This window comes from Hippocampus guttulatus, chromosome 3 (assembly GCF_054856545.1).
Source record: "Hippocampus guttulatus isolate MCC_2025c chromosome 3, RoL_Hgut_1.0, whole genome shotgun sequence".
NCBI classification, from domain to species: Eukaryota; Metazoa; Chordata; class Actinopteri; order Syngnathiformes; family Syngnathidae; genus Hippocampus; species Hippocampus guttulatus.
The window spans coordinates 17,687,301-17,747,962 of record NC_141263.1 but is presented as its reverse complement, the minus strand read 5'-3'; the positions used below and the strand labels follow the sequence as shown (position 1 = coordinate 17,747,962).

The 60,662-nt window shown below is 40.9% G+C and overlaps 3 protein-coding genes and 1 long non-coding RNA gene across 4 annotated transcripts; 3 read left to right on the top strand and 1 right to left on the bottom strand.

Annotated features, from left to right (window-relative positions):
• Positions 1–2,356: 2,356 nt before the first annotated feature.
• On the top strand, positions 2,357–3,699 carry LOC147207712 (uncharacterized). Its single transcript, XR_015100419.1, has 3 exons — positions 2,357–3,038; positions 3,430–3,486; positions 3,560–3,699. It is a non-coding gene; the product is annotated as an uncharacterized LOC147207712 (long non-coding RNA).
• Positions 3,700–4,584: 885 nt separating this feature from the next.
• On the top strand, positions 4,585–24,278 carry LOC147207711 (hexokinase-1-like). Its single transcript, XM_086107164.1, has 21 exons — positions 4,585–4,910; positions 10,555–10,717; positions 11,724–11,872; positions 12,079–12,198; positions 12,914–13,009; positions 13,101–13,200; positions 13,279–13,462; positions 14,088–14,243; positions 15,053–15,140; positions 15,493–15,638; positions 15,897–16,089; positions 16,174–16,285; positions 17,500–17,648; positions 17,980–18,099; positions 18,180–18,275; positions 18,519–18,618; positions 18,706–18,889; positions 19,107–19,262; positions 20,159–20,246; positions 21,887–22,032; positions 22,261–24,278. Exons 1-21 carry the CDS (start codon positions 4,848–4,850, stop codon positions 22,403–22,405), a joined length of 2,754 nt encoding a protein of 917 aa, XP_085963290.1. The 5' UTR covers positions 4,585–4,847; the 3' UTR covers positions 22,406–24,278.
• A 69-nt stretch (positions 24,279–24,347) lies between these two features.
• Positions 24,348–33,201, bottom strand: tacr2 (tachykinin receptor 2). The gene is given in 9 exon segments (XM_086107165.1): positions 24,348–25,510; positions 25,512–25,683; positions 25,772–25,848; positions 26,081–26,200; positions 26,295–26,445; positions 26,707–26,901; positions 29,950–30,245; positions 30,350–30,502; positions 33,108–33,201. Coding segments are annotated over 9 exon segments (1,233 nt in total). The 5' UTR covers positions 33,150–33,201; the 3' UTR covers positions 24,348–25,483.
• A 3,042-nt stretch (positions 33,202–36,243) lies between these two features.
• On the top strand, positions 36,244–54,495 carry tspan15 (tetraspanin 15). The gene is made up of 8 exons (XM_086107449.1): positions 36,244–36,410; positions 38,778–38,963; positions 39,202–39,276; positions 39,881–39,976; positions 45,947–46,060; positions 48,852–48,902; positions 50,649–50,765; positions 52,376–54,495. The coding sequence occupies exons 1-8, from the start codon at positions 36,321–36,323 to the stop codon at positions 52,541–52,543; spliced, it is 897 nt and encodes a 298-aa protein (XP_085963575.1). The 5' UTR covers positions 36,244–36,320; the 3' UTR covers positions 52,544–54,495.
• The last annotated feature ends 6,167 nt before the right edge of the window (positions 54,496–60,662 follow it).

Here is a 60,662-nt window from a genome sequence, read left to right as displayed (position 1 = left end):
GCATGTTCTCCCCGGGCCTGCGTGGGTTTTCTCCGGGTGCTCCGGTTTCCTCCCACATTCCAAAAACATGCATGTCAGGCTGATTGGACGCTCTAGATTGTCCCTAGGTGTGAGTGTGGGCGTGGATGGTTGTTCGTCTCTGTGTGCCCTGCGATTGGCTGGCAACTGATTCAGGGTGTCCCCCGCCTGCTGCCCGGAGATGGCTGGGATAGGCTCCAGCACCCCCCGCGACCCTAGTGAGGATCAAGCGGTTCGGAAAATGGATGGATGGATGGATGCTTGATCTGACAGACTGGATCCATGCCCACTTAGTCACGTGTCTGCTTGCGTGGTGTACACACGCAGACAAATCCAATCAAATTGAATGCTTTATGGAGTGCCTTGGATTAAAAGAGACCAATGTGAAAATCCTGGACTCAACTGATAAGATATGATACAAGAGCTTTGTCAAATCTGCACTCTGCAACACGGAGAATGAAAGACAGCAACAGATTCGAGGAAGGCAGACAGAAGCACAGAGCGAGAAATTGCGTGCTGGATGGGTGGATGGGGTTGGGGGGAGACAGCTGCTAATCTGTGAAGGATTAACCTGTCCCAATGAACAGTTTCCCTTTTATTAATTTATATAGTGTTTGTACTGATATATATACAGTATATATTTTTAAATCACATGACATGCTATTCAGACAGGATCCAATTTTTTTCCTAACGGTGCTAATTATCCTAAATTACAATTAAATTTAAAAAATACAATTTAACTTTTTTAAAATTCTTTGTCTTCTTGCTTGCTGGACCCAAAAGTAAAAATAAAAAGGGAAGGGTAGCCTTAGATTTCAAGAAGGAAATTCAGAAAATTTAATGTCATTGAAGTACGGTACTTATGTTTATCCTGCATATCATTCTAAATCTACAAAAAATATCAGACATACTCATGTATGGGACACTATAAGGCCCACTGTAAGTGCAAATATATTACAATTTAAAACTCCATTCGACCGCTGCACATTTGCATTTCGGCACCTGCATATTTACAGATTCCCCTCCACGATTTTTTTTCTCAGTTTGGGGTTGCCAGTTGCCCATCCCGACCTAGATTTTATACTCACGATGGCACTGCCACTTGCAACGTTGTGTAATTCAACCTCAGACCGTTTGTAAAATTCTGCATACTTTTTGTAATGCCTCAAGGGGACGTTCAATGATCATTAGTAAATATTATTGGCCAAAATACAATCCCAACCTTACATTTTGTGCCCTGTGGAAGCATGGACTGACTGAGTGGAACGTATAGTGACAGTTAGTTGTAAACACACACACACACACACACGAAAGTGGGTTGGTAACATCAAAGACATGAAAGCTCTGAGCATTTGAGACACATGGATGGTATCTTTGAAAAAAAAAAAAGGACAGCGCAGATCTACACACTCCGTAAACCTTAGGCTGACGAACTGTGAGCTAAAATTTCCCTTTATGCCCAAAACATGCTTTGTGGTAAAAAACGTTTCACAATTTGCGGGAGTTGACGGACTGTGAGCTAAGATTTCCTTTCTTACTAAAAACAAGCTTTGGGGTGACAACGTTTCACAATTTGCGGGGGGTTGATTTAGCTTTATTTATTTTTTGCAATGGCAGTTGAGCTCATTCACACAAGACAGAAAGAGACCTGGGTTGTGACTGTATTTTACGGCAGTGGCAACGAAATTCAACCATGTTAAAACAACATTTTGAAACACTCAGTTTCCACCTTATTTTGAGACGCTTGCCGGCGGGAAAGGCCATCTTAATAGTTGACATTTGGAGGTCGTAAAAGTTTACACTTCATGAGTGTTATTTCAAGCGACGATCTGCCAACTTTCTTTTTTTCTTCTTGAAAATGTCACCTTTTCAGTAGAAATGGAACGTAGCGTAACTCGGCTTGTTTTCCATGTTTCTAATTAGGTGCCCTCTTCTTCAACTACTCAACCTCCACCAACACTGTGTTTGCATCCTGTCCGTAGAGCAGCCAACCAGAGGCGAGCATTTCTCCTCTTGAATCATAGACAAAAACTTCAGCAAGATTCCGCATTAGAGCGGAATTGTACGTAAGCGTCGCCGAATATTGAACGTGTCAAAGTGGAGTGATTTGTTTGCTGCTTGGAAATACCTGTATATGGGCGCTCATAGCCGGATTTCATGGGTTTAAATGTGAACTATAACACCTATAGCAACAAAGAAGATTAACTCATTTACACCCTTTGACGTATAAATACGTCAATTAGCGCATAGCCATTCCCTCCCCATGACGTATTAATACGTAAATCACGTGTTTTCATGGGGGAGGGTGCAAGAGAGTCCGATGCAACTTCTCACCACAGGATTACGCTTGACGGCAATGTTAAATAGCAAAAAAATGGCCATCGGGTGGCAGTGGTGCAAAAATCAACCAGGATCACGCAGCAGAAGTAGTAGAAAGGGCGTACAGTGAAGGAGGGGCGTATGTGGATAGTGGATTGGAACATTAGCAACTAGCAACGATGAAGAAAAGGAAATAACTAACTAAAAATGATTTTTTTTTCGGCATAAAAGCGTCCTCGAAACAAAACAACAAAGGAGATGGTGTTTGTGTGGAAGAGAAAATGACGCTTCGGTCACTAATCGAAAGCGGCACCCGTCAAACGAACGTCGGCCTGCACAAACATGGCGTGCTACACGCAGCCCGCATAGCTCACGCCGAGTTTCGAGTTCATCTGATGAAGATGAACTTGCTCCACGTCAGCGATCATCGCTTGGTAGAGCATTTTGTGCCTCCCGATGCCCCACGTCGCCCACAAATCGTCTCCCCGGCGACTTCCAGCGATGACGGCAAAGAGGCTGCATTGCTTCGCATGGCCGACGCCGGGCACACGTCAGCGATTCGTTGGAATCGTCTCGTAAAGACGACGGCGAAAACGATGAATTGGAGAGCGATTTGGATCCAGATATGTCGGACGAATATGTGCCTTCGGACATAACGGAAAGGAGCTGAGAGTCCTCGCCAGAGCCGCTGGAACGAGGAGGTAACTGCTGACTAGCTTGCAAGTTCCGATTCAAAACTTCATCCCTTCTTATGCTTCCTCAGTCACTTTTATGTACCGCTACATTCCCCGCTATACTATGAAGTTGCCAGTAACACTCATCATTTATGTACGGCTGATGCGTCTCGTAGATGTGGATGAAAATCTGCGCTGACTTGCATGTCGCCATAGGTTTAAAAAAAAAACAGGACACATTTGGTCCGCTCAGCTCTGCTAAAACCACTAGTGTTAAATTCATATTCCATTTCATGTGTGCGAGTGTGCGAGCATGTATGTGTGTGTGTGAGGGATGTTGAAATGTAAGTGGAAAGCAACAATAAAAAAAATAGAAAAATAAAAGTGTGGTAATTGTACATACTTCTATACATTACAGATTGTCCAAACAGAAGCCAAAAGATGACGACTCCTCGCTTTGGTGGTGGAAAGAAAGGTAAATAAAAATAATTGTACCTCACTCTGCAGCAAGATATATTTGCAACTTTTTATGTTTCTATAATTTATAGGTCGTGCATCTGGACGTGGTGGGATGAATCGATGGTGACAAACTGGATGGAAGCCAAAAACCATCTTCTCCACAGCTGCACTTTTGTTCATAGTTCAATAGTTTTGTTGTGTGCAAATAAATTATTTTGCTACAAAAACATTATTTGTAATGTTCTTTTGTAGGAGGAACACATTATTGAGCAAAAAATAGTGTAAAACTTGAAATGATGCTTGAAATGCATGCTTTTACAAAAAGCTCATTTTCTCTGGATTTCTGCAGAAAATCGGCCTTTTGCATAAAACTTAGCAGTTTTCTAATGCTGATTACCAACGAACGGAGAAAGATAGAAACAAACTTTTTTTTTGCTGAAAGAAGAGAGTCTCACCTTTCTTTTGACAGGTTGCATGTATATATAGCCATAGGACAGAAAATTCTGTGGGCCTTGCAAATCAGTCGAAATTCGGTAAAATGTGAGGGATTGAGGGGGTTGCTCCAGTGAAAAGGGGTGGTATTCAATGAGTTAAAAAAAGATATGAATAACAGGTAGAGCCTTTGACAGTTTTAACACGAGAACAGAGAGAAACATTAGGGGTGTTCCCACGGCAACATTTGCTCCGGTGCTACGCCGGCGCTGCGCCAGTGGAGCGGTCATTCTCCAAACTGCTGATAGATTTGAGTTTATCATATTATGATTACAAAATGATGATAATCAGATTATAATTTATATGTGTTGTTTCATATGCCTGTTTCCCATACGTAATAGTAGTGTGTGCGCGCAAATTAAAGGCGTATTTTATGGGTCATCGCTTTCTGAAGTCTATTGACTTGTATCAGTTTCAAGTGAAGAGCTGACACATGAAATATGGCGCAAGCGCTGTCGTACCTCAGCAACGGTCCAACCTTCTCAGGGCGGAGATAGAGATGTAAATATACCGTCTGCGCATAACTCCTATCCAATCCGGTGTCTGATGGTGGGCGTGTCTTTCTTGCGATACACAGACTCCTGCCTCCAAAGTTGCTGGCTCACTGCTTCCTTACTTTCACTCACGTGCCGGGCGAGCAAGAAGTGACACACATGAGCCAGCTGATTACTTTGAAAGCTGCCACTACTCGATTGTCTATCTTTATTCGTCTCTTTCTCTATTTTACGAGGCCTGTAGTGTTGAATGAAGTAAACCTGTAAGTGGGTTTCTTCCCCGCCCCACTTTCCCTCTCTCTATCTCTGTTTGTCCGTGTGTGTGGCCGTGTGCGCGTGTGAGATAGAGAGGGAGAGGGTGAGAGAGAGAGAGAGAGAAGAGGAGAGGAGGATGATCGCAGCCCAGCTACTAGCGTACTACTTCGCCGAACTTAAGGATGACCAGGTTAAAAAGGTGAGTGCTCCATTTTGTCTGACTTCACGTTTTGCGAGTGTCAATTACAGTGGTTCGTCTGACTGGGTTACCTAGCAGCGTGCATGCGTGACTGAGTGTGACTCAGGAGTCTGGGACCTATGCTTCCTTGTTGGTTTTAAACGGTCTGATTAGGAGGAAAGAGTAAATAAACGATAAAAGGACAAATGAACACTAACCACAATATAATATCGGCTGATAACGGTTTGACCATGACCACTAACTGTGACTGTCACCAGTAATGGGCTATTTTCTTTTTCGAGGGGACTTAAAAGCAGCGCACAATGCAGGCTGCTTGCTGAAATGGGCAACATTAACATGTTCTAAATTTCTTTGGGAGAAGAAAAACTGTTTCTGACTGAGTGATGAAGGTTTGCAAGTGTTTATAAATTTAATGAATGAATCATTTTTGGTCAGTGTTCGTTCAAGGGCGCAAACGGTCGCAAACACACACACACACACACACTCACTCACACACACACGCGTGCGCGCGCGCGCGCACACTAGTATGATACACTTACTGATGATACAATGACTGGGAAAAGATTCAACATTTTTTTAATTCTTCACATGTACAAACACAGAACTGTTAGATCAAGACATGAAAAACATATGGATTCGTTTCTGAAATTTAAACAGCTTTTATCACAGACCTTTGCAGGTCTCGTTAGGTGCTGCAGTGAAATGTGTGCCAAATTAATGTTGTATACCAAGAGCCTGATTTGTGAAAATGATTTACCGTAGTTTTGTATGATATAAAGATTGACAGTGGCTCAAGATAGGATATTTGGAAAATATTTTCCGTGCAAAGAGCAGAGGCTGACAAAACAGGTCAATTATTTTACTTCATTTTAAAACAAGACATGAGAGAAAAAAACGCAACTTTTGACTTTATGTGAACATTATTTTGTTCACCTCAGAGGGGCCAAATATTATATTGGGGCTTCCTCACCTGCGCCACTTGGGAAATCCACAGCTTCACATTCTACCTAGCAACATAACCAATCAAGTCTGGTCACTCAGTACTGATTCATGTTAGGTTCTCCAGAGCAGTGTTTTCCAACCAGGCAAAGCCCTGTTCCTATGGGTATGTGAGAACTTTGCAGTAGGTACATAAAAACATGCTATAATTTATAATAACTGCAACAAAATCACAACAGCTGCGTGTCAGCTTAAGTCTCACTAAAGCTCAGATGGCTGATGAAAAGCTCTAGTGGGTCTGAACATTATTTTTCTTTAGTGTTTTATGTTAATTGTCTCTTTGAAGGAAACTTAAAGGAGCTCCAGATTTTTGTTAAAAAAAAATAGAATGAAGTCCTTGAGCGCAAACGTTAACCTCCCTGCAATAAGTCAAGTCAAGTTGAGTGAAGAAAGAGTTGAGTTGGACACCATTACTGTGTACATTTCACTTCTTCCCCACTGCGGAGCCCTCTTGTTTAGATTCATGCATGGTTAAATGTGACTGAGCCTATTTTTGTGCACCTCGAGGCATTTTTCACTCTCTTACAGTCTTTTCCATCGTTTACAACTTCCCCACGCCCTAAAAAGTTTCTTGATCCGATAATGTTGCCAGGCAAACCGGCACAGATCCCTACCTCTATGTTCCCCCTGTCAAAACATATATATTCACATTTTCCTCCCTACAACATGTGCTCCATGATTCACTCATAAAGCCGGGGGCCCCTTAAAAGTCGCTCACTGATGATGTCATCAGCTTCTCTTTCAGTCTCAGTGTCCTTTACCAACGGGGGAAAGTTTAGTTAGGTCTGTCATGCTGTGTGTGTGTGTGTGTGTGTGTGTGTGTGTGTGTGTGTGTGTGTGTGTGTGTGTGTGTGTGTGTGTGTGTGTGTGTGTGTGTGTGTGTGCTGTTATCGAACAACGGCCTGCGGTATTCAAAACACACTAAGAGCGCTGGGGATCTGATGCAATGCAGCGCATCATATGCCCTCCCTCCTCTTTCTGTTTCTCACTCCCTCCCTCTCTCTCGTGTCCTCTCCCGGCTTCCCTGAAATAGGCCAGCTTTGAGCCACGTGACTATAAGCACCTCACAGAAGCCTTCGCACACTCTTGCAAGACTCCAGCCAGGTGTGCTGTTGGTTTGCAGCTCCTGAGCTGAGGGATCGTTTTTGTGACGTTTCTGCTCAACACACTGGCCCAAAAATGCGTTTGCGAACATCCACACGTCATCATTGTGTAATACAAACCGTGTCTGCAGCTCTCAGTCGGCACCCGATGTTGTCTAGTGTGGGAAAAGTATTTTAGTTTGAGTTCTTTTTTTTGTCAGTTCCTAATTTTTCTTTCAAACAATACAAGAAAGACGAAAAAAGCATACAAAATATTCAAGGTTACACCAAAAGGGGTAGGCTTATGCGAGAGCATTTTATCTCCATCCACTGCAGCGCCCTTGACCAAACATTGTTGGCATTGCAACCATGTGTCCATGTGTTTCACTGTGACCAAGGCACGATGCAAGGCTCGGGTAGAGCAGAGGACAGCAGTTTTCCTGCTGTCTGTGCTTGTGTACGCACATGGCCAAACACCATAGTGTCAGGTTTCAGAGCTTCCCCAAGCAGGCTTGTGACAAGGAGAGCAGTCAATTGTTGGCAGGTGGAGGGTGTGTAAGGAAGTTGTGAGGGGGAAGAAAGAGAAATGAAGTTTCCATCGAGAGTGTGACCATTTCCGGAATGTGAAGGAAAAACTCCAGGTGAAGTCACAGAGACAAAAGGTGTGTTGCAAAGGTGTGTTGAGAGGGGCGAAAAAAAACACTCTATTCCAGCCTTACCCCCCCCCCCCACACCCCCACAAACACACATATACTCTGTGTGGGTGTGTGTAAACATTTTCGACTTTTTTTAAAATTGAATCAAGATGGGATGGATTAATGGCAATGCCATTCATTTCAATGGGGAAAGATGGTACAGTGGTAACTTACAAGAACTTGTTATGAAAGCGCATAGCTTGATTTGCTATCAAATCAATTTTCGCCATTTATTTTAATTGAAATGCCATTAATCCCTTCCAGCCCCCACAAGCGCGTCACTGCTTTTTTTTTTAAGTTACGTATTTTAATGTGACATTTTGTAGCTTGAATCAAGATTCACTCTATTATGAAGCAGCTTCCTTGAACAGCTCAGATAAGGCGCTCTGTCATGATTTTCTGCTGTAGAGGCAGCCATATGACATCAGTGCTGCAGCAGCTCTCACCTTGCTGCTGGAGCTAAACCTGTTGTGCCACTAACAGAAGTGAAAAATGGAAAAAAAACCCCCAGAGTTTTTCCCTCCTATGATCAAGTTGTTCAATTAAGACGCGCATTGTTATTTAAGCGGAATGCTTTCTCCAAAGAGAAAGAGGAAAATGCTGTTAGTGTAACAAGGTTATGCATAAAAAGCCAACAGCAGAATGAGAGAAAGGGCAGTGGAAGGTCTAAAGTTAACCACAGTTCATTCTGTGATGCTGTCAGCCCTTTGAGGTTTTAACACCCCCCCCCCCCCCGCCCCCCTCCCTAAAACTCACCTGAGCTCACTGTTTCTGATTCTGGAATATACTGTACATATTTTTATGTATGATTATTACTTTCACATTATTTCGGCGAACATTATGGTTCGCCACATTTTTGTCCACATCTGTCGAATGGCCTTTCCACCGAATTGTGCTGTGATGCTATCAAAGGTATATGGTGTAATGTGCAGTGTGGTGTGCAATATCAGCTTTGTCAAGCCCCAGTATGCAACTCCACACAGAAAAAAGTTAAATCAAGGATATTAACAAATTGCAAAACAAAAAGTCGAATCATGTGTGATTTTTGAATAAGTAATCAGTGGTGGGTGTGAGCAGTGACAATTTAGAGCATGTGCGAATGAGCTTCCAAGCCAGACTCTACATATGGGGATGTTATAGGGAATGTAACACTAGCACACTATCGTCAACACTTGACCCCATTAAGGGGAAAAAAAACCAATTCAAGCCATATCTCAATTTGCATAAAATATTGCTGGTCATATGTGATAATGCCAACCCAAATGTTAGCCGAATATTTCTTTGAATCCCTTGAAGCCGGGAGCATGATAAAACTTAAAAACCTTTTAAACAATTGAGTTACTGTTTGATTTAAATATCTGTACTTTTTTTTCATTCACAGAGACCAAATGTCTCCAAATCTGACTTTCTGCTTAGTCAAATCAATTTCCTCTGACGTAGTAGACAACCACAATGACATTTTAATGATCTTGTTACACAAGGACGAGCCTTCCAGGAAATGTGCCAACGAATGAGAAAAAAAAAAAGCAATAACACTTGAATAATCTTACTTAACATGTGTGTTTTAAAAGTTATTTGAGGGGGATTGAACATTGCCGGAGTACTTCAATCCTCTGCAAAACAGAAGAAGAGAGCCACGAAGCAAGTCATAGTAAGACGTGAGCCCGTTCATTCTGTGTCGTGACACAACATTGGTTTGTTTAACATCCTTTTCAACACCACACAAGTGACACGGGCTGTGTGAGTGTGTCAACACTGTGGGAAGTTTTCTGCCAGTAAAGAGATGTGGTACGGCAAAGCGCAGCTGTGTCGCAACTATGACGTATGTAAATTGGGGCAATGACACAAGTAGTCGCAGTACTGGTTTGATGTCATTCATTTCCTTTTTCTTTTTTTGGGGGGGGGTGAGAGAACAGGGCAGTAGTAATCGAACAGTCTGTTCATTTCACAGCTGAGATCAATTTAGTGCGTGGGTGTGGAATTGCATAGACATTAGCAGATCCAGTTACTCTGGATCCTTATTTTGGAACGGCACACTCTGTTTCTGTTTCTGTGATGCAGTATTTGATTATGTAAATAATAACTACGGTTTTAACTTTCTCTACAAGTTTTATGTGATGTGACATTTTTCTTTTTTAAAGTCCCCTTGGGGCCATTACCAAATTTGGAAAACTGTGATGCAAGAATGGACAAATGTTGATTCATTACGTACGTCATGGCCAATTGTGTGTGGATTAAATGTTTTGCGGATTTTTATAGCAGCCCGACTGAGACATACAGTATGTTTTGACAATTGCACGATGGCCCAGATCTAAGGCTCTTGTGTACCCTGATTTATGTTTGTGTGCAAACTTCCTCTCAACATTTTAGAGCTCAATAGAATTCCTTTTAGTTGAATAAGGGCCAAAGATTTTTTAATGACGTTCCCCTCATTGACCTTGTTTGAACCATTCATTCAATAAACAAAGGAAACAAATCTGGATTGTTTATCATCAGCAAAAGTATCTTCAAATTTTCAGACATGATGACATGCGTCAAATTTAGTCTGAAGTTGACTTCTGATTCCGACTGAAATCTGGCAAACAACAGCCTTTTGTGACTCTTTCAAATCATTTTTTCCCCGCCTTGGATAATAATTGGATTTTAATGAACCTTGGGTTTAAAAAAAACGGAACTCCTTTTGTAACCTTCCTCACATTAACGTTTAATGGTTCACATTGTCCGTTGTGTTTATTTATGCCATTGTTGTACAAAACGCCAGAAAGCGATACTTGAGTGATTTGAACAAACATTAACTTATATTGAAGTTTAAAAAAAAAAGTATTTGTACTTTGTCACGTGAATGGTTTCCTTTGTGTGTATTGTCAGATTGACAAGTACCTGTACTCCATGCGCTTCTCCGATGAGACGCTACTGGACATCACGCAGCGCTTTCGCATGGAGATGGTCAAAGGATTGAACCGCGACACCTACACCACGTCATCTCTAAAGATGTTGCCGACGTTTGTCCGCTCCATCCCCGACGGCTCCGGTCAGTGTTTCTGTGTCGCCATGAGGCAAACTGTTCTCCTATCGTCCACCCTTTCGTGCCACTCATTTTGAATTTGGAAGTCCAATATGAATGGCCTCTTTTGTGCTGATTACTTAAGCAAGCTAATCATTTTTCACACTACCCCTCACACTGGAAGTGTGACTCTTTTAAAAAAGTGCTCTACTGTATTTGTGGTTTTGAGTGTCTTCTCCATCATTCCAGAGTGGAAAGAGCAGATTGTTAATCGTCTTCTTTCTACCCACATTCTTGCTGCTGGAGGCTGTAAATTTCCCCAGTGTGGGACAAATAAAGGATATCTTATCTTATCTTAAGCGGAGTGCATTTGACGCAAAATATTTGTTTAATTATGACAGGTGCATTTTTTTTGGGGTTGTAATCTGAAAGCCATACAGCATTTGAAAATTAACCGCTGGCCCAACTCAACAAAGTGACTATTCAAATATTGCACCCTTTGTTGTTGAAAGCTCTTTCACATTGACTCAGTCATTTCCTGGAATCATGTTGATTTAGCAATAAGGAACACTTTTGATTGCTATTGGACTGTTGACCCGAGTTACAATGAACTTTCAAGATGCATTTCAACGGAAGTGGACAGTTGTAGAAGAATATCTTGGTCAGAACACTGCAGCATGTAGAATGCGGCAGCGTTAGTATGAACACTGCACATCGCGCTCAACTCTTATCATGTATGTCCAACACAAGAGGTGTCCTGGGTAGTTGAGCAAAATTATAGACAACTAAAGTAGCTGATTTGGTGCCACGCTGCAAAATGAAAGGACACAATCGACCCTATTCTGTACCAAGTGGGGTGCAAATCTTTGTGCTGGACCACATTTTTAAAACAGACCGACTGACGATGAAGTAAAATATACCCTCACAGAAAATTTTAAGCTGTTATTTTCAATGACTACCACCATGTCCCTTCTGCTCGTTCTTGACACATCCGCTTTTTCTTCAGCGACAACCTTACTCTTGTTTCCTACAGAGAAAGGAGACTTTATCGCGTTGGATTTGGGAGGAAGTGCCTTCAGGATCCTTCGCGTCAAAGTCAGTCATGAGAAGAAGCAGACGGTTCAGATGGAGAGCCAGATCTACGACACACCTGAGGACATCATGCACGGGAGCGGCACTAGGGTGTGTTCGCGCGCACCCACACACACACACACACACAAACACACACACACACACACACGCGCACACGCACACACACACACACACGCGCGCACACGCACACACACACGCACACACACACACACACACGCGCGCACACGCACACACACACGCACACACACACACACAAAGGCATCTTCATTCTCACCTCCACCTCTGCCTTGTTCCAGCTATTCGACCATGTGGCAGAGTGTCTGGGTGACTTCATGGAAAAGCATAACATTAAAGATAAGAAGCTGCCAGTTGGCTTCACCTTCTCCTTCCCTTGCCAGCAAACCAAACTTGATGAGGTAAAACTCCATTTTAAACACCCGACGACAATTTCCTCTTGGCTCATCATCGAGCCATCTTATTTCTCAATGTCCCTGTGCCAATCGTGCTTCGAAAGCAAGGATGGGAAACTGGCAACTGCAGCCCATGGCCACACCCCGAGTGGCCCCTTGATGAATTAAAAAAAGAAAATAAATATTTATTTATTGTTTTCTTTTTATTGTATTTACACACCCCACGATTACTCGATTACTTTATTCCATGAAAAATGGTGGGCGAGGGGTGGCATGGCATTTGCTGGTTTTACAAAATGAGAAAAGAAAATCGAAATTTGCCAATTTGTGAATCCATGGGTGCTGAACTGCGGATATTCTGGTGTCAACTGTCGTTTTAAGTTGTAATATCACCAGTCACCACTAGATGGCTGACGTGTCATAGTTGATCTTACACTGGGTCTTATACTTCTCTATTCTCCAATGTGAGTATAATATTTTTGGACGAAATGCAGGACAAACATCTCAATAATATAAAAATTTGGAGCGAATTGATTTTGTGAAAAAAATGTACAAAATTAATTTTTGCATGAAACAACAGACAGACCAAGTGTCTTTTTGGATGGTAGAGGTGAATGTATACTTTTGACCTGGAGGTTACTTCATAAAAAAGACCTATGATGTTTTTTCTTCATGCTGTTGCATCTTGAGTAACAGACAGCCCCGCTTTGTCTGTCTGCAGAGCACTCTGATAACATGGACGAAGCGCTTCAAAGCGAGCGGAGTCGAGGGCTTGGATGTTGTCCAGCTGCTCAACAAATCCATCAAAAAACGAGGCGTAAGTCATGTCTTCATCTCTGTTTGAGTTTTACTTAGAGCAGGTAATAAGTCGGGGCCGCCATGACTGAAATCTTTTCTCTTCCTTCCAGGACTATGAAGCGGACATCATGGCTGTGGTGAACGATACCGTGGGAACTATGATGACGTGTGGCTTCGACGACCAACGCTGTGAAGTCGGAATTATTATCGGTATTCCATTTACAGTGTGTCCAAAGGAGAGCTAAATTCATCCAAGAATTATTATAAGAATAATTATATTTCCTTTAGGAACCGGCACCAACGCGTGCTACATGGAGGAGCTGCGTCACATCGACCTGGTGGAAGGTGACGAAGGCAGGATGTGTGTGAACACTGAGTGGGGAGCCTTTGGAGACGATGGCTGGTTGGAGGACATCCGGACGGAGTTTGACCGAGAGATTGACCGTGGCTCTCTGAACCCCGGCAAACAGCTGTATGTTCCTTTGGCTCACTCATGCTGCTACTGTATACATTCTTGTGTACGCTTTTTAAAAAAAATCCACTTACAAGGAGACATTGTTATTTAAACACACACACACAGTAGAACAGTATCCTGTCACGATCAAAGGAAGTGAAAATTGAAGAGAAAATCCTGTCTTGGATGATGACTCATTGAAGAAAATACAGGATGATCCAAAATTTCAATATCTGAGTAACTACATGTCCGAGACCAAGGCAGAGAAACTAAATAGACGTTATGTCAAAAATGAAAAAGATGTATTTCTTGAAATGCAAGCAATGCATAATATTCAAATGTTTGCAGATTTTATAATTGACGTTGCTTCACAAATGTTGGAGTTGGTAGTTCAGCTCCTGCCGAAGTTGAATCTGACACAGGCAACCTTGCTCATTGAATTTATTTTTGCCATGTCCAACTCTTCTTTTCATTGCTTGTCGTTCTTCACCATGAAAAGAAATAATTAAATAAACAAAATATGATCGTCCAAAGATGTCTTGGTACGATGAAGTCTCCAAATTCAGGGACAACTACTGGTAATTTATCAAGTGCAACTTGTGTAATCAGCAGTTTGATAACTCAAATGTTAATTGGGCTGCAGGTTTGAGAAGATGGTTAGTGGACTGTACATGGGCGAGATGGTTCGCCTAATTCTGGTCAAGATGGCCAGGGACGGTCTGCTGTTTGAAGGAAGGATCACCGCTGAGCTTCTTACTAAAGGGAAGATTGAGACCAAGCACGTGTCCGCCATTGAGAAGTAAGTTTCATTCAAAATGGCAAACTTGATGTGCATCGTGATTCAATAGGTCATTGCTGTGCCATAGCAGGCCACAAAGTCAAGTCAAATGAATTTTTATAGCCTTTAATGAAAAAAACAATGAGTAAGGACATGAGCAAAAGCGAGGAGAAGCGGCAGGAAAACAGGCCAAAAATTCCGATCTCAAGAAATTAGTTGCATACCAAGTGTTGTCTAACTAAATACGCAAGTGTAGAAACACGTAAGTGTTAATTGAGATTTAAAGACTTCTACCTAGCTAGCTGCACTAATTTCTGCAACACATGGCAGCAGGGGTTCGAGGTGAAATAGTTATGACGTGGCTTCTATGGTCACCACCTCTTCACAGGTACAGAGGAATACCATCAGTTAGTTTCTTGCAGCCATTCCCAAATTTAGGGTTGTGACCAAAATGCAGTAAATTTGCGGTCCTGGGAGGAACTAAAGTTATAATTCAGCTGCAAATATTTCGGTAAACGTTGGACAAGGGTGTCCATAGGAATATAATTTGCCATGTAATAAAATGGCATGGCACATTTAAAAATCTTTTTTGTTTCTTTAAAAGGGGGAAGGTGTTTTTTCAAACTGACATCTTCTGCTTGCTTTATAATCAAACCTGAAATGTAGCAAACTCCCGTCTTGTAGTTTTCTCTCAATAATTCCCATGACAAGGTTCCAACTAGAAAAATTCCCGAAATAATGCTTCCCTTGCCTTGAGCTGAAAAAGTTTGCGGCGCCTACTTTATTGGATTACAGCACAGTGTCACTCCTTTTGTCTCTGTCTTGTTTAGGAGTAAGGAGGGATTAACCAAGGCCAAAGAGATTTTAATCAGACTTGGTGTGGAGCCCTCGGATGAAGACTGCACTGCCGTTCAACATGTGGGTATTGTTTCCAAAATAGATGTTGAAAGTCTTCTTTGTGGAATGGAGGCTGGCCTAATTCTGGTGCTATTTCATCCTCTATTCTTGGCTTCTTTGCACAGTCAGTAACATGTATATAGGTTAGGTTAATTGGAGACCATAGCTGTGAAAGTCAGATTTAATGGTTGTGACATTATGCGATAGACATTTGATTGACGGATGTTAAGTGCAGGGTGAACCTCGCCCACTAATCGCACCAGATCATCTGGGATAGATTCCAGTTTTGCATTATTCCTTAGTAAGTGGTTTTGAAAAAAAAGCATGCGTGGATCTTTTAATGTGTTTCTCTTCCCTCATCCGCTCCATTTAGGTTTGCACCATTGTCTCTTCCCGCTCTGCCAACCTGATAGCGGCAGTGCTTGCGGGCATCCTCAAGAGGATCAAGGAGAACAAAGGGGTGGCCCGACTGCGCACCACTGTTGGCATCGACGGATCCCTTTACAAGATGCACCCACAGTGAGTTGTGGAAACAAGCGTTTATTTGAACTCCGATCACCATCCATTTTCTGGAGACGGTATAAATGTTGCACAGCATCTCTGTCTGGTAACAATTGACCCAAGGTATTTGTAGCTGTCTAAAGATTGCACCACCTGGCCTTTTATGAATGTTCCGATATTGGGTCCCTATTTATGTTCATAATCTACTGAAACACCATAATAATAAAATGATGTTTGAATTCCACAATGACAACCTCTCTGACACATCTGCCTCAGGTATGCCCGTCGTCTTCATAAGGCGGTCCGTCGACTGGTCCCCGACTCTGACGTGCGGTTTCTCCTGTCAGAGAGCGGTAGCGGTAAAGGAGCCGCCATGGTGACGGCGGTGGCCTACAGACTCGCTGAGCAATCGAGGCAAATCGCACAAACTCTGTCAGAGTTCCGCCTGACGACCGATCAGCTGCTGGAGGTGAGGAGGGACGGATAAGAGTTATTTGTTTAGGCATGTGAGCGTATTGCTCAGTTTTACTAATGATGTTGTATGTTTGTCTAGGTAAAGCAGCGAATGAAGACTGAGATCCAAAATGGCCTTTCGAAGGCTACGCAGGAGTCTGCCACCGTGAAAATGTTGCCAACGTTTGTGTGCAGCACTCCCGATGGCACAGGTTAGACACTTATTCATTTTCTTGTGAGGACTCTGTTGGTATGCTGTATAAATGTGTCATATGAATACTTTACATGTATTTGGACAGCTAGCTATTGCGCTCACAGATAATAGAAAAAAATGTGGATTTGGTCCACCACTTACAGAGAGAACAGATTTCAAAGGTAGGAGGCAAAACTTTTAATTTAATGAAGCAGTCTGGGTTTTATTAATAAATGTCACTTTTGTCCTTTTAGTGTTTCGATACGGAAAGAAGGGATTTTTCAAGTTATTAGTCTCAATGCAGTGCAGTTTGGCATTTGACACTTTTACTTGAGATAACAGCCAAGGTCAAGCCTGAGAAAAGCAGCAGCAAAAAGAGAAGGCGCTATCATTAGTCTAAGGAGCTGTGCCATGTCCTGATGTACTCCCATACACATTGTGACCTGACTTTCATATAAACAAGTCTGCACTGAGAAAGTCTTAGCCTGGCAAGAACAGCTTCCTCACCCCATAATCCGTCATTGATACGGTGTCCTGTAAGTTCCTGCTTTGAAAACATGGGCGTTCTCATTATTAAAACAAAATATAACCTGATTTACCATCATTTCACAACCATACGGCGCACCGTATTGTATTATTGGACGCAGGGGTAAAACATATGCTAGCTTAGAAAATATGGTAACTTGCATGCATGCGAGCGTATTTCGTATGTTTTTAAAAAGGCAGCAGGAACAAAACTGAGTTCAGTTGTACTTTATTGAAGAATTTAACAATGTACTCATGTTATTTCTTGATCGGTCCTCCTCCTCAAATCCATCAAAGTCCGAATCTTCTGTATCTGAAATTAACAGCAGGACAAATTGTCTCATCATACACGCCATGTTCTCTCGCATCATTATCAGAGTCACTCTCGTTTCTGTGGGGCTCCTCAGAAATGATGCCGGCAGAGCGGCAAAAGAAAGGATTAAAATCTCCAAGAAAGCGTCTTTATTTAATGTAACGCAGAACATGAAACTTTTTACTGCAGTCGGAGCGGAAGATGGCTATCTTTTACTTGTAATCCGCCGGATGTTGCTGCGTCACGTTCGTCCTTGCCCGGATGGTTTGATGGCGCTGTTTCATAAATACAAAGTACCAAGCACCATGGATGAGTTGATCTTGAATTCTGCGAATGCATTTTGAGCTTGCATTCAACTGATTATTTTATCAACATGTCTTTCTGTCTGACTGCAGAAAATGGCGATTTCCTGGCCTTGGATTTAGGAGGAACCAACTTCAGGGTACTGATGGTCAAAATTCGTTCTGGGAAGAAAAGAACAGTGGAGATGCACAACAAGATTTACGCCATTCCTCTGGAAGTGATGCAGGGAACAGGAGAGGAGGTGATCTTCACATCCGATTGAAAAGATCACGCAGTTCATGCCGTACAAATAGGCGACAGCATATAACCTTGACAAAATCGATGTGAAGGGTGTGGGAAGTTGCCAGGTTAGTGGTAAGCTCATAAGCAGCACTGGAGCTGTTTTAATGTAGACTGGCTGCTATGGTGTTTAGGATTAGTGGTGACTTCACAGTTTTTTGTCAAGATAATCCGGTCTGTTACCTTTTGACCCTTGCTTCACTTAAAAAAAAAACTGTTGACCGACAAAACAACACATTTATCGCCACACTCTCACATAATGTTACATGCGTGTCATGCTTTTCATCTTTCAGCTGTTTGATCACATTGTGCATTGTATAAGTGACTTCCTGGACTACATGGGGATGAAAAATGCTCGTCTTCCTCTGGGCTTCACTTTCTCATTCCCCTGCCTTCAGACCAGCCTGGATGCCGTGAGTAGCTCTGTGTCTGTAGTTTTCTCAACATGTGGCCTTTTCTGAGCCTGTGTGTGTGTGTGTGTGTGTCTACAAAGGGCGTTCTGGTGACGTGGACCAAAGGGTTCAAGGCAACAGACTGTGAAGGAGAAGATGTGGTGGGGCTTTTGAGAGAGGCCATTAAAAGACGAGAGGTAGGAAAATAGTTTGGTGGGACCTCTTACATCAAATGCAATCTATTCCATGACACTCTTAATACGAATAATAATTAGTAGTTTTAAAAAATATTAGAAATAGAAATGACCTGTACAGTCTTTAGCCATTATAACAGCAATCTTAAATGTACAGTGAATGACTCTATTGAGTTGACTTTAATTGTTTCCGCTCCTTTTAATGAAATAAACTTGCGTCACTGTAACTCTTTGTTTCTTCGAAAGGAATTTGACTTGGATGTTGTGGCTATAGTCAATGACACCGTGGGCACCATGATGACCTGCGCGTACGAGGAACCCACCTGCGAGATTGGGCTCATCGCTGGTCAGTTTACATTTTATGAAGGGTACTTCAAAGAGATGATCCAAATACAGTAATAGAATAATATGATGACTTGACGTCTGCATGTAGGCACCGGCAGTAATGCCTGTTACATGGAGGAGATGAGGAACATTGAGATGATAGACTCCAATGCAGGGCGAATGTGTGTCAACATGGAGTGGGGTGCCTTCGGTGATAACGGATGCCTAGATGACATCAGGACCGAGTACGACCGTGCTGTGGATGATTTCTCTCTCAATCCGGGAAAACAGAGGTACATATACTCGCTTTATGGGCTGGACTTCAATTGATCGACGGGGCATCTAGAATGTATTTACAGCACTTCACTTTTTGTCACGAGTACTTTCCACTTACACTAAATGTGCATTTATACATGATTTACCGTGTGTGTCTGTGTGTTTGTGTGTGTGTGTGTGTGCGTGTGTGTGTGTGTGTGTGTGTGTGCGTGCGTGCGTGCGTGTGCACTACAGATACGAGAAAATGTGCAGTGGTATGTACCTTGGCGAAATAGTGCGGAACATCTTAATAGACTTGACCAGGAGGGGCTTCCTCTTCAGAGGGCAGATTTCGGAGACGCTGAAGACCAGAGGCATTTTTGAAACCAAGTTCCTCTCTCAGATTGAGAGGTAAGAAACCACCTCAATCTACACTTTTTTAATTTGGCCAGATACTCAGCAAGATGCTTGCTTACCGCAGTGATGTTCTCACTCGGAGTGGGTGTGTGAGTTAGTCAATCAATCAATCATTAGGAGGAATTGGAATTATGTGGACTTGATTGTTGATTATTCATGTCTGAAGTAGTTGATGCGAACTCGAATACTGTATTTAATTACAACCAGAAGAGACGCTATTGATTCAGCATCAACTACAGGTACATCTCAATATACTAGGATGTCATGGAAAGCTTTTAAGTAACACTTGTACGTTGTTCAACTAAAAAAAACAAACAAAAAACAAAAAAAAAGACCCACTCATTTAGGTTCACTACAGAGAGTGAAATTTTAGAATACCGGTATTTTATTTTTCATAGTTTTGGTGATTATTGCTTCCAGCTGATGAGAGCCTTAAAGTCATCGTCTCAAGTAACAGGAATATTACATGAGAATCAATCAAATGCTTGACAATTTAAAAATTAGGTGGACAAATTTATCGATATTTTCATATTTCCCTTGTGCTCAAAACAAGACCTCACAACAGAAAATCCCTTAGAAAATCATATTGGTAAAATAAGTCAAAATAACATTTTGACTTCAAAATGGCACCGCGAGAGTGGCTGCCTTTCCAGCAGCTCCTATATTTTGTTGTTCTACTTCTTCCTTTCATAACTTTGCTGCTGTGAATTGGGAATTTCTCCATTGCGAGACTAATAAAGGTTTTCTTATCTTATAACCATTGCTTTAATTTGTTATCACTGTAGATGAATTTTGTTAAATGTCCATCCCTAGTTGAGTATTCTTCAACTTGATTAAAATGATAATTTTTTTTCATCCTGGTGACTCTTGATGTGTGTGCCTTTCTCCAGTGACAGATTGGCGTTACTTCAAGTGAGATCCATCTTGCAACACCTTGGCCTGGACAGCACCTGTGATGACAGTATCATTGTCAAAGAGGTACGGTTTCGCCAGATTGCTCGATACACCGAATAAGAATATATTCCTAGAGACTTGGTGTGAAGCTAATGTGCACGTTCACTGTTTGTCATTTAAAACAAATACGTTTAACATTCACACTGTCATTTTCTTCTTTTGAAGCTAATAATGTACTGTTACGGTCCATGATATACTGTATATATATATATATATATTTGTGTGTGTTGGGGTTTCTTTTCATGTGGGCAGTAGCTCTCCCCTGCTCTTTGTTGATTGGTGGTCCTTATTCAGCCGACCAATAATTGCAGTGGAGAGTGACCCAATTAGCAACTACCGGTAGTTTCAAGTGTGCCACGACTGTTTAAAGGGATTCCGTTGTTTTCAGCTGGGGGTTTTCGTGAGTCTTGTATTGTTTGTCAGCCCCAATCCCTCGTGTGTCCTCGGTAGCGATGGGAAAAGTGAAGCCTCATGAACTAATGAGACATTGTCTCTTACATATCAGCCAAGCTTTCATCACTCGATGCTGCGTTCCTATTAGCTCTTTAAGGACCCCTGCTGCACACTTAGCAGTACTGCAGTTTGTATTTGAAACAAAAGCTTGTAATGTTACTTCGCTCCAAATTATGACCGTGTATAGATGTTTGTCTCAACTATTCCCAATACTCTGTACACACTACGCTGCATCTAAACTGAATGGCTGAATTTCAACTATTTTTCTATGGACAACTGAACTAACTGTGTGACTGACCATATAAGAACTTTCTCTCTCTGGGTCTATAAATGAATGAATTGATGACGACCTGAATTACAAATTAATTCAATTTAATTGCTAATTCAAGATTAATAACTTGCAAAGCAATAAATTCACACTGTTTTGTGACGCGTCATCAGCAAATGCAAGCACTCGTACCTGGTCACATGACCCTATCCGCTTGGCACACACCGCTCCAAATGAGACCAAGCCATGGTAGCGCACCACATTTTGCTCCTCCCCAACCCCCCACAGCTATGTTAGACCCTTCCTCTTTTGCCATCGAGTAAAAGGGTCATAAAGGTATTAACTACTCCTTGTCAACTATGACTACAAATGAAATACTCTAGCTTCGGCTGGTCGAGAGGTTTCTGCTTTCAAAATTCTGTACAGTTATTGTTTAATTAAAAATATCTTGGTATATTGTAAAGCCCTCATATTTCCCCCCATATTTGACCCAAGGTATCCCCAGGGCTCACTCTTGAGTCCGATGCTATTTTTAATTTAACATTGTACTGCTTCCAAGGGTCATTCCATGGGCTCAGGGCTGCAACCCTGGGGCTCAATTTTAATCCAAAACTATTTTGAATTTAGAAAGGATTTTAACATTGTGCTGCTCCCATTTGAACTTTCACACCCTGACTAGTTTCAGCAGAATCTTATCAAAACAAACTCTTTTGAACCTTATTGTATCTTTGCTAGGGCTGTTGAATAAAATACAGTTGGTGTACATTTGTTAGGAAATATTGAAACTTACGAAAGATTTGCACAACTGTGAGTAAAAAAGCTTTGTGTGTGACTATCTGTAAATTTCACATGTGGAAATGCATGTCTTTATAGGTTTTTTGAACTGATGAGATTCAGAATAGCGTTGTGCTGCCAAGTGTTGCAATGAAGATTTTTTTTTCAGGTTTGTGGAGCAGTGTCACGTCGAGCCGCTCAGCTCTGTGGGGCAGGAATGGCCGCCGTTGTTGATAAAATCAGGGAAAATCGTGGCTTGGACTATTTGAACATCACTGTTGGGGTGGATGGGACTCTCTACAAACTCCATCCACAGTGAGTTACATTATTGCAATTTTGTTCAACCAAAAACGATTCTCTGCGAGTGCCTCATTAATCCAGGTTGGAAAAGGGCATCCTTCGCATTTCCAGCACAAATTATCCAGCAAACCTGATAAAAGGACATTAAAGATTCTAAAATGTTTTTTTTTTAATTGTTGCAGGTGAAGTAAGCAGTCACTTGACATCATCTCAACTAATTATCGAATTATCTTTTCTGCACAGTTTTTCCCGGATTATGCACAAAACCGTCAAGGAACTGGCCCCTCACTGCCATGTCAACTTCCTGCTGTCGGAGGACGGCAGCGGCAAAGGGGCAGCGCTCATCACAGCTGTGGGCGTCCGGTTGAGACAAGAGGTCAACAGTTAATAACTGTCACAGTCCAGTGTCTTCCCTTGACTGGCCCCTTACTGCTCTGCCCCCTCCTCTCTCCCACACTCCAGGAGCTGCTGTAGTGCGTCCATGTGGAAAACAATTTAGTGGCACAAGTGTTATATTACCTGTAGAACATGTTGAAAGTTCGAAGATTATAGCTCATTCAATTGCTTTAAAACACACCCCTGCAACTTTGCTTCGTGGTGTGTAATGTTGCCACCCTCTGGATTTTTCTAGTAATTGCAAGGTGTCGATCGTAATACAGTACTGGACAATGGTCTCACTGCAGTCAGTTGCGTGTCGCATTAATGTTCTTCCGTGATAATAAGTAGCTGCACGTTTATGAAATCTTATTCTGTACCAAAGTTAGCTGAATGTGTCTGCACAAAATACACAAATACATATGAAGGGAGGCACAGTGGTTGACTGGTTCGCATGCCCGCCTCACAGTACAGACGTCGTGGGTTCAAAACCGGTGTGTGGCGTTTACATGTCTGCCCCGCTTTCATCCCACATTCCAAAAGCATGCATAGCAGGTTAATTGTCCCAACTCCAAATTGTCCCTCGGTGTGATTGTGAGTGCGAATGGTTGTGTCCGTGTGCCCCTGCGATTGGCTGGCAACCAGTTCAGGGTGTACCCCGCCTACTACTCGAAGACAGCTGGGATAGGCTCCAGCACACCCGCGAAACTCGTGAGGATAAGCGGATCAGATAATGGATGGATGATATGTGAAAGGGAATTTTGTTGGTGCTTTAAAGCTTTTAGGATATCATTCCGGTATTCAATAGATTTGACATGTAGTGTTATTTATTTTATTTTTATATGTGGAGATGATTACGGTAAACGCTGCAATAATGATGCACAAGTACACATCCAAAGAGAAGGGCTGTTGTTCTAATCAGCTCAGTCATGTAAACGTGAATATTGAACACGGAACATCCAATCTATGCTCGGGTGACGCATACTTACTGAACATGCTTGTGCTCCTCTTCTTTTGTGTTCCATTTTCTTGTAATCTTCTATAAATTATTTCCAAAGAACAATTGTCCTTGTTCACAATCCTGGGGTGCTGCTGTCTAGGCGGCGCAAATCCATCAATTCGTTCGCAACAGGAACGAAAGTGCTTGAGGTGTAATGGGTGCCAGTTGCAGCACCACTAGCCCAAATCTGTGGGAAGGACATTACACTTGCTGAAACTTTAAGATCATTTGAAACATTCTGATGAGGAGGATTTTAAATATTCTTACTTCTTGTATGATAAATGCTCTTTAAATCTCAGGAGGAAGATATTTAAGTGATCAATGATGTTTTTTTTTGCTTTACAAAAAGTGAATGCTAATGTATGGGTTGGAAATCCTCTTTGAGTTCCTGGTGTCCATCAGGGCTCCATTCTCGGTGCATAACTATTTGGAACTTGAAGTACAACGATGTTTGCGAATCCACTTGCACTCTCGGCCCTTCTGTTGCAGGGATGGGCAACTTAAATGCTGGAGGCGGCCACACTATTTCATCAGTCCTACTGTTTGTCCCAATAAGAACAGCTCTTGACCCTTTTAGCGTTATAGATGGGGTTTTGGGAGAATATTGTAACAGTGACATAAAGACATATACCGGGGTCCCTGAAATATATACCATTTTAGAATAGACAAATTGAAGCTGCTACGGTGTTGTACATAAGAAATAAATCACACTTACTGTATGTGGGCAAGAGAATATAATAACTCTCACGAATGGCAGAGTAAAGCCTGTTTTTGCCTCAATGGTCACTCCATAATTGTCAATATTGATCACAAACACTTGAATTGTTTAGCTCTATCTGTTCAACACTGTCAGTCATTCAATAAAGTCAAAGCAATGTCAGAATTACTGATGCCTTGGTCTGTCAAAACTGCCATTTGCGTTGTGTTTGCGAACCAAAATAAAATCCACGTACGGTTTACTGGAAAATATTCTCACATTTATTAAATACTTGAAATATGTTCAGGTCTTGAACAACTGATGCTGTTTTTGCAGACAACAAACCGATCGTTCACATTGTGACGTTGCTTTTTAGTAAATAGCATCGAGAAAGTTTCCACTAAGTTCAGGATGATTACCATTGATTAGTTACCTCACAAAACAATGACATTTATATTCCATTAATACATTCATCTTTTTTTTTCCCTAAGCAGAGCGCAAAGAAGAAAGTGTGTGAGGAAAGACAATATGTCGAAGCGAAAGGGAACGTCTTGTAAGAGCAGACAAAGCGGCATTTGAAGATTTAATGTATTCTGCCAATAGCTACTGCATGGACACTAATGAAGCACGAGGGCATTTCCAGCCGGCTCTCACTTCAAATACCATGATTTTTAATCATACGGATGATATGGTACAACATGCACACAGTTTCTTTGAGAGTCCATGGCTAGGCCTGTTCCGAGTGGGACTTGGCACTTTTGCCATTTTCTGCAATATGAATTAATTGTAGATTAAAGATACTTTCATATATATTATTTATACATTTCATTTCGATGATTCATTAATCTAGTTCAAAATATCTTTAATTGACTTCATTTAAAGATAGGCACCTATTAAGATATCTATCTACGCGTCCTTTTTCAGGTATCTTAAGTCAATTTTTAATATGGCAAAATTATGACATAGATATGGCTTTCAACTAGTCACAGTTCACGTTGTATCTTGATTGAAAATTCCAACTATTCAAAAATGTAATTATGCGCTTGCTATAATGAAGGTGCCATATGGAACTTCCAGTCACCAGTATGAGAGCGCAATAACACCAACTTTAGCATACCTAAACGGTTCAAATTCAGCAGCAGTATGCACTGAAATACTACAGGTAAGGTGAAAGAAAATGAGACGGCCCTCAAAGTTGGCCAGCAGCAGCAGCAAATCATTTGGTTGCTAAATACAATTCAAAAACATCACTGCAACATGCATGTCCTCTGTTTTCACAGGAAAGCATGATGGCGGCCTCTCTTGTATCTGTGAGACCTAAAACAACTTCCCGGGCCCATCCATGCCCATGTACTCTTTGCTCCATGGTTAATGACAGCCGTGATGACTGGCCATCATCCTTGTAAGCAACCTTTCTTTTCAATTTGCATCGCCTGCGTTGATTGCATGGATGGGGGAGCGTGCGTTGGTTTTGCGTAGGCTCTGTGTCATGGTCACTCTGAAGGTGTGTGTGTGCTGCAGCTCCATCTTATCCTCCTCTGACATTTTGATGAAGGGACACCAAGAAAAGGCATGACGGAAGCCAGCACGGAACCTGCAACATAGGAGGAACTTTAGAAACGATCCGATTAGGATGCATTTGAGAAGTCCCCCTGAAGTAGGAATGCAAGTGTGAGCTTCACCTTTGGTTTAGACAGCAGTAAATGATGGGATTGTACATGGTCGAGCTCATTGCGAACCAAAATATGGAGAGGTAAACCTTTCAAGGAGGAGAAAGAGAATATTAAAACCACGAATTGCGCATTCATCACATTTGTTCACTCCTGCTAACAATAAAGCAAAGCATTAATTTTCACTGAACAATTTTACCTTTGAGGTTTGCACGCGCTCCCACGCACACGCACACATGCACACACACACACATACTTGAATAGTACATAACATTGGCCACGGATCAGTGCATCAACATATGTAGGGTGGAAACTGCTAACCTGTTGTATGTACTGTTGCTTGTAAATGTCTCTGTTGATTGATCCCAGTATGAAGTAGATATGGTAGGGCAACCAGCAGAGAGCAAAGGTCACCACTACAACAACCATCATCTTTACTACCTGAGAGACAAAGGCTTTGTATGTCAACCCAGTGGAGACATTTTTTTTTTTTGGTAGTGGAATAAATGGCAGTAATAAAGTGGAACAAGCGGACCTTTCTCTTTGCAGTGATCTGGCTGTGGTAATGGTCCGACGCTTCTCCTGGGATTTTGCTTCCCCACAGTGTCTGGCCCACCAAACTGTAGGTCACCAGCATCACCAGCAAGGGGAGCAAGTAGATCAGCAAAATCACAGCAAACTGGTAGCTGAAAAGGTAAGCGTTCGCATTTTTGTCAGTAGGATTCCAGAACAGATTTAAAATTAAATTCAATTTTTAATACAAGACGACTACAACTTGTATACCACTGGCCCACTCCTCCAGCATGCGACTTGATTTTTTGGGGCGGGGGGCCAATTGTCATTTACTGCCTCATTCCTACCCCAGAAACAAACTTATTTTTTGTTTAGCTAACAGTTCGATCAGTAGTGGAGAATTGTCCTTCTAATAACATCACATCACGTCGCACCTGAGTTGGTGCGTTCCTCCATAGTTATCCGGCCAGTCAACCATGCAAACAGTTCTGGGGTAGTAAAATCTGGTCACGCTGTAATAACACTGCGGGAACGCCAGCAAGACAGCCACGATCCAAATGACTGCGATCACGACCTTGGTGGAGGTGGAGGAGAGGCGAGGCTTCAAAGGGTGGATGATGGCCATGTATCTAAAGCAAAGAAAGGTTAATGCATTCATATGCGTTCTGAAAACACATTAACCTCAGGCAAATCGTACATCACAACTGCAGCTCAATTACGATTTTACTTTGTTCGCATGTGCGACTCAAAGCTTCAGTCATTTCTATCTGTGGGCCTTTAGATTTCACCGGCTTTTTGGGGAGTTCTAAAATTTATTTAGCAATCTTTAAGGATTTTGAGGCGATTAATAGATGGTTCTTTGACAAAACATTTGCATGACTTTGATGAACATGGGACTCTCGTTGCATCACGACAGTCCCTTAATCCGATCGAATGGACGAATCCACTGGTGTCAAACTCAAAGCCAGGGGGCCATTTTTGGCCTGCTAAATCATTTTATGTGTCCCGCAAAAGAAAATTATGTCCACCGGCTTCATGTTTCTTGCTAAATTACCAAAATTACAATTTGTCTCCCATTTTTTGGAAATGTTGAGATATTTCAAACATGTTTTGTTCCCAATCCCCTTTTTAAAATAAATGTCATATTTGAACAAATTTTACTGATGCTTGAATTCAAAACTATTTATTCACCTGTTTTGTTGTGTACTGTATATGTCATATGAGGCGATAACGTTTTATTTGGCTTCGTAGTCATAATGGCCCACCGAAGGAAACCACAACTCCGATGTGGCCCCAACAAAAATGAGTTTGACACCCCTGAACTAAAAGATTGAGATGCTGAAATGCTGCAGCCTTCGTCCGCCATCAGTTGTTGGGGTCACTGAGGTTTCACTTCTTCTGCCTTATCAACCATTGAGCTCTTACTATGAAGGGTGAAGAGCAGCCTGTGGCCCTCCTTTGACATGTTTTACTTTTAGTTCTTTGAGGTGCCCATCCATCCAGCTCAAGAAGTAAATCTCAAAGGAGGGGGGGGGGGCTGCTTTAGCCACTAGCTAACCTCGGAAAGAGGGGTTTCCATGGTCACCTGTGGGTTGGACCAGACCCACGTTTATCTTTGAAGAAATATTTGAAAGGCCCATCTTATTTAACATCTACTGAAAGTCAGATTTTATTCCGTCATTCACACAAATGATGATGGATGTAATTTGCAGGCATCCATTCTTTTAAATTAATTAGCACATTGACTTGACAATGGAGTCATTGTGTGCATTAGTCAGAGACAATGATCAGATTCACGTTTTCTCTGCAATTCTGGTTTTATAACAGCTTGGATCATTATGTTGTGTTAATTTATTTGGGCAGGGAGAAGCTATGTGATTATGTCATCATTATTCTATGAATGATCTTTCTAGTCTACTCAAATGACAAATATAAAGCAACAACGCATTTCTACGACTTATTCAAAGTGCACACCGACACTAATACAGTATATATATTTTTTAAACAAATCAAATCATGACTCATTCAGTTGAATCATTTAGCAGCACAAGAGTGGGTGTCTTGCAATGAATATACAATATGTATTTGAGGAGAATTCTCATATGTGAACAATTATATATATACTTTATAAGTCATGACTGAAAGCACAGAAGTATAATTCCATTCATCAACTCATCGGATAAAAAAAATATTTTGTGTTAAATTGTAACACAAACAATTTTTTCCACATTACTGTTTATTTACCAATTGTTGTTTGTTTCAGAGTGTTTAGTGGTTGAAAAAATAACTAAACGACATTTAAGTTATATCACAACCGTGGGATTGATGTAATCACCGACATTTTAGAAACTGATTGAGTAACTGATTCGGTTATTGTTTTCCGAAGTAACAGTAGTTGTTTGCGTCTTATTTTGAATGAAGACAAAAAAGGTAATCAGTCTGTTTTCATGAAGGACTGCAGAAATCTGAGAACAATTACTGCTGAGAGGCTGAAATCAGAGGATTTGGACAATTTTACGTGAAGAAATGGCTCTGGATAATTGTTTGATTATTACAACAGTTGTCCATTGATTTTATAAGTGATGAGTTTTTATTTAATTAATTAAATTTAATTTAATTTCGACACCTCGAGCTGACACCTTACCTATCTACTTGTCTTTGATTGGATATTGTTGGATGGTGCAGGTGTAAATGAAATGGAAATGCAAATTGTTTTTTGGCTTTGTGTGAGCAAATATACACTGAAATTAAATGCAAAAACATGCACTATGCTAACAAAGGCACAAGCAGTTGCCAATAGTACAAACCCAAATAAAATAAAAATAGCAATAGTAAAATTGCGGGGGGAAAAAAGACTCAACTATTTCCGCAATCCACTGTTTGAATCGCCTCTTTTTTGTCTCACCAAAGCTGTCTTGGCATGACTGCTTGCTTGTGCAGTTCTACCTGCATCACTTACTGCTGTGCACTCTCTCGCAGCCAAAATTCAGCGCAAAATAACTTGCTCTTCACCTCGTAAAGCCTCGATGGAGCCAAAACAAACCAAGAATGTCACAAAGAGTATATAGTATATACTGAAATAAAAGCGATCTTCTCTCAATGTGCTAATAAATGGACTCACTCAGTGTAAAATCTGGGAAAACATAAAGCTATTATTCTATTGTACAAATACAAAAGATTAATTGTGTAGTCTGCCAAGTCGCTGATGGTGAAGTGGTACACACGCCGGACTTGTGTGTGGGTAGCGTGGAATTGGTTCCCCCTCATTGACAATGTGAATGTGGGTGTGAATGGTCGTTTGTCTCTCTATGTGCCCTGCGACTGACTGGTGACCTGTTCAGGGTGTAGTCTGCCTTCCGCCCAAAGTCAGCTGGGATAGGCTCCAGCAACTCCCCATGACCCTGTTCAGGATAAGCGGTGATGAAAATGGACGGATGTATACTCTGCCATCTACTGGAAGAATATGTAATTGCTCTGCATGTCACATTATGTCACTGGTGTAGAAAGAGACGTTATTTATGAATTTAAAATAATTTTCAGACCAATTAAGTGAAATTTCCTGGGGCTCATATTATGATCTCTCTCCTTGCCTGTGAGATACAATACCTGCATGTGTGACCATGTCAGGGTGCTTCTAGTGGGTTTTTTTTTTTCAGTTTTCCAAAATCTTCCCTTACCTGTCAACTGCGATGGCAGCCATTGAGTATATGGATGAAAACATGGCGGTGATGGGAAAGAAGTTCTGGAATCGACAGTAGCCCAGGCCAAAGTACCAGTCGTTGTGCAGCGCGTAGACAAAATTGAACAGAGTGTTGAAAGTTGCCATTGAAACATCGGAGAAAGCCAAGTTGACGATAAAGTAGTTAGTCACAGTCCTCATCCGCCTATGAGCAAGAATGATCCAGATGACCGTCACATTCCCGGTGACAGAAACCAGGATGATGAGCGAGTATGCCAAAGCCCACATAGCCACCTGAGAAAAATGGTCAGAAGAGATTTGATTTCACACTTGTCATGATATCCACCGAAATTACTTAATTACCCTAAGATTAGTTTGAAGCAAGAGCTGCCATGTACCTGCCAGTCAGGCTGTTGAAATTGATTCCCTGTGGTCTCATTGACGTCCTCCAAAGAGTCTCTGGTAACAAGCATTGGTAACAAAGTGGCCCTCAGGTCCCGTTCAATACGCAGAATTGAATTGTCGCTGTCCATGTTTGTGTCCCTCATCACCTGTTGACATAGGAACACGAATGTCAGAAATCTATTTTTGTTGTCTTTTCATCGATATCTTCTATATCCACACAAACAATTTGATGCTGATCTCAACGAGAATGTGTGGCCTTGGTGGAGGTCTACATTTTGATGGATGGATAGACAGACAGGCACTGGTGCAGATGGAAGATTTTTTTTAATTGAATTGAAATTTGGTGCAAATAAAAACATACACATAACCACCAATACAATGTTTCTTCCTTCATAAATCACTTCACAAGGATTGAAACATGAGAGCACAATGTAATTCCGGTTTGGGGCGTTTCTATCAGTTACAAATTGAAATCTGCTTTTACCGCACATGTTGGGTGTCAAGAGAGTAGTATGACTTAGTAGTTCCACTCTGCACCATTTCGTTGCAGACACGTCAGGCCATTGGCTAGAGTGGTCACTCCAGTGTTTGACTGTTGAATGAAATAAGTCCCAACACTGACCCTTAAGTTTATTTTACCCACATAAATTGATCGGGACTTGTATGGTGTACTGTGAGAACACAAATCTGTCAATGGCGCTGGTTGATATATTATGTAAAGGGGTAGCATGGCGCTTTAGCGCTCAGCACGTCTGCCTGACCCATGACGCTAATTAGGACAAGTGCTGTGGAAAATGGATGGATGGAGAATGTAAAGAGAATTCATTACAGGCTCAAATGGATGCCATCGTAAAACTTTATTGACAATGTTTTAAGTAACTACTTAGCATTATTGACTGCTGTACAAGTGTATAAACAATTCAACAGTTTATAATAAAATTGAAACGAAGCAAAACTGCTCACTCTTTGCAATGAATTACTAGGTCGAATAAAGTGCGTACTTATGATTGGATGGCCCTACTTTGCTGTTTTCTCCAAATATGTGAATTCCATAAAGGAAAAAAAAAACCCCATCGCTCCTTTAAATGTGAAAGTAACTACTGGATCCGGAAGTTATACTGATCCTTGCCAGTGAACGGGCGACAATCATTTTATTCAGAACACCATGCTTATGACCACTTTGGAGTGCAAAACGTAGGAAAGCTGACATGTCTGCCAAACAACCCAATGCACTTGCCACTCACGTCGTCAAATACAAAACAAACAAACAAACAAACTATAACTCACAGCCTATTATTATGACTGTATTGTTTGTGATGTTCCATGAGCGGAGGGGCGTAAGTGACACACTTAAGTTGATGGGAGAATCTGCATAGCCCAAAGAAGTGTGCAGCAGCTGCCCATGGTAGAATGTGCCCCCATGTGAGTATGCGCAGGGTAGCGTTGCCGCTGTAGATTGTAGAGGAAATGTGCAACACCTTGTGAGTCATCTTCTGTAGGAGAGACATGTCACTCAAGAAGTGACAATTCAAGTTTGGTTCGCTATTGCACCCACGATGGATAAAGATTTATGCTGTAGGTCAAGTGGGATAAACCCAAACTGGCATTGATACACCTAATGATGTTTGTGGGAATTATGTAAATCTGTCTGCTACATAAAAATCGAACCGGTTGTTAATCCTGCTCATTTAGCTCCAGTCTCAAAAGATTTGCTGTGGTTGCACATACTGAAGTGCGCCTCACCCAACACACACTCACACGTGCGCACACACACACACACACACATGCACACACACACACACACATTTTTCTTGAACTCCAAATTACTATTTTAGGGGTTGCACTGGATGTGAGCGGCGCTGTCCTTGGTGCTTAAGTTGTTCACAGCTTTCAAAATGCATTTTTCTTTGCCTACTTCAGTTTATATGGTCTATTAAACTCAAGTGTGTCATCCATCACACCCTATTAACTCATTCTCATTCAGCAACGACAAACCACCTCTGAGATAATACAGGCAGTTGGCCAGCAATGAATAGAAGTTGCAACACAAATAAAATATCAGGGACCAATGCTTGTATGCATGCATGTGTGCGTGCGTGTGTGTGTGTGTGTGTGTCTCTCTCTCTCTCTTTCTTTCTCTCTCTCTCTACATATATATATATATATATATATGTGTGTGTATGTATGTAATAGATGGATGGATACAATCTCAATTATTTTGTTTGGGCTTTGATAAGAAAAAAAAAGTCCTGTCCTATCCTCATTCGGAATCCTTGTCATATTATGTAATGTTATTTGAGAAGTGAAAATGTGTTGTCTGGGCTCCCACTTGGTCATCTGAAAATTGAATAACTGGCCACAACATGAGGTACACTTGCCAATGCAAGCACTTGATCAAATATCAAGAATAAATATCATAAATTCAGCTTTTATGGTCACACAGTAATGCAAAACCATGTTAAAGTCTGTCTCATATTTTGCCTACCAAAATAGAGACAAAGAATCTAGTAAACCACAAAAAAACAAATGCATCATTAAATGAATGCTCGCCTTTATTTGACATAGAATGACAATTTTTAAAACTCATCCCTTCATCCATCCTCACATGGTCTCTCCAGTGTGCTTGAAGTCTTTGCAGTTGGCTCACAACAATTATTCGGTTGCAATTATCCCAAATGATGCATTAGTGCAATGCAATGCTGAGTGTTCGCTACAAAGGGGCAGCAAATAAATGAGCTGTGTTATTCTTACCTTACGCGGGCAAACAGGGCAGTCTGTCATCCATGTGTCCATTTGCTTCCAGGTTACAGCCAAGAATTAAGTGTCCCTTGGTGCGATGGATAACCAGGTCCAATCTATCAAGACACTCCCACTGTACCTCTCTTTTCTCTCTCTCTCTCTCTCTCTCTCTCTCTCTCACACGCACACAAAAACACACTCGGAATGGGCAACTTGCAGATCTTCCACCTAAGAATGACAATGGTGCACCCACAGAACGTTGAAGGAATAAGAGTTTGTGTGTGTGTGTGTGTGTGTGTTTTGAATTGATCTGTTCACAGGTGATGAGTGTGGGGGTGAGGGGGGGAGGAGCCTGGTTCGATAATGCAGACATGAATGAGAAAGAACAAAAAAATGCCTTATATTCTTTCTTGAATGCAATTAGCATCTTTTTTAAAAGTGTGCTTCTGTTACACATCATGCACCATGAAAATGATGAGCATTGATGAAAGGATGGCATTTTATGTGGTGTTTTGCACTTCGAAAAGAGTGATGCCATTTATGGTTTGGGGTGTGCCTCAAAGGATAAATACCAACCCTCGGATGATGCAGTAACATTTTTTTCTTTTTTTTTTGTTTGTTGTGAAAGTGCTAAATGTAGATGTAGATATCACTTCAGGTCTCGAAATAACTTTTTTTATTTGAGAAGCAGTTTTGTTCATCAATGACTTAATATAAGTAGCAATTTTTGAATTTTGAGGGGTATTTTTTCCCCCCAGTATGCTAAGTATACTGCGTCTTGGTTTATGGAGGCTTGCGTAAAATAGACTGGACAGATTTTTAATCTGCGGTGGGGTAGACTTTATTCCATGTTGGATCTAGTGTTATTTGTGTACTGTATATTTTAACCCTTTCAGGGTTACTCCAGTGGACGGCTGATAATGTTATCAGGTTAGAGGGTGCATGAAAGGGTTAAGCAATTGTAGGGGCTTGTAAAATGAAAAAGACAAAAACAAAACAAAACAAACAAAACAAAGCATGAGGGTGCTTGTGTCATCAAAAACATGACACACAGACCAATACTGAAAGAGACTGATGCTCAATCTACAAGGAAACTGGACAGAAAACCTGTCAGCTGCAAGAAGTTATGAGAAAGCAACACAATAAAGTGACTTAAAAAAAAAAACAAAAGGATAAAACCACTAAAATCTCATCTGTTGAATGACACTTTTGTGGGTGTTTTTTTTTGGGGTGAAACTTTCTCAGCAGTGCCTTCAATTCGGTTCAGATGTAGCATTCAAAGAGCACAAAAAAAAGGTGTAGACACCATTTTGTGTCTGTCTGGCGAGGGCCATGGCGCAGAAACGACGGAATTATGTGAACGTGTGGACACTAATTGCAGGTCAAGCTGAGATATCACCGAGAGCAATCTTGTGATTGGGCTCCAATTTACGTGTCTAATATTTAGCCATTCGATCTGAAGAGCTGCAATATCTTCCACAGCTCTCATCCTCAACCACAAACAGTCCGATGTCTCTTGCTGGGTCCTGATTTATGGACAAACAACCTGTGAACAAATGAACATGCTGCATGGTGCTGATTGGGGTGGCAGAAGGTGACATCTCGTTGGGAAGTTTCATCATTTGCAACTGACTGTCATTGCCTTCCTCATAAAAACAAACAAAAAAAAAACGGTCTTATTTTCCACATTGTCTTTTTCCACATATGCGTAAGTTGTTGTTGGCAACATTGTGCTCCTTAGCCTCTTTCCTTTTCCACAAGGAATGAGCGTTTGGTGAAATTCCTGTCAGGTATGGGAATGAAGCGAATGTTTCGGATCCCAAAATGGATCAGACAAAATGAGAACTTTTTTTTTTCATTAGTGTATATTAAAACCAAAATGTCCATACATGCCCAGATTTACAACAACGATATACACAGATTTTCTCTTTTTTCCTCTTAAACATGTCCTCCTAAACATACCCCACAAAATACTAAAGTAAAGTAATGGATTAAAAAACAATGACAAAGACAATAAAGTAAAGCTTAAGGCAGCGATGCTTGGACCTAAATCCGTTTGCAGTTAATGCCTGTCTAGCATTGTGGGAGGCTTCTGTGTTTTCATATTTATATTTGCTCAGAAAAATTGGGTCTGAAATGTCAACAAAATAATGAAAAAGGCCCATGTGCTGATGAAGCCTTTGCTGACTTTGCTTGTTTGCAAATTATTTGGAAAGTAAAGGCATGATTTTAATTTAAACTTGCCAGAGGAAAAAACATTACATTACATTACAAAACACAACATTAATTTATATATATATATATATATATATATATATATATATATATATATACACACACACACACACACACAGACAGAAAAAAAACAGTTTGAAAAGACATAAGTACCTCTTTTTCTTTTGGGCTTAGCAGCAAGAAGGTAACACAAAAAACCAAAATATTTTTGGTGATGCCAGTCATACACATATGACGCATTACTACAAGTTGCTCTGGTTTTTGGTGTTGTCACTTTGACCACCTGGTGTCCGTGATTCTAACCATGAATCTTTTACTCTAATCTTTTTTCTGTACTATCCGCTGTATGATCTCGGCTGTGTTTGCACAAAGAAGGAATGCATTGACTTTAGGACTGCTGACCTCAGCTTCACCGTTCTTTTCCCTCTGTGATTGTTTTTGTGCACACAATATGAGCAGTACTTTTTACATGCTGATAAATGTATTGTCAGATAGGGCCTTGAGAACAGGAACTGTCACCTCAACGTGAGAAGATTCCTACGCACGTAATGTGTCACAATTGTATCCAAACTGAATGTGAAACACTTTAAATATTTTTCTTTTGGTTATGTTGTCCTTTGTATTTGGGTTCAGTATACTCAACCAAGTACGTGTTTTGGTTCTACAGTCCATTGTACTTTCTTGTGTACTGACATGCTTATGACCACTTTTGTATCTTTTGACCTATCGCCTCTTGTTTTATCCCGGTTACATATATTGATTTCCTTATTCGTGTCAAAGCATTGAGAGGAGCACGTTGAAGAACCGGATAAGGGGAAAGAAAATTAAAAACGAGTGTGTAAAGTTCGTTTTTTTTAACGTGACCGAACTTTGCTACGCCCCCGCGTTGAAGAGCGTGCACCCGCTCGCAGGTGTGCACAAAGACGACAAGGCGGAAGTGAGCGGATCTCAACAAGGCACGGCAGCGAGAGCCTGCAAGGAGCTACCACGATGTCGAACAATGACGAACCCCGCTATTGTCACAGATTCTCCTACTTGGTGCTCAAATTTATCCTCTTTTCTTATGCCATCGCTTGGTGGGTAAGTATATATATATTTTTTGTCACTGAATGGACGCGTGTTGCTTTCATCCCCCAAACTTCCCAGCTACTGTTTACGCGAGAGTCGGCGTGACGCTGCGTTGCCGTTTCAAAAGAAAAGTTTACCACAGATGACAAAAGTGTTTCAAAAACGATTGTCTACCCCTCGAACCAATAGTAGTCAAGCAGCGAACGACTCTCCAACATTATCCCCGCAACAAAATGGCCACACCCTCTACTACACCTTGACTTAACTGCTATCACCTTCATTCAGTTCAGTGTAAACACAAGTAGATATTTCTTGTTTTTACTTTTTACATCATATTCGCCGACTATTTTAATATCAACCTGCTTTGACGTAAACCAATGCATTTGTTTTATTTTCAGACGTGCTTATATTTACAGTATACATGTGTTGACAAAGACTTCAGGATTGATTGACAGTCATTCAGGTTTCACAGTGTTTGAAAGGTCACTGTGCACCTATATTTTTACGATCAGGGATTTTTCATTCTATAATACCCAAATACTGACTGTATTCTATGTTAATTTACCATTTAATAAAAATAAAAGTGCACCGTAACCTTCCAAATACCCTGTAGTTTGCAGTCCTGTCAACTGTACTGTATATACTTAAGATTCTGACAATAATAATATTTGTAGCATAAATAACATTGTACAGTGGCGCCCTGCGGTAAGAATAACCCGACTTACGTGTTTTTCGAGATCCAAACCGTTGTTCAGCAATTATGATTATTAGTTTTTTTTTTTTTTTTTTTTTTTTTTTTTGCTTTGACGTGCGAGCGCAAACATGATAAAATATGACTCACTTGTCGGCAAGTAGCCGTTGGTCAGATCATGAACAATATTTTTTTTTAAATTGATTCCCAGTGGAAGTTTACTGTCAAAGTGACAGCAAAGAGAATTGTATCTAAAATAACAGCAACACACAGTAACTGTCTTAAAGTTGCTATCTTAATACTAACGCATTAGAGGAAACGCCGTAGGCGGGTTCATGTAAACATGTATGGAACATATACATCGATGGAGCAGTCTCTTAAGGCTTTAGGTAATGAATATTTGAACACAAATGGTGCAGTAACACGCGTTGACAGAAAATATCATACAAGTACTATATATATTTTTTTTCTTTGCAAAAAACGATTAATGTTGCACCCTACTGAGTCAACTAAAGCATTTGTGAAGTTCTTCTTTGTGTCTGCAAATTTTTGTTCGGTGTGCTTTTGCTACCTTTGTTTATTTTTGTTACTTTATTGTTATTGTTATTTACATGGTTGTTTTAATTGTTTTTACCTAATGTTCACAATAAACATTAATTCCTGCATTCCTTTCCTAATCATGAACATTTAAGCAATCTCGCAGTATTTACCTTCTCTTGGTGTCGCTGCTGAGAACATATCTGATAGAACAGGAGGCAGCATCAGGGACCAGGGGTCACAATATTTGTCTTCTGTTCTCTTGGATAACAGCATTTACATTCCATGAATCGATACGACCTCAGTTTAGTCTGGTGTTAATCTATCAGACACTTACTTCTAAGTAGTCTTTTTAAGTAACTGTGTTCTGGAAGAGGAAAGTTCCCAAGACAGACACTGAACTGCTCAACTAAAGACCCTCAAAAATTATTTCCCTTGAGATGAATTCCAAACACAAAGGAGCTTCATGGCTTCATTTTCACACAAAGAAAAATGTTTTGTGCCAAAGCCTGCAGCTTTATTCTTTCACAGACATCCTAACGGGCTATTTTTGTTGAAACAGATGGCTGATTGACACTTAATGTTCTGTGCTCTTGTGAGATACTTTTGAAGGAGGAGGTGGAGGGTGGTGCTGCTGCTGCTGCTGCAGTAATGCGTATATTATGGCGAATGAATGCTTTCCGGATGAGAGAGGCGAAACAGATTAATGGCGGCTGTTGTGTTGCGCCTTCATGTTCCCGCCGCACTTGGTCTCTGTGGAGTGCGGTTTATCTCAGTGGGATGTAGCACACCGTAATGAGCACTTGAGGTCATCTTGTCACTTCCTTCAGGAAGTGCCGACCAACGCAAAGCTTCCAACCCTTGTGTTAATATTTCACCTCACAATGTGCCGCAGCCTTGTTTTGTTATACACTTCATGACAAAATGTCTTCCACATTCTGCATCTGTATGCCGATACAGTATATGCAAAAAACAAAAACAAACCCATTAGTGTGTGTCTTTGAAATGCTTTCAGACAACCTTGGCTTTGTGATTTCAAATTTGATGACTGGGTGGCACACTGACATACACAGTGAAGAAAGTCAAACTACGAACATATTTACATCACATTCCAGATATTAAGCTAATTAAAGACGGTTTTGTGTTTTCAGCTGATAGGCAGCATGATCCTGGCGATAGGTATATATGCTGAAGTGGAGAGGCAGCGCTACAAGACTCTGGAGGGGCTGTTTCTGGCCCCTGCTCTGATCCTCATCCTCCTGGGAATTGTCATGTTCATCGTTTCGCTCATTGGCGTCTTGGCATCGCTCAGGGATAATCTCGTTCTGCTCAAGGTGGTAAGTGGTATGCTTAGCTCTTCGATCGTACGGGTATTTTTTTTTTCTTCTTGTGTTCTTCAAAATGTCAGCAGTTAAAACACTGGTTTAGGTGTCGATAATAAAGACATGGCGTGTTAGAGCTCTGGTAAATCCAATATACGCTGTGGTTTTTGATTACCTTTTCAAAGTTAGAACCAGTGCAACATGAGAAAAGGGGTACTCGATGTCTAAATGATTGGTGTTTTATTCAAAACAGTTCATGTACACACTGGTGGTGTGCCTCATCCTGGAGTTGCTGGGAGGAATTTTGGCGCTAGTGTTCCGTAACCAGGTAAGTACAGAGAAAAAAGGCAATTGTTTCATTCAATTTGTTTTAATAATTTTTACTCTGATTTCAAATGGCAGGATCTTTCTCTGGTTAACTGCATCACACATAAGATTCACTGTCATGCCAGTTAAATACAATTACTAATTAGTGATGTTACCCACGCAAATGTGAAGCTTAATTCAAGCAGTATTTGCTCAAACTGTCCAGTGAACACAAATTGCGTGCACGCTCACACACTTGTGACAAGGCTTACTCATGTATCATAAATAAATGTTAGTCTGTTTTTAATGGAAACATAAAATGAAAAGCACCATGTGAAGAATCTTCCAAACAGAACTTTTTTTTTGTCTCTTTCTGGATGCTTGGACACATGAGCCCGATGTGACCCTGCCCCGCCAGATTGCAACTGGCAGATGTGGGCCGTCAAACTGTCACATTGCCATTTCTACTTGATTGGGTCAGTCACCTTGGCAGACCAGGACATGCTGTACCCAGACAAATTTACCTCTCTGGCATTAATTTGGACAATGATTGAAACATGACGCGAATACCGCGACCCAATGTACACATCCAAAGAGTTTGATTTCTTCTCTGCCTTGTGGTCCAGACAGTGGATATATTAAACAAGAACATACGAAGAGGCATAGTTAACTACTACGATGACTTGGACTTCAAAAACATCATGGACTTCGTTCAGACCAAGGTACAGTTACATTTTCTTGTGCATCAAAAGAAAAACGTGTTGAAAGCACAAGTTACACTAAACCACCATCAACAATCCTGCTCAGCAGTGAGTTTTAAAAAACAAACCGGTGTTTGGTTGGGTAGACTTTGAATGTTGCAAGTTCACATGCAGCCGTAGGCCCGAAGCACATTTTATGACCAGCTTTTATCAATCATATTCAGATGAATAATCTGCCGGCGACAACTCCTCATGCATTGAGATTAGGCAGACTACAAAATAATCCACTGAAAAATAATGTTGAAAATGACATAATCTGTTCTCAAATAATGTGCAATTGTCGTAAATAAAACAAGAACAAACAAAGTATTTGTTTTTGTACTAGTAGATAGTTTCATAATATTAGTGATGATTTGCCGCGATTTACATATAATGTGATTAGTCGACTAGTCGCGACTACTGTTTGTGATTAGTGGACTACCAAAATAATAGTTTGTATTGGACTTGGACCCTGGCGAGTCAGTTCCTGCTTCAGTAATGTCAAGCATGTGTGCGCTTCCTCCGCCCTGAATTGATTGTTGAACACATAAACACATTACAAGATGGAAATACAAATTGCAAGAAAGACAAACCAATCTTTTTTCATCAGCGATTTTAATGGGAATGAGGGGAGCACATTTGCTTGCTGCGTTCCATCCCGCAGCGATGTCAACACGCATTTATGCCGAATTATGCCTGTGCAAAGTCTCGGAAAATATCAAAAATAAGAACACCACTGATGTGACTTTTTACCACAGGTTTTGCTATTTTATCCACGGGTAAATATGAACTCGCAAAAATAGTAAAGTATTGTTATAAAACACAATATATGTGTGCTGTACTTTTATAATTTGGCCAGCATCATGTGTCTCGCTCTCTAAAAACCCAGAAATTTATTTTTCGCATGTCTGAACGCTTCTGTGCATTTGTCTCGTCACCACATTCTGCACCTGCAAAACCAGTGACCGAGATTCAGCCACTCATGAGATCTTATGGCAGAACCCCGCATACTGCGCAAGTGTGCAGTGGCGTTCCATCGCTTTGGGAAGTGTGCCTTAAGTGGGGTCCTGGGTGACAGTTGCTGTCACACCCAGTGAATATTTATTTCAAGCTGACCTTTCCCTCTATTCGTTTTCTGTATTCCAATGGAAATGTGACATTTACTGTCAAAAGACCCAGACGGTGTGTTTCAAAATTAAAAGCATAATTATCATATGTGTCAAAAACACACAGGAAAGGTTGAAACCTTGGTGTTGTAATCCATTTTATTACAATTTGAAGTACAGTGTTCCTTCGCCACATTGCAGTTCAGTTATTGCGGCTTCACTCTCGGGGCTGGAAAGCGCGACCACTGCGCTCGCAAATGCTCCTGTTTTTTCAACGTGTGCTAGTAAAAATGTCTTCTGGTTGCACAGCGCGATTGAATGTTACGTACAGTGAAGGCGCTCCAACTCTGTATCCAATTCTCAGACTGCATACAGAAGGTGGTTAGATCCTTTCTGAATAAATTAAAGAAATAAACTTCACAATCTGGATGCTCCAACACGCCCGCGAACCTCATGAGGATAAGCGGCTCAGATAATGGCTGGATAAAATCACAGCAAAAGAGAAATTGAAATGATCAATGCAACAGTGTAGGTCATATGTTCAAAAAGTAGGAGGAAGTATATACTTAGCTGCTCCGATCTCCGTATATTTATTTCATTATGAGGATAATCCAGTCTTTACGTATATTGATATCAATACAGAAAATTAAATACAATACAGTACTATACACAATATTCCAATTTGCATACATCTTGTGTAACAATCCCATATTAAACTACCATTATATATTAATCTAACCATCCCGTCACCTAATCTACTTACCCTCATAAAAGTCGTGGGCGCGCCGAGCCGATCCCGACCGTATTCGGGCAGCTGGCAGGTTACACTCTGGACGGTTTGCCAGCCAATCGCAGGGCACATATCGAGACAAACAACCATTTGCACTGACAATCACATTTAGGGATAATTTAGAGCGTTCAATCAACTTCCCAATGCATGTTTTTGGAATGTGGGAAGAAAGAGTGACCGGAGAAAACCCACATAGGCACGGGAGAGTACATTCAAACTCCAAACAGGAACACCGGGGCCGGATTCGAACCCACGAACTCTGCACTGCAGTGTTGTTTTTGGTAGCCAATTTAAATGTAGTCTAAGTCTTCGTCTTTTGAGCAAAAATGCTTGTTCAGGTTTTAGTCACGTTTTCGTCATTCCTATTCGTGATGGTTTTAGTTTACGCAAACTCAAAAAGGTTTTAGTCAGTTTTAGTTTCAAATAAACATGTGTCCACCCAATAACAAAGACTTTCAGACCTACTAAGGATTTTGCATTGCAGACAGTTAACTCATTCAGTACCAGCCAATTCTGGACCAAGTCTGAAAAGACGTTTAAAAACGTCTTTGGGAGTGAATGAGTTAAAGTGATAACAGTGCAATCAATGCTCATTACTCCAAAATAAGCCGAGAACCAAAACATTTCTCATTATCAAAAAGGGTCGTTAACGAGATGATTTTGTCATCTTCATGTTGACGAAAACGACACTGCTGCACTGTGACACTGATGTGCTAACCAGTCGACCACCATGCCGCCCTATGTTTTATTAATCCGTAATATTTTATTCCATTTTCAATGTATCACTCACCCATCAATATAATAGTCCGCTCATTCAATTTACGATGCACCTTAGTCTAATCTTCCCCATCATGGTAAAGTATTCAGTTCATATAGCATTTGTGCTGTATGAAATGGGAGTACTGTTGTACCGCCAAAATAAAAGGAGGATGTGAACAGTCACTCTGCCTTTTTTTTGCTGGTTCAGGCACATGCGCTGCTGAGTACTTGATTCGTCAGCCTCATTGTGCGTGGGAAGAATCCATTCGTCACTTCAACTGATACATTGTTTGGATACATTAGAGCGGCTGCACTGCTGGGACTCCAATTCTGTGGAACTTGATTATTTCTATTTTTGTCCGTGTACTTCCTTGTGACTTTATGGATAAGGTGTTACAGCGTGCAATCATTGGCCTTTCCAGCTGCATGGTTTGATCACAATCCACTTTGTATTTCTTCTGCGTCAGTAAACCCTCACTAAGAATATCCTCCTCCAAGAACTTGACCATTACCATCTCATTAAAATGTGCACACACTGATTTGTCTGTCACCAACATCTTTCAAATCGGAACATTGTGAGGAACATGAACCTTCATATGCACAGAAAAAAAGGGAATAATTCTTCATTTGTGAACCCGTTTTAGTGGTTCCTTTGCACTATATCCCCATGCACAGACCGTATTTGCACATCACAGATTGACTTGTAAATAGGGTCTCAAAATTAGAACGATTTTAAGAGCTGTCTGGATCTTTTTTTTTCTCACCCAAATTATGTTCTAACCAGCGCAAAGCATTTTTGGAATAAAACAAAAAGACATAAAACAGAGTGCTGTGCCTTCAGTGTCTGATTTATTAAATTTCAGAAGTCCATCTGTAGCGGTATCTCTGGAACTATTTTCATCCATCCTTCCATTATATGAGCTGCTTATCCTTAGGAGTGTCGCGGGTGTGCTGGAGCCTATTCCAGCTGTCTTCGGGGGGTAGGCGGGGTACACCCTGAACTGGGTGCCAGCCAATCGCAGGGCACACATAGACATACAACCATCCATGCTCACAATCGCACCTAGAGACGATTTAGAGTGTTCCATTTACCTGCCATGCTTATTTTTGGAATGCGGGAGGAAACCGGAGTGCCCGGAGAAAACCCACGCTGGCACGGGGAGAACTTGCAAGAAGGGGGCTATTCAATCCGCGAGCGAAGCTGCAGAGAAGGCAATAAAGTGGCTTTGGGTCAAATATACAATTTGTTAAAATGGCAGCAACAACGGGTTATTGCTTTCTTTGATTGTATTTTAGTCATCAATCAACTTAATGACTTGAATTTCCCGCCGAACATGTTGCCGGGTGGGCAATTAGGGCAAAGTTAATCGTTAGTCTGCTAGTGTAGAGCCAGTCATCAGTCAGTCTGTCAGGCCGGTGGGCTGCTAGCGTGCTTCGTAAATAATGTATTCCTTGTGCAGAGGCATGCTTGAGGATTATCTCCCAGGAAAGGATATCTAGAGTAATCCAGCTGTGAATGAAACAATGCGCAAGAGTCTTACTCTGTCCAATCATTCTTCAGAGACTTCAGCCTTGGTTGTGTTGATGTTGGTTTTAAGAGACGGATATCCCACTCTGATTTTATGTGTCACTACATTCCCCTCAAACTGATGGACATCAATCTTCTCACCATCGTCATTCAAAGCAAAGCTATAGTATTTTATTGCATTGTTGTGTCATGTTTAGTTTCTTTGTTGTTGTTTTTTTGTTGTGATAGACAGTAAGTGCACCAGAACCGCTATGGGTCCCACTGCTCCTGGGGGCAAAAAAATAAAAATAAAGCAGTGTTGTGAGGAGCGATGAGTTGAGAGAATAACTTGATGGCACATTTGCATCATGTCTGCGTACTGATCACAGTGCTTGGCAAAGAACAGACTCACTGAATGAGACTTTATTCCTTTCTTTTTCGCCCATCCTTTAAGAACGATGTTGTCTCTGTGACACGTCTCATTTGTTCTTTTCCTACATCCTATTCGGCTCACTTTCCCCGCTTCTGATAAAATATTTATCTGGTATGTGGCCAGCAAAGCAGCGCTTGTATCGTGCTGCCAAGTTGCTCTGTTCAAAAAGTCAGCGGGTGTCTCAATTGTTGCTTGATTCAATTTGCCGAGTTTGTTCTCAGTTGTTCCCATTAGGACAATATTCGCATGGCGGGCGACCTCATCAAAACAACTGCTGCGATTGAATTTGGCTGCTCTCTTATGTTGTCTCAACCAAACTAGAATTGACTCTGTATATTTCATTTTCTCTGTCCATCGAATTCTGCTTTTTCTCCCGGCACAAACTGTAACTGCCAGGTCTTGATAAGCGTTTTTTAAAAAATTTAATTTAATTTTTTTGCATTTCTCCTGACCAACACCAGTTATGACCAAGTGAAGAAGTTGTCAGTCTGAAAAGATTTCTTAGTTTTTTGTGTCATTCAGGATACCTTAATACAAAAACCTTCCTCTGTGTTTAATAAACCGTTAACTTCCCCTACAAACTGACTCAACACTGGTAGGATTTATTCCAGTCACCGTAGACTTCAAGCAGATATGTACTTGCGGTTTAAACATGTTGGTATTTGTAGGCATATAAAAGATTTGGGAAAGGAGAAAACAGATTTATTTTTCTGGATTTTGAAGACTCGTTTTATGTACTTTTTTTTGAACAATTCAAATTTGGCAGGCTTGTTTACAACTCTCTATGGTCTGTCAAATTTACAAGATATGTTTAGTTTCAATCTTTAAATATCTGCTCCTCGCTGCAGTTGAGTTGATCAACAATCTCTGGGTGTCACTATTTGAGGAAATTATCTGTGTAGCACTGTGTAGTAGGTTCAGCTTTTCTTTTATTTTTATCATGAGTTTGATTGTATATCCAAGTCATTTACTAACTTGCAAAAAACATAACTTGCAATAAGTGTAGTGTATAAACGGTTTTACGGTTTTCACCTAATGGTTTTATTAAAACCATTAGGTGATTTTTTTTTTAAATCCGCGTGTCTGTTCTCAACAGGAAATGTTCTGATTGATGTTGTCCTGTTGATTTCGACTTCCCTCCCAGCATGATAACCACTTGGATGCTGGGTCTTCTCAGTGCCATAGAGGGATAAACTCAGGGTCTATAATGGCATGCAAATTGTCTTCATTGTCTCCTTTCTGGCATGCTGCCAAGTGCATCTGAGGAGTTCTGTTGATAATTTGTCTTCTCAATTTTTTCCTTTCTGATTCTTTTTAGTCGTGAACTTTTTCTGTCATCTGTTTTTTGTCTCAAAAGTTTAAATGTTGCGGTGGGCAAGGGTTTCAAGACTGGTCGGTCAACATGTACCATAACTGTTCTGCACGGGGTCCACTGTCCTGTGGAGTGCCTTATACCTGCTGCATCACTAAGGTGAGTGGCATTTTTGTTGATTTTGAACAACATGGCACAAACATGTTACATCACAATGTGCAAAAACTGCACAAATGTCACCATTGGGTTTTTTTTTTTGCCAGTTGTGTTAATGCTCTCTCCAGAAGTTCAATAAATGAATCTGTGATTTTTGTCGAATAGGGAACTAGCCCTCCTGTGATTGGTAACAACCTGTGAGTAAAAAAAAAAAAGGATTAGCACAAGTTGATGGTAAACCTCTCTAAATTAAGCTCTTTCGCTCACTTTTAAATGTTTACATTTTAAGATGTATTTTTCTTCCTGAGGGGTCGGTTTTTAGTAGTTGATCGTTTTATATAAAATATTGAACTACGCTATAGCCGTCTAAGTTTTCCATACAGATGCTTTAAAACTGACAATTTATCAACAATGTAAAGTCATGATGATGATCAAGAGGTTGTTTTCCAAGACCACCGTCTTTATACCGAATCAGGTTTTTCAACATCAGCGTGTGAGCTTCTCGCTTGTGCGTCGTACTTGGCTGGATGGATATTTTTACATCCACCTGCCTCACTGAGTTCAAAAGATTTTGTCTCAAAGGAACTCATTCCATTGTGCTCTTAACCCGGGCCACGTCAATATATTGCTGTGAATCCATGGACTGTTTTATAGTGACACTAATCACAGACGGTTATGGTGGTCACATTGTATTAGTGACTGGAAATCAAAACCACTCAAGGAAAGGAATTGGTTCAAGTGAAGCCAAGGCTGGAACTCGAGAAAATTACGAGAGCGTTGACACCCTTGCTTTATTTCAGGCTATCAACTGTCCGTAAAGAGTATCGTTTCATCTTTCCTGAAAATGTGTCTGCAAATCCCAGACCCTATGGTTCACTTTGTGTATATCATTATAGTAATGGCCATAATAGTGTGGAGTTATGTTTCAAATGCATCTCATGGATCATAACGGTGAGTATGCCTTTGCCATGCAGGACGCACACGCGGGTACCCGGTAATTAACGCCCCCGCAAAGCAACAAATGGTATGTCTGGTACCACATTCCTATAAACACCAGAACTTTCCGCAGCTAAAGTGAAAAAAGGAACAGTTTGTTGTTTGCTTGTATTCACACTCATCTTATTCCACATTCTGGGGTAAAAGTTTGCGTCTAGCAATGCCCGCTGTCTCCACAGGATTACTTGTTCCAACATTTCCAAAGTTACTCTGATACGCCGAAGGCCATTACTTGCACACCCTCCTCCCTCTTTCCTTTTGTTTTCTGCTCCCGATAAAACTCAGTTTTCACGGCTCTGAGAATTAGCACAAATGACCATCATGTGCAGAGTAATAAATGAAAGTCACACACCGTGTGGAAATTCATCCCATCTGTTACTACAAGCTGGCACTCGCACACGTTGACTCACGGGGCGGGAGCGCAGCTGCTCTCTGTGTAGGCATGCCGGAGTGAATTGAAATGTTCATTTGATAAGGTTATGTTTGCAAATTCATCACCCTGCTGAGTCATTTGTGTAGATCAGGGGTGGCCAACCAGTCAGAGACGGGCCAATTTTTTTACTGTGTTACTGCAAAGAGCCACATCATACACACACGCACACACACCTCTGCTCAGGCAGATTTATTGTAAATGTCACACACCAACTTGATAATGACAGAAACTGACTCCTCTGGTACTAAGACCCCAGGCCAGTCATTTTCAACAATGAATATTGTGTGCACTGTCTCACACACACAAATGCCTTTTCTGTTGCCGGTCCCTCTCTCTGGAATGACCTCCCACTGAACATTCGGCAAGCCTCCTCGCTGCCCATCTTTAAAACCCGTCTCAAAACTCACTTGTATTCTTTGGCATTTGACTCAGCGTGACTAGGATTTGTTCTTGGTTTTGCTGTTGGGTGCTTTCTACCGTCTTTGTTACCGATTTGTTGCTTTACTGTTGTATATGTTAGTTGCTCCATGTGCAGCACTTTGTGTGCAGCGATGGCTGTCTGAAAGTGCTCTATAAATGCAGTTGAGTTGAGAAACCGAAGCACACACGCACATCTCCAAAACTCTCCTTGTAAAATTGACTTCCTGAGTGAAAAAAACGGAACGGGTGACGCCAAAATCTTTTCAGTATGAAGTATACTCTGAATATTTTACTTTTATTTTGAAATATCACTCCGTTTTGACTTGGACCAAATATCGTCTTGATGATTATTGATTCTCAAACAAGCACAAGAAGGAAAAGAAGATGAGAAATTGCCCACTGTGAGAAAATACAAGCTCGAGAAAGGGGCTGAAGGGAGCAAAGCTTATGAAGTTCAGCCCCGCGTACATTACAATCATTTCAACATCCATTACAGTCTAATTATGTGCCATTGGTAAGAATTTACTCTGTTTGATCTCCGGGCTGAATTGCCACCAACATTGTAACATTTCATGTGACGTGTGCATGCTTATTCTCACCTTTTATTTGCGGTTTTTTCCCTTGCTTGTATGGAAGAATTTCTTTGATGCAATATTATTCGGATCCGCGCTCCTCCTAATCATATCCTAAGTGTTGCGGCTAATCCGATGATTAAATGCTGTCAAAGCGAGATGCAAAAAAAAAAAAAAAAAAAAAGATTCACCCTCTGCCCTTCATGTCCTCTTCTGTGCCAGATGGCCAGATTGCTCGGAGCTCATCTCGGGGATATTGATTTGAATGTTTGTGGCTGACATCGTCGATTTATTCTTTTTATTTTACAAGGTTTTGTCGCATTCATTTTTAATGTTTGTAATTTTCTACCTTCTTCCCTTTTCTCCTCAACAGTCACTTGAAGTAGCAAACACATTGTGCGGCTACAAAGTATTGGAACAAGAGGTAAGGCCGATGAATGAGACTCATGAATGTCAAAACTTGCTCTCTTGACAGATGCAATATTGCAAGTGTGCTTGAGCATCATTTAAAAGTGGCACCTTAAGGCAAACATCATTAAGTCAGTGTGCATTCATGCAGTGAGTGCATTTAGCAATCCGGTGTCACAGCAGCAATGCACCTGTATTTACTCTCTCGTTGAAATACTTACGAACGTCTCTTCATATGAAATTTTCAAATTACAAAACACCTCAACGGGAAAATATTGCCTTTTGTTACGAAAGAAATTTCAAGATACGAAAGGTAAAAATACAGTATGGGCGGACGGCCGCAGCTCAGAGTTTCCTCAACGCGACATACTTATTAGCTGCTCTGCCATTGGCTATTACTGAGCATCTTCCTGCCATCCCATTGGCTAAGAGGGACCTCTACCATATGTGTCTATGTGCATCGATAGATAGATATGTGTCTGCAGCGTCCTGGTCATTCGCCCCTAGGGCCATGAGGTGTGCCGATAGTTTTACGTGAATGCAAATCACCCGGAAAAAGTGTTCACCAGTCGGGCGATCGCTCACTATGCTGATGGTTGCCTATTCAAAGGATTGTCAAAACCGACAAAAGCAAATGTCCTTGGATCCGTTCTTGACAAAACGCCAGGCAAAAACCACTTCTGAGAGAGAACATGGACTAAAGAGGGCAAAAAAAACCCATGGACGCAGTTAAAAGTTAAATGGACATTTTTTTATTCTTTACGCTATTCATTGTTTTTTACGTTATGCACAACTCTAATTTATTGTGCAATAATCCAGTTGTAACATTAATTTGTTGCATATTTTTATGCTTTATAGGACATTTATGTCTGAATTTTGGGGGGGCTGCAACGGATTAGGGCATTTACATGGAAAACGCATCTCTACTCACAACATTTTCTTGTTAAGAAATTTCTTCCAGAGCCAATTAATTTCATTAGTAGACGTGCCACTGTGCTCAATATCTTTTGCCCTCCCCAAATTCTTTCTGACAATCCCGTTTCCAGAGAACGGTTTGGTCACTTGGTGTCTCTTTTAGTTGAGGTTTTGATTCGTGATCTCGGACTATTGCCTTTGAGATGTTAGAAAAATGTCACCATCCCAACGCCCCTAATCACAATGCCCTGAGCACCTGACAGTTCCGGGAATGAGAAGAACATGGCCACCCTGTCACACCGGAGCAACTTCCCTGCACACCTGACTGGGTGGCATTTATTTATTTGTTAATGTATTTAAAACTCATTCCCAAGCTCATAGGGCCAACAAGGGGATGCAGCTTGAAGATGGCCGTTGCGGCAAAGAATTTTTTTTTTTTTTGTCAAACCAGACCTGCAACATTTCTGAGCTTTGTGAAAATCTCATCACGACATGGTGAAAAACAGCAGCATTGTTCTCATTAAAATGTATTTGCAGGCTGCCCATTGTTTGCCAAAGCGGTGTGTGTCCGCGGTGTCACAGGTGGCGCTTGAACCAAGATCATTACCTAATCAGAAAACTGAAGAAAATCATTTCCAGTAAAGGCGGCACACCGTACCAAATGGCAAATTTAATGAAGAGGATTCGTATTTGTGCGCCGATAAATTCTCTTGAATGCAAGAACGCGAGACTTAAGACAATTAAAGCTAAAACTAACAAGGTACCGAATGGTCGGCACGTTTGTCCTCCTCATCTGATGTTCTTTTCCTTCGGTTTGGTTGTTCTTCCGCTGTGGCTGCCTCGTTAGCGCTTGGACCTGATAGACAGCATCCACATTAGAGGCTGCACCGACGCCTTCTTCATTTGGCTCACGGACAACTACAAGATTATGGCAGGATTGCTGCTCGGGATCCTGCTGCCTCAGGTACACACACCTACACACACACACACCACACCGTATCAATATTTTCATTTCATTTTACTCTGTGTACATTCCATGCTTACGCAGTGGCAATCGGGTAAAACTCACACAGAAGCCCACATTTCCAAATGGAAAACTACCGGCAGAAAATGTAACTTTTTGGGAGGATTGGGGAGCATATTCATTTCAAACATGCCTCCATATTCAACAGTCTGTGTAAACCGGGTCAATGACTTGGTGGGTTTCACTGGCCAACATCTGTTGAGTGAAATGCATTTCATGCTCATTAAGTTCATTTCTGACTCTTTTGCATTTCAACAGTTTGACTGGTCAGTTGGAAAATGCACACTTTATTTAAATTTCACATTTTTTCAGTATTTACCTTTTATAACAGTCAAAAAATGCATAAATGGTAACTTGAGTCATTGCCACATGGATTTGAGTCAAATTGAGAAACTGTTTGATGAGTATAATATAAAACTCTGGACGTCACTTGCGACATTGATGAGGAATTCGCCATGCAGGTTTGACAAATTGGCCAATAATATTATTTTGTGATCTCACTTGTTTTCTCTCTCTCACGACTTGACCTAATATCGGATGTGAGATAACCCGTGACTTAACTTGACTCGCCTAATTAGCCACAATAACTTAAAAATTAAGAATGGAGACTTGATCCCATCTCTGCCATCTGTCCACTTTGCAGCCATGATTATGGCAAGTTCTTTTTACATTTAAGAGCTTTTGACTGGATATGTGTTGCAGTTATCTGTAATTTAGTTTTGCTTCGTCACCAACAAAATGTCAGGTATCGACAGATTCTCCGCAACGGCCATTTCAGATATCCACAAAGACATTCTTCCTCGGACAAATGACGCCACTTTTAGCATCCGTGTGTAAGATCTCACACTACAGGTGCGTTTTTCAAGCTATCGACTGGACGATTTTTGCTTGTGCAAGTGAAAACGTGAGATACAAGGGACTCAAGCGCTGTACAAGGGACTCAACTCACTTCACCTAAAGTGACAGTTTTGCAGATACGATCAAGTTGTTTATTGCCACTGTTGGCTGAAAGTTACCTAAGAAGACGATATTACTGTAGTCACAGGCATATATTCTTCATCCTCTGCAATGAATGACTGATATTCCTGCTCTACTGAGAAGCCAAGAGAGGAGCATTTTCTCCAATACAGCATATCTCTTTTTCTGCCCCCATAATTCTATTTTTGTCATGACTTCATGTTTGTTTTAAGTATGATGTTGTAGACTGCTATTTTTCTCATTACCAAAACACACGGCAGTCAATGTTTTGTGATATTTGGGTAGGCGTTTCTGTTCATTTCAAAGGAAAAAGATGATTTGAGTGTTTTGTAGTTACAAGTGCGGTCAAGGAACGAATGAAACTCCTATCTAGAGAATCCACTTCACCGTTAGGCTTTGTTCAGGTTAGCATTTCATGTTTAAAAATGGCATCCACTTTTCTGGGAAGACTTGACTGGATGATGTGTTGCGCTGCACTGGGAATAAAAAAGGCCCTTTGGCAAACTTTTGAAGTTTCAAGTGTTGACATACTTAAGACGTGGCCGTCTGGTCCCTTCATTTTGTCTCCTTAGTTCTTTGGCGTAGCAATCAGCTGGTTGTACATCACCCGGGTGGAAGACGCCATCAGCCAGTACGGTCACTATACGGACGGCCTCCTGGACTCCAACGCGCAAGGCAGGCACCTCAAAAGGCAGGGCCGAATGGCCAAGTGGTTTATGTGTATGCCTGAGATTGACTGAAGAGCAATGAGCTGGCAGCTGATGCTCAATTGAAAACCCTCACTCACGCAAGCAATTTCATCTCAGACTCAAATCAAATCAAGTCAACAGAACTGATTTCCTCTCACCACTCAGGGACAAACACCATAAAGTGACACACTGAACGAATCGAGACTTCTCCCTCTACCCGTAGAGCTCTTGAAGTACAGTATTACTTCGCAACACCAAGCGGCACATGCAAAATTTCATACTATTTCAACAAATATGCAACGCCACAACGCCTCAGCCGCTCATCTCATCAGTTGAGCCGAGATCTGAAAACACCCTGAGGATCTCGGGGTCATAAAGGGAAAATCATTTTTTTGTATATTACTATTTATTGCGTGAACTTGTAGGAATGCTTAATTGTTTTCCTTTGCAATTTTTTCCCCCCATTGCACATCCACACAGTGTTGTACGGAAGAGGATTAGGGCCAATGAGGAAAAAAAAATAAGGTTGGCTCAGAATTCTGAGATTAAAATCAGAATTCTCACTTTAAAGTCAGAATTCTGAGATTAAAGTGAGAATCTTGCCAACCTTTTTTTTTTTCTTCATTGGCCCTAATCCTCTTCCGTATTGTTGTGTGTCCATGTCTTGACTTGATGCCTGCAGTTCTGGTTATCTGTAAGTGACCAAGATGAAGTATACTGTATTAGGGATAATATTTGGGAATATTAATATACGAGATTGAGTTTTAAGATTGTGCTCCTCTACCACTGAACCTGTGTAATAAGTGAAAACAAAGCAGTGTGACTTTTAAATGGGCTCTCTTTTAAATCCGTGGAAGTACTTGGATTAAATTGCAAGGTTACAATTGCATTAACTGGAAGAGTGCTTCTCAAACTTTTTACAATTACTTTAGGTCTCCAAGTACCACCATCACCATTATTATTGCAAGCCAATTAAATACAATTTTCACATTAACATTGTGCTTGTATATTAAAAACACAGAAACAAGAGAACTGTAATTATTCAAGTGTACTTGACTGTACATAAAAACAAATAACCGTATTTTCCGCATGATAAGGCGCACTTAAATGCATTAATTTTTCTCAAAGGCCGACAGTGCACTTTGTAATCCGATGTGCCTTATATATGGATCAATATTCAGATTTCTTGGACATAGTATTTAAAATTTTCTGTAAAACGCTTTGTTACAGCTGCAGCGGTTATGAAAGCGCTATGCAAATAAAGCTGTATTGTATTCGCTTTAGCGTAGCTCTATCGAGTGGATGCATCACGCAACCGCAGTAACTTTAGAATCTTCTATTCTATATGCCTCATAATGCAGTGCAGCCTAATATGAAAACACTTTTAAATTAGGCCATTCATTGAAGGTGCGCCTTATAATCCGTAGCGCCTTATATTGCCGAAAATACGGTACATATGTTTGAAAACAAACAGTTAAAGATTAAAATGAAAGTATTGCACTTAAAAGTTAAATACAACTGAACTTTACTGTACTTGGGCAGGAATTTCTTTTTACCTACGACTAGAGAGCCCACATACTGCGACGCACTTGGCGAATACTGAACTATAACAAAGTGTACATATGAAGCGGCAAGTGCGCAAGTTCATATAACCTGGAGATTGAATGTGCTACTCACTACTGAATAATGTGCCTTTGACGTAGTACTGAAATTGTCCTGAATTTGTCTCTCCCCCCCCCCCAGTATATTTTTTCTTCCCTTTTTGACCTCATTTCATCTTAAATCATGCCTTTATAACATGACACAGCACTCCATCAGCTTTTAAAATAATTCATTTTGCATTGTTTTTATGCCTCCCACTTGTTGTTCCTGTTTTGCTTCGACACTTTTCTAATGAATTTTAATGGTGTGTGTTGAAGATGTAATTGGATAATGATGATGTATGCAAGTTGCAAATTGTTTTGGGTTCTTTGCATGCAGAAATGAAAGTGAAATGAAGTAAGGCCGGCTTGTGTGGTTTTTGACTTCACTGCTTTGGGAGTGGAGGACCACGAAGATGTGATTTCTGACACCACGCTGAAATACCATCTTGAGTCGCTTGACTTAAACATCATGCAAAATTTAACAATGTTTCCAACAAAATCTTGGACTGAGGCGTTATGTCCAAACAAGATACTCACTCTTATTGCAATGACGCAATTGTAATTAGGTTGTATTACATCTTTAAGTCAATGAAGACCGAGATGATAGTATTCCACATATCCAGTCACCTGCAGTCGCACATGGCATTTGTGGAAATATTAAATATCTAGCAGATGTCAGCTGAGTTGGACTGCTGCACACAAAAGCTTAACGAGCGGATCGTAAAAGGTGCTCAGGAGTTATTTTATCTTCCGATTTTTTTCTCCAGGACTGCTCCTGCTGCTCATTTGGCTTTCCACCAAATGGAGTCTTAATTAATATTTTAGGCAATTCTATTACTCTTTAAATCAGCAACAAGGAAGATGTTATTTTAAATGGACCGGAGTTAATAGTCATGCTTTAAAAAAAACAAAAAAACCCAACTGATTTCGAGTGTCACCCTTTAATTCCAGTTGTTGAGCTTAGGTTCCAAGCTAGTTGGTTTCTGCCCAAGGTGTCCAAATGAAACAGTAGTGGTCCAACCTTCTGCTTTGCAAAATGCAGAACCATGAGAATGAGGCGGCCTCTCATGCATTCACGCATTGGTCATGTGTCAGTCACAAAAAAAGTCACCAGAACACAGTGTGATCGTGAACTGAGCATATGAGAGCAGACCACGTGTTATCCGCAACACTCATTCAGTGTATTCAATGTATTTTCATTGCGTTATTTTTCATACAAAACAGGAAATGTGTTTGCAGAGACCGCAATATATCCCACCAGACTCCCAGCCGATACAAAATGGGATGAGAAGGCATGAGGTATGTTGTTGTTCTCAGTGGAAAAGTTAGTCACTTCTCTCATGCTCATACAGTTTGTCCCGAAGCCGTGATTCACTTCCTTTTTTCCGCGTTTCGTCTCGGGTCTCATTCAGTCAGACCTGAGGCCAGCGGCATATGACAGTTGAAGCTTTGCAGTTTTTGGAAGTATAAAATTCCTTTTGCCTGTGGCGTGCCAATTGACATTGGAGCAGCGTTGCAAAATTGCCACCAAGCAAGATGTGTTTCCTGTCACCGACTGCAGTTCAATCGAGTTCGGCACCTTTCATCGGTAGTGGTAGGAGCAGGTCAGTCGCTGCGTGGTATGTGAAAAACAGGTCTTGCTTAGAGAAGCTTACTATGAAGAGCATACATTGCACCACGTCTTGGAACAATGCAACAGCCATTAAGTTTTCTCTCTCTCTCTCTACTGTATATAAGTATAGGCGGCCCGGTGGTCCAGTGGTTACCTCTCACAGTGCAGAGGTACTGGGTTCAATTCCAGCTCCGGCCTCCCTGTGTCGAGTTTGCATGTTCTCCCCGGGCCTGCGTGGGTTTTCTCCGGGTACTCCAGTTTCCTCCCGCATTCCAAAAACATGCATGGCAGGTTGATTGAACACTCCAAATTGTCCCTAGGTTGTGAGTGTGAGCGCAGATGGTTGTTTGTCTCTGTATGCCCTGCGATTGGCTGGCAACCGGTTCAGGGTGTCCCCCGCCTATTGCCCGAAGACGGCTGGGATAGGCTCCAGCACCCCCCGCGACCCTTGTGAGGATAAAACGGATTGGAAAATGAATGAATATTAAGTATAAATGCATCTATAAACTGCTCCAAAAAATAAAGGGAACACTTGGAGTTACATTGTGCTGTTTAAGTACCAGTACTCCCTTTATTACCGGTAATTTATTTTTGAGCAATACATACACTTTTACATAAAGGAATAATTGGACTCATGAGCAAAAATACAAATAACGTGAGATACCAAGATAAAATAAGGGATGTTTATGTTACAACATTTCTGTGATTGAAAAGATGTGCAAGGAGATTATCACATATATCTTAAGCTTGGTTTTAAAGTTGCCGAGTGAGTTCCCCGAGCTATCTTCATGAAAACCGACAGAGAACCGTGCGACACAATCGGGGATTGAAGCCGATTTGCAGACCTTGTATTGAGATGATGAATGGCTCTGTTGAAATGAAAAAAAACAAAACTTCTTAAGTGTGAGGATAAATGTGAGGACTGAAACAAGACTGGGAATAAACATGCAGATTCTATATTTGTTTATATTAAAGATCGGTAAGAGATGCAATTGCTTGAAGAGAACAGCAAAGTTACCGTTGAGTAGCAGTCCTGCAAAATGTTGTTTGCAGCATAGGTGCAGTAGAAAAGATTGTCACCTTGCATGCCTTCTGTCTCTGATTTGTTTTTCCTTGGGCGTCGTGGTTTCTCCAAAATCAAATTCAAGCCAAAATGGGGCCAGGGAGGAAAAACACATCCCAGATCATTTTAATGACATATTCCTGTCATGTTATACTGACAGTTTCAACCAATCTGACAAAAAGTAGGTTTTTTTTCCCCAATATAATTGCCCATTTACAAAAAACAACAATAGTCTCACCTGTATCACTACCATCACTCTCACTCGCACCCAATTTCCACTGATTCAGCGACATGCTAATGAATACACTGTCAATATAATCTTAATTGGCGTCTGAGTTAGTCGCCCGACAAAGATTCAAATCACATTCGAGTAAATGTTTTTTTCCACATTTCAGCTACCATTAGTTCTAGTTGAATGAGGCACGATCAAGCCACATCAGTTTCAGAGATAACAACAATATACGGTATGTGTGTGTTTGTGTGGGTGTGTTTTTTTGTGTGGTATATGATCATGGGTACTCTTCTAAATCGATCATGATAAAGCTGTTTCTGGATACATAGGTTGGCAAAAGGATGGCTATACAGTACATCATATATCAAAATAGTTGTCAGCAAGCAAACTTATATCTCAATATTTCAAATCAAATTTGGTTGTCTCTAGTGGTTAAACCTGGAATTGCTGTTCTAGTGAATTACTATTCAAGTACGGCGAACTCTGGTGTTTGAATTTACAATTGCAAATTGTCATGTCAATTGTCATGGAACTTAATTCATTCAATACTATACAATTTGTGACTTAATTAGACATGGCGCATCTGTTGCATCATATGCGCGTCACTCGTCTTGACAACAACAAAAAAAAAGTATGTACGGAGCCTACCTTAACTTATTATCCTCCAGCCAAAGTCTGGCGGCAAACTTAATTTTGTGATCGACTCTCCTAATTATTGGAGCCTTTGAGATTGATGTCGGAGGTCATGCAGCATGAGGTGCACGAGATAGGAGCCTACGCAGTACGGCAGTGCCCCCAATTTCCAAGTCAATTGTTTTGAATCTGTCATACAAACGACTGCGCCTTACCGACCAACATTTTCTTGACATTCATATATTACTCGGCTAATCATCATAATCCGGTGCTGGCATTTAACTGAGATGGAAAACGCTCAATAAACAATTACAGAGATTGAATTCACAAAAAAAAAAAAAAAAAAAAAAATGGAAAGAAAAACCTACAATAATTTCGAAAATCACATTTCCAATCAATTCTACACCTGTCAAAGAAGTCAACAGCATTACTTGTACCGTAAGGTTTGACTTTGTACATAAAATGGTGGAAATGAGAAAGTTGTGCTTGATCCACAGGCCCTAATCACAGCCATCTTCAGTCGATACTGTATGTATTCCGCCTTGGGGACAAATGATAATTACCGTACACAGCATGTGTACTTTGGGTGGCCAATGAGAAATTTCGAATCAATGAGCCCGAAAATGGAAACCTTATAAAACGGAACTAGTAGAAGATCAAGGAGATAGACTTTATTTAACACACAAAAACTGAGAAATGGTATTAGGTGTCACTCAAGTATGTTTTGGTTGAGCGCCACTTAATGTTAAACAATGATATTTTGTCAAGCTGAGCAAGTAGTCCGATTTGAGAGGCGTTCCATTTCAAAGTACGAGTTCATCCCCTGTAATGGAAAGTTAGGATGTGGTACTCAAGCAGTACATAATGAAGACATGGATATCTCCTAGGGTTCCATTTAGGCCACTGCTGTTTTAATTTAGGTGTCGATTGTGCTCATTTCAAACAGCTGAAGTCTTTCTAACAAATTAAGAAGAAGAAAGGAACCGAATGCTAATGCGAAAAACAACATCCTGCACGTGCGTGTCTAAATGTGTCCTGAAAAAGTGGATCCACGACTCACAAGGGGATAGAGAACTGCAGGTTGTGAGAAAAAAAAAAAAAAGTCCTGAAACATTCAGTGGTGTGCACTGAAAGCCCACAAAGCGTTCTCTGCTGGCCGAAACATGATCAAAAGCTCTGACCTGCACTAACATGAAAATGTGTGTTTCTTCGTTTCATAGTGTGCGTCTAAGATGCGCGGCTTCCTGTTGTTTGTGGGTTATTCTTTTTTTTTTTTTTTTGTCCAATTAATTCGGTCATCTAAATGTAAATACAGTATGTACATTTTTCAAGGCCTTCAGAGTCGCGATTGTTGACTGATGTCAAATAGACACAGTTGAAGTGTCTGATGTCTATTTGTTTTTTTTCTTGTTGTTGTTGTTTTGAACCAATCACATTTCAGATTCAACTACACCGGCATGCGGGCTTTGGTGAATTGCAGCAATTTTCTATCCTCTTATTGGTTCGGAGCTACTCATTAGGTGAAGTTGGTCAGCAAAATAATAAATAAGATTTAGCTCAGCGGAAAGAAGGCAACGTCTCGCTATTAACATGAGTTGTGACTTTTGTGACAGTGAAATTCCCAACTCGTCTTGCATTCGTTTTCTGTCCCACTTATCCTGATTAGGGTCACGGGTGAGCTGGTGTCGAAAGTACCGGGAACTGACTTTCCCCAAGGGCACATCGTATATTCGCACTCATAATCAATGGCTAATTTAGTTTTTGCTAAACTTAACGTGCATGCCTTTGGAACGCGGGGGAAAGACAAAAATACCTGGAAAAAAAACACCTTTGAAGCACCGTGAGGCAGACGGGTTAACCACGAGGTCACCGTGCTGCCTGAGCATTAAAAATGCCAGTTAAAAAGCATGGCCTGCTCAGTTAATACATTTTTACGATGTTTCTAATTTGCTCCGGCGGCAGATTTTTTTTTTTCACTTTTCATGATTTCCTAAGGGAAAGTTTATTTTGAAGTTAGAAGCCCAACCAGCATTGTTTAATGGACTTTGATGATTTTTGGGTGATCCCCTGTTGGTGCTTAAAAATCAATTGTGTGTGTGTCTGTGTGTCTGTGTGTGTGTGTGTGTGTGTTTTTCCAAGATTCAAGTTGTTTTTTTGTCATATGCTCTGTAAAAATCACAACACACTCCATCCACTCATTTTCTAATCCATTTATCCCCACAAGGGTTGCGGCTTCACTTGCGCTCGGTGTAGAAACTTGTGTATCTTCATTTTCAGGCCGGGTCAAATCTCGTTTGCTGACAAAAAGTAGACCGTAATTTCGACCAGATAATAGTAGGTCTAGGCTGAGGCACAGCTGGTTTAACGGCATTTTGCACTTTTTTTTCTTTTAACTGGGAGGTGGGGAGGTTTTGTAGGTAAGGCTCAAGAGGTTGTGAAGTAGCCCGCGGTCATCATAATGACTTGGCATTGGCCCCACATTAGAGGGCAACTTGTGACACCTCAATTCAACAAATTCCGCACGGTTTGCTCACAAACACATTTTCAAAATGCTAACAAAACATTTACTTGATTGCATAATTTCACACTTCATGAGTGGGCAAGCACTCCAGACTCATGTCTACTTATAACAATCATAAAGTACATTTTATATAATGGGTCCCCTTAATGGGTATTTTCCATGTTTTTGTGATGCTAAATTTCATATAAAAAACAAAATGTGATTGTACTGTATACCGAAAATTGCAGTGCCACTAAATATCCCCAGGATGCTACATCGCATGCTTCTCACGATGCATAAATCATTTCTCTGAATGAAACGGATGAAAATGCACACTACTTTCAAACTGTTTTTCCAAATGATGATAATGATGATATGGACAGAAGAACATGTGCGGGGTCACCGCTTCCACGGATCTTGTCCGGTTTGTAGAGTTCCATTAAAATTTTATCGCTGACTTGTTACCACGCAGCCCGCTTCATAAATT

Excerpts from the sequence above, each read along its gene's own strand:
- tspan15 (XM_086107449.1), top strand. The coding sequence starts at position 36,321 with ATGTCGAACAATGACGAACCCCGCTATTGTCACAGATTCTCCTACTTG. Across the intron at positions 39,977-45,946 it reads TGGACTTCGTTCAGACCAAG|TTTAAATGTTGCGGTGGGCA; the intron begins GTACAGTTACAT and ends TTGTCTCAAAAG. Across the intron at positions 48,903-50,648 it reads ACAAAGTATTGGAACAAGAG|CGCTTGGACCTGATAGACAG; the intron begins GTAAGGCCGATG and ends CTGCCTCGTTAG.
- LOC147207711 (XM_086107164.1), top strand. The coding sequence starts at position 4,848 with ATGATCGCAGCCCAGCTACTAGCGTACTACTTCGCCGAACTTAAGGAT. Across the intron at positions 14,244-15,052 it reads CACGTGTCCGCCATTGAGAA|GAGTAAGGAGGGATTAACCA; the intron begins GTAAGTTTCATT and ends TGTCTTGTTTAG. Across the intron at positions 18,619-18,705 it reads CGAGATTGGGCTCATCGCTG|GCACCGGCAGTAATGCCTGT; the intron begins GTCAGTTTACAT and ends GTCTGCATGTAG.